The sequence below is a fragment of the Malania oleifera genome, chromosome 13 (assembly GCF_029873635.1).
Source record: "Malania oleifera isolate guangnan ecotype guangnan chromosome 13, ASM2987363v1, whole genome shotgun sequence".
NCBI lineage: Eukaryota > Viridiplantae > Streptophyta > Magnoliopsida > Santalales > Ximeniaceae > Malania > Malania oleifera.
Genome location: NC_080429.1, coordinates 83,819,140 through 83,891,228, shown reverse-complemented (window position 1 = coordinate 83,891,228; position 72,089 = coordinate 83,819,140). Strand labels below are relative to the sequence as shown.

The following is a 72,089-nucleotide window of genomic DNA, read 5'->3' as shown; positions in this document are numbered from 1 at the left end:
GCAACCAAAATGCCAATACCCTCTTCTTAAGATCTTGCAATGAAGGTGCAAGCTTAGAAGATCTAACAAGGTTTTCTTAGGAAATGCTTATTAGCAAAAGCCTCCTAAGAATCCTAAGGTTTGGTTCTCAAGAAAATCACATCAAACAAGTAGCATAAGGAGAGCAAACCTATTAAACAAAACACTCAATCAACTTACAAAATATGTAGGCAATGCTAGAAGGCAAGTATGAGTGGTTTGAGTAATAAAATGAGTAGTATAGGGTTTTTATATTTCAGAGAATTCTTCCCTAATCAAGGTGGCTAATCTGTATTAATTTTCTCAAATGAACTTGTATATATAGGTAAGGGAGAAAATATGACCGTTGGGGACCTATTGGGTATTATAAAAAAGGTTTAATGACGTTTAAGGCATTTTAACCCTGTTTAGAAAAATATTAACCACAGTAAAAATGGGAGCAACCCGAGAGGTCCGGTCGACCAAAAGTGGTTCGGTCGACTAGGACTCAAGTAGCTCGGTCAACCAGGGCAATTTTGAACTGAGTGGCTCGATCGACTGGAGAAGGCGATTTTTCAAAACTTCGAGGTTCGGTCGACCGGGCCTTTTTGAACTGAGTGGCTTGGTCGACCATACCATTGGGAATTCTCCCAAGACCCCTCGATCGACCAAGTAGTTGGAGTACAAATCTGGTTGGTCGACCGGGAGGTCAAAAAGTTGACTCCCAGGAGGTTCGATCGATCGAGGTCAAATGACCTATAAGGGCTCGGTCGACCGGGCCTGGGTCAAACAGTTGACCCGGACCGGTTTTGGTCGATCAGGCCAGATTGAACTAAGTTGGTCGGTCGACCGAAAGTGCACCAAGTGTGCATTTCGGTCCCGAATTGACCCAAATAAGTCTATTTAAAGTGCCTAAAAAGCATATGTGCATATGTGCGTGTCCTAAGGTCACTTGGGGTCCAATTTGGAAATACCGACAAAGTCTGGTGTCAGTCGACCGAAGGTGTACCCTAAGGTCTTTCTACGGTACTTTTTCATTCATGGTTTGGTTTGAGCTTACGTAGTAAATCATATGTGTGATGTGTGTGAGCTTATTACAAACCGAATACCTAATTACTATTACAGACCAATATACATGTATTACAGTGAATAGTTTGGTCCTCAAGATTTTCTTGCTTCGTGCACATCTTGATCTTATCACCCTTAGTTCCTGCACAAAACCTCAAACGCTCATTAGATACAATGAGTATTTGTCATAATCAAAACCGGGCGTGACCAATAAGGTCAACAATATACCCCCTCATTTGAAAGGATTAGCACCTAATTAGAAATCTTGATTAGAAAAATTCTCTGAAATTCAAAATTCTCATATACTCATTTTGAAGCCTCCTACAATCACTTTTGCAAGTTCTTATTGCAAAAATCCCTTCGTAAGTGTGTGCTTGAGTGTCCTTGTTATTAAGCCTTTGCTCTCCCATGCTTAGATGATTGAGATTATTTTCCTAGGAAACTTTATTGATGAGTCTTCCTTAAGGAAACTTCATTTGAGCTTGTGAGTTTTGCATTCTCATTGCAATATCTCAAGGAGTTCACATTGCTTTTTGATTGCGAAAAATATTTTTCAAATCATCTTTAAATATCTCGTGTGATTTACTTTGAGAAATATTTTGTTGAGATATTTGTGCATATGCAAAAAGATCTTTGTTGCAATATCCTTTGATTGATTTTATCTTATTGAACATAAAGATCAAATCGTTTTATAAATTAAGTATGAATATCTCTTAAGGTTTATATTTGTAGAAAACTATTTGTTGAGATATTTAAAGTGTGCTAAGGATCTTTGTTTGTGTATTGTGATTGAAATCATTATTTTGACACAAAGATCATATCATTTACACTCTCATGCACTGATTGCAATATTTGCATAAATATTTGAGAGTAGACATTTAGACCCTATTGAGCTTACTTCATTATATCATTCGGTGGTGTATTGATTAGATTGGGTACATATATGCTTTACTGAGAATCATAATCATTATATCGGTTTCATTATTGAGAAATACTATTGTATTCTAGGTGTGGCCTGAGGGGGCGATAATCTAGCCCGGTAAGGATTTTTTGTAGAGGTTGAGGTCAGCCCTGTGCTAATTGATTTGATTGTTTAGGTTCCGCTCCACCCGTTAAGTGAGCCTTATAGTGATAATTCTTGTGCTTATTAGCCAAGGCGGGGACGTAGGCAGTTTGTCAAACCTTGATAAAATTTCTGGGTGTCATCTCTTATTTATAGTTTTCTAGTGCATGCTTAGTTAATGTTATTGTGCAATTTAATTTCCCCTACATATTTAAATTGATTTAATTTATCTACATTAGATAGACCATAAGGTTGTGTAATAATGCTGTTAGGGGATTAACCTAGGGCATTAATTTTTGAAAATACTAATTCACCTCCCCCCCCCCTCTTTTTGGTTTCACGGTAAAGCTAACATACTTGTTGTTTTCACAAATTAAACATAACAATCAACAAGAATCAAAGCACAAATAAGCTACATATTTAAAGCTCTCTTGCTGAAATTTTTTTGAAGAAATTGTTTTGTTTTTGCTGATACTACTCACGGTATTCTGATCGTTTCTACTGAGATTTTCAAATCAAATTAGAAACTCGGTGATATTCTATTGAGCTTCTCTCTTTTATATTGATTACTGCTAAAGTATATTGATTTTACTTATACAAATATGCTCTAATTGAGAGTTTTACTTGTATGAATAGAAATTGTTTCTCGTTTCTATTGTTGACGATTTAGGGATATTAGATCGTTGCCTAGCAAGAAGGGGTATTCTTGTTAGAGAGAGATCTCCACATCATACGGAGGGAGGTTGTAACTTTTCTTGGTAAAAAGTTGGAAAGGAAAATCCTCACAGCGGTTACGTAGGACATGGACGTAGGCTCCTGACCGAACCTTGTAAAAAATCTGGTCTTCAGCTCTTCTTCCCTAATTTCTTTACTTTATTGCAAGTTTATTATCTGCGTGCATGTTTATTGAGAACTTGCTGCATATTGGAAGTTGTAGAATTACTAATTTTGTTTCATACTTGAAATCAAGGAACATATTGGTTATTATTCGTTGTTTTAAACAAGTTCAAAATTGAATATTGATCTTTATATTGCAGCTGAAGTCAATTTTGCTCAATTAATTAAAGGAAAGTTTCAAACTTTATAAAATTAATTTTCTAAAATTATTTTAACATTGTCACTAGTCATTGTTGAAGAAAATTCTAAATTTGAATATTGAAGTCCTGAGATTTTAATCAAATTGATCTTTAATATCATTTATTCATAAAGTATTGAACTTGTTTTGATCAAAGGATTGTTAGTTGTACTGGTGAGGTTGCTAATCAATATTATTGTATTTGTGTGATTGTTGAAAATAAATTTGCTGGGTTAATACTTAAACTAAGGAATTTGTAAAACAAAGTTATAAAGAAATTTTAAAAACCCAATTCACCCCCCCCCCTCTTGGGAATATGCCTAAATTTTCAGATTTCATGTTGTGCTTCAGACACTGATTTTGCTCCCCCTAATGTAGGGAATACTATTTTATCAAAATGATAATCTTGAAACTGTGCTTTAAAAAAATTACCTATTAAAGGTTCAAGATATGTAATAATAGAAGGGGAATCAAAACCAACATAGATACCAAGATGACATTGAGGACCCATTTTAGTTCTTTGAGGGGCAATAGGAACATATACTGCACAACCAAAAGTTCTTAAATAAAAAATATCAGGTTGTTGTCCATAAACTAATTGCATGGGTGAAAGTTTATTATAAGTAGTTGGTCTTATACGAACTAAACACGCAACATGAAAAATAATATGTCCCCAAATAGATAATGTAGAGACCCAAAATATGAGAATAAGAATAAAAAGGGAAAATTTGGTTTGGTGCAGGACCAAACAGTCAATGGTTTGAGAAGTTTCAAGAAAACCGTTGACGGTTTTGTGTGTGTGTGGTTTGGTGAGACCAAACCATCGATGGTTTTAACAATCTCAAGAAAACCGTCAACGGTTTCAAGTTACCCAGAGCCTTTAACGGTTTGGTTAAAAACCAAACCGTCGACGGTTTTAGAAAACCATCGATGGTTCCATCCAGGCTAGTAGCCTATAAATAGATGCTAGTTCATTTTTTAAGGAAAAATTTACTCTCTCTCTCTCTCTCTCTCTCTCTCTCTCTCTCTCTCTCTAGGGTTGCGACTCTCACTCTCTCTCTCTCTCTCTCTCTTCAATTTCTCCCCAAAACTCAGCCAAATTGAAGGACAAACACTATTTCAAGGTCCTAGCATCAATCCCTAGCAAATTAATTAGAGCAAACTTGTTGCTTAAGGATCCTAAGCACCACTCCAAGGATAAGGTAAGGGGAATAGATTGTGTTAGCTATTTTAGAAAATTTACCCGATTAAATTGAAGTATATGATTATTAAAATGATATCTACGATTTTTCTGAATATTCGAACATATGAAAATAGTAATTTGGAATTATTATATATATGTTTTTGAAAAACCAGGTATTTTGGGTTTAAGTAAACCCTAGAGATGGCTTTATGTTTATTTCTCAACTAAAATATATATTGTAGACACCCCATTTTTACCCCGGCCCAATATATTTATTATCATTATTATTATTATTAGTATATATTATTAGTATTTTTATTATTTTATTTATTCTTATTATTATTATTAATTTTCATTAGTTGTATTATTATTATTATTATTATTATTATTTTTCATTAGTATTATTATTATTACTTTTATTTTTATTTTTACTTCTATTTTATTTATTATTATTATTATTTATTATTTTCATTATTATTAATATTATTTTTTTTTTTTATTATTAGTATTTTTATCTTTATTACTACTATTATTATTATTATTTATTTCTGTTATTATTATTGTTATTATTATTATTATTATTATTATTATTATTATTATTATTATTATTATTATCTTTATTATTAACATTATTTCTATATTCACTTTATTATTATTATTATTTTTTTTTTGAATTATTATTATTATTATTATTATTTCCTTATTACCATAATAAGTAGTTATACTCATATATATTGTTTCCAAAAAGAAAAAATATCATAAAATACAAAAAACCAAAAAAGGAAAAGAGATGGGTTAGGGTTGCTAAAAGTTTTTATATAAGGGGGCAGCGCACACACAGCCAGAGGACACAGTCGGGGAGGCCATTCTAAAAAAAAACCTAGCCTCTCCATTCTTTCCCTCAGCCGCACGGAGGCTCTTGCAGCTCTGCCCTCATCGCTCTCTCCCTTTCTCTCTTGGGTCTCTCTCTTTCTTTCTCCATTCTCTCGCAACAGCCTTGCACCATCTCCCTCTCTCCCATTCTCCCACGCACACAACCCTCTCTGACCATCCTCTAGAATCCCATCCAACCGAGCCCCTCCATCTCACTGTCCCACGACCGACATCCTCCATCCACGAGCTTCTCTGTCACACTCGGCCTCCACCACAAGCCAGATAGCCGTTGCCAACCCCATTCAAACACACCAAACAGCAGCAGCTCTCGCTTGTTCGACGGCAACAACTGTCAACCACCACCGACGCCGGAAGAATTCTCTTCTTCATCGCCGCTCAGACGCCGTAGCCTCTCCGTTCGTCATCCATCTCACAGCCACCCGAGACCTCTCCAGCAGCACGCCTCTGTCCCGAGAATACAGCAGACTCTCTTCACGCCGCCAGCAGCGGCGGCCATCAGCACCAGCTCCAGCTCCATGCCGAGGCTGTCTCCGGCCTCTCCAGTAGCCATGGCCAGCCACCACCCAGCAGAGCCACTCTTGCAGCAGCTGTGAACTCCCCCTGCAACTCCGGCGAACCAGCAGCTCCTTAGCCAGCCCCTGTTTCTGCAACTAGCCGAAGGTCCGGCAGCCACGCCCCACCTGCTGCAACTCCGACGGGATCCCTCTGTAAGTCCCTGCAAGTCCCTGTACCCATGAACACTATTTCTCACACACACACAATACACATATATATTTATATATTTATTAGTGTTAATATATATATACACATATATTGGTTTTGTTTGGGATTTTAATACTTAAAGTTTAAATTTTTTATATATTTGCATCTATATGTATATACTATATTAACCATATTAGTATTATTATACGTATATTATTGATAGTAATATTGTTATTATTTATATATTATGTTATTATATTGTTTTGTATATCATTATTAATAATGTTATTATATTGTTTGTATATTACCATTAATAGTATTATTATATGATTTGTATAATATTTCTAATATTGTCATCACATTATAGGTGTATTGTTATTATTAGTATTATATGATTTATATATCATTATTAGTAATATTATTATATAGTTGGTTTATTAATATTAGCATTATTATTATATTAGTATTAGTATTACGTAGTTCGTATATTATTATTAATTATATGATTGCGTTATTCTTATGTTACTGGTTTGTATATTACTATTAGTAAAATTACGGTATGGTTTGGATGTTATTAATATATTAATTATCATATTGATTTTATTAGTATTAGTATTCTATTATTTGCATATGGTTGGTATTATTATTATGTAGATTGTTTTATTATTGTTATATGCTATTATTGGGTTTATTATGTAGATTGTTTCATTATTATGTTTAGGTTTATATAGTTGATTTGCATATATTATATATTGGTTACGGTTAGCATGTTGATATATCTAGTAATATTGTGTTTAGTATTTTAGTGTATTTGGCATGTTAGTTTTAAGGTATGTTCAATATTATAATGGATATTACATATTATATATTTATTACTATCATATTTGTAGTATTTTAATGTACACAATATCATTTATCTTGGTAACCTTAGTATTTTGGGAGTAGGTTATTATATTGTATATTAGGGTATATTTAAAATTGCTGCATTACTACTATATATTCTTAACATTGTCTATCATGTTTTGATTTATTGTATTCTCATATTTTGATTTATTGTATCTTGATGTACTTTTAGGGTTGAAATTGCTTCCATACAAATTATGTACTTAGGGTTTTGGTCATTATTGTACTCACTTTGTATTTAATATTTGTATAGTTAGGGTTGTGTATTAATTTTGGCAACCATTTTGTATTTATTATTTTCAGCAATACCTTGTTTCCATAATTTCATTATTTCTTTACTTGTGCATAGGTTTCCATGTTTTAATTTGAATTTTGGTTTATCTTTTTTTTATCAATTATTTCCATATGGGTGTAAAGGTACTTATAGGATGTTAGGGGTGTATACCATTAGGAAGATTATTATTATTACCTTCTATTTATAGTGTATTATTATTATTATCATGTGTGAAATTATTATGTTACCATTATGATATTTAGAATATGTATTTATTGTTAATATGTTCGTATTAATATTATTTATTATTGTCATTATGGGATTACTACTATTAATATTAATATCATTATTATTATTATCATTAGTACCATTATTATTATTTTTACTATTTTTATTTATTATTATTATTATTATTGTTATTATTATTATGTTCATTATTATAATGATTATTATTATTTTATTTTATTATATATATATTTTATTATTATTTATTAAATATTTTTGATTTTTATAATCCCTATGATTTTGTTGCGGGGGTATGAGCCTTTGGGCATCACATACCCTAAGCTCTGAGGGAATATATGTATATATTTATTTATTTATTTATTTTCTCTATGTATTTATAAACTCATAAAAGGAGTAATTTAAAGAATTATTAGATTAACTTAGGGATAATTTCAAATTAATTAGGTACCGTTCGTAAGAACGGGCGCGTAGGGGGTGCTCGTACCTTCCCCTCGTGTAACCGAACTCCCGAGCCTAATTCTGGTAATGTAGACCTATTTTACCCCTAACGGGGCAGTTATCACGTGTTCTAACTACACTAAAGGTTAGTGGCGACTCCAACATTCCTTGTTTTTCCATGAAAATATTAAAATGATTTTAATTTTGCCGCCCGGGGCACACGCGCTCCCAGGACGTCGCGACATATATATATATATATATATATATATATATATATATATATACACATATATCCTGACCAGGCATTTATTATATCAGAGATTATCACTCAAACTGTGTGGCATGAGTAATGAATATGTTACTGCATATATATAACCAGTTAGAATATTTTATGAAAATTTATAGTAAAGTACAGATTTATACAGAAGTATGATATGATAGTTCAGTTGGCTTATTATCGAGATCAATATGATATGATAGTTCAACTAGCTTATTGATGAGATCAGTGTGATATGATAGTTCAGTCGAATTATTGTCGAGATCAGTATGATATGACAGTTCGGCCGACTTTATGACGTATAGAGAGTCAAGCCATTAATTAATTAGAAATTATCCCAAGTTCAAATTTAATAAAACTTTTAATTACTCCTTATTTTGTGAATATTGTAATTTGTAAATAACTTTGATTAATTGTAAATATTTTACTTCCATAATTTGTAAATAACCTCAATTAATTAAAAATATTTTGTTTCCTAATTTGTTGAGCATTAATTGTAGATATTTTGTTTCCAAATATTTTGAATAAGCATATTAGTTGTAGATATTTTGAATAAGCATATTAATTATATATATTTTGTATACTAATCGTAAATATTTTGTTTCCTTATTTGTTGTTTCCAAATTTTTTTTTGAATCAACATGTCAATGGTAGATATTATGTTTCCATATCTTGTGAATAAATACATTAATGGTAGATATCTTGTTTCCATATTAGCATGTAAATAAATGTGGGGGTAGCGGGATTAGGTTAAAAATTAAATTCACACACTCTCACGCTCTATACCCGAGCTTTCCTTACTAGGAGTAGATAGGAGTGTAATAGCGTCAGTCCCTTCGTGGCAGAGCTTGATGGGACCCGCGAACCACTCCACTCAGTGCGGGTTTTATCCGGACCCCAATGGGGGAGGATGGAATTCCAAACTGGGAACCTTTTGTCAATAGGGTTAGAGCCTACCCGCACATACTTGTCTATAGTCTTCCCTAACTAGGATAGTGTCATGACGAACCCTGTATATACATACCTACCCTGGGTTGGGACATCCTTATCCCCATGCTATCTATTGTATATATGTTGTGAAATACTTTGTATTATATCATGCATTTGACATATATTTAGACATACATACTACTTAGTTAGTATTCTGAAAAAGCCCAATAATGAGACCATGACCCATCCTTTCAAAAAATAAAAATAAAGCACTTGGGCCAAGTATTTTAAAATATGGGTCGGCCCAACCTTTTTCAAATAACTCGGGCCCAACTCTTTAAAAGCAAACTTAGGCCCGACCTCTTCCTAAGTAAAAACTTAGCCCAAGCCTGATTTTCAAAAACCCAAATTTCAAAAAAGTGGGCTTCGGCCCTATTGTCTAAAAATATAGGCCAACATTTTTCTAAGCAAATCCAAGCCCAAGTCCTTTTAAAATTAGAGCCTGATCCCATCATGAAATATATTGAAGCCCATATTTTAATATACTTGAGGCCCAAGTGCACGCTAAAGTCCATAAACCCGTATTGAACAAATCTAGTGAGTTGACTAACCTGGGTCAACCCCAACCTCAGATCATAATTTGACCCTTCATAGAATCTGAGGTACATGGACCGTCATCAAAGAAAATAATGATTGAGGGAAGAATTGAATTGAAATTGTGGCACATCAATGATTGTCTTAAAATCCCTCATTAGTGGGATTTTTCCTAGAATGCTGACAAAGTAGTTAGTTAGGTTACATTGCATCCATGTATTCATGCATAATAATCATGCACGATAGGTCACATGCATGTTCATATCTCTATTTGTATGAGTAATTGCACTAGTTACATCCATGCACAAACATTCACGGCATCCATGCATTCATGCATAATTTCACACGCATAGCCATGCATGATAGGCTGCATACATGTTAATATCCTTATTGTTATGTATTTGTGCACTAGGTACACACATGCATAAACACCCCATGCATAAGATAGAGCCTTGGAGAATCTTTTATATAAGTCTACCTCGGGTGGGGGATATAAGTTTCATTATTTTCAGTTTGGTGTCATGACTACATGCATTGTTTTGAGTTGTATGATACCTTTACTAACATGCTGCATTCACATAGGCATCCCGTCTACTTCATCAAGGTTCTATAAGAGATCTGAATCATTCATGGAGAACACAATGACTTACCATGAGATTGAGTCCCCAGTACAACAATATTCAGAAAGTCAACAGAACAAGTGGGGTGACAGTCTTACTCTGAAATCTATCATCGAACTACCAGCTCGGACTTTCATCAACATAAGATCCAATCCGTTAGATGAGCTAAAAGTCATTTGGAAGGAATGGACCCCGGCACGCCGTTTAAAATTCTCTCAAACATATGGGCACATTGGTTTCTTGTTGCATGTATCGGTAAATATCCCTGCCATAAAAGCACTGGTCGAGTTCTGGAATCCACCATATCGTTGCTTTACAATGAATGGTATCGACTTGACACCAACCATCGAGGAGTATATTTCGCTTTTGCATCTGGTCAAGTTACAGACACCATACAAACCTTATGTGCATGATGCTAGTGTTTCGTTCGTGAAGGAGATGTACGATGCTGTCGGGGTCAAAATCCAGAAAACATTCTCAGAGGGAGGTGCAAAAGTAAGGAAAATCTCTTAGAAGCAGTTGAAAGAAATAATCGAAAAAGAAGAAAAAGAAGAGGTTCAGATACATATAATGGCATTAGCTATTTACGGTTTGATCATTTTTCCAAAAGAACTAAACATGATCGATCAAGCTACTGTTTCGTTTGTAGCACAAGTACGAAACGGGATTAACCTCGTTCAAGGCATCCTGGCAGAAACCTTCAGATCACTCAACAACTGCAGAATCAGGAGGCGAGAACGTTTAAAATGTTGTGTGCAACTGTTATATGTCTGGATGGTAGGTCACTTATCGTCCAACAAAGGGGGCTTCCATAGTATTTTCTCAGTGATCCAAATCCCTTTGGCTGAATTTGAGGATACCCAATTAAAGGAGCAGTTAGATAAATCTGAATGGAACACAAAAATGTGTGGTTTGATCGACTTAGGGGTAACTTGGCTGGCGCCATGGATGGTCCGCTCTAACATGATATATCGGTATGGAAATCTTCCATGGGTCCCATTACTAGGCCCATAGGGAGGGATAGCATATGCCCCTTTGATGGTCAAAAGGCAATTGGGGGCATCTCAGTTTGTGCCTATGACTCACGGATTGGCTGACTCAGATTTCGCATATGAAACAGGAGACACTCAAAACCAAATTAGAAAATTCAGGGTGGCGTGGAAACATGTGAACCTAATAGACCCGAGTGATGGAATTGCCACAGTCCAAGGAAGTTATGAAGCATGGCAAGAAAACCGGGTAAACCCCCAACTCAAAAGAATCCCAGAAATTGTTATTGAGCATATTAAATCACCAAGCGCATGCATGCAATTGAAGCCACAAGAGGATCCATGCCCAGTAGAAAAGGGAGATGCAAGAGCAGAAGTAAAGAATCACCAAAAGGAGGCACTAACCTCTATCTATCGCAAGGAAATCAAGCGACAGAGGATCCGGTATATACAATCAGAAGAAGAGGTCGTGGCTCTAAGAAAGGAAAGACGAAGGCTTCAAGCGGCACTTGAACGGAAATCTCAAATGTTAGAAGATGCCTATACCGAAAGTAAAAAGAAATTGCTCTACACACAAGAGTTGGAGAGGCAGGGGGATGAGCAGAGAAGCAAGTATAATCAAGTACTGGAAAAGATGGAGCCGTGCATAACGAAAGCGGGCTACTGGGAGGCCAAGTTTCGGGCTTTGCATAAAAAGACGACACAGCAAAATGCAGAGATTGTGCAATCATGAGCAGATTTTGATATTCGGTTGAATTTGTTATTGTATGAAAGGATTCTATTAATGAAAAGCAGATTTTATTTTCTACAATGATGATGATCTCTTCCATGAACCTTGATTGGAGTATATTAGGTTGCATACATATGTTTCATATTTGTGAAATTTACACGTGTCTTGAAAAGACCATTGCATTTCATGCATTCATACCTATGCATTCACAATTCTAAAAAGGGAAAGTTTTGGTTTGCAGTGCCTAGCCACAGAATTTGTCTGAGCAAGCAACATTGAGACTGTCACGCATCAATACAATACCAGGAGAAGGGCAAAAGAAATGAGTGAACAATTGGAAGGTTGAGTCCTGGGCATAGAGCAAGGACAAGAAGAATTGAATGAAAAAATGAGCAAGATCCTGGAATTGTTAACGAACACAGGAAAAGCAGTGCAGAATGATCCAGAGACAGATATGGACCCTACTCATCCTCCAGGGTTTACCCTAGTGCGTGGACAAACGTCAGCTCCACTACCTGGCATCATGGAGGGTTCAATGCCAAGTATACCCCCATTCATCCCCAATATACCAGCACAGGGGTTTCCAGTAGTGGGGACTCCCCCATTAGTAGCTTCTGATCTGGGGATGAATAGATCTGAAACTGAACGTCGATACGATGTACTATAGGAACGTCTGAAAGCTATTGAGGGATCCAATACATTCGACTCTGTAGATCCCAATGATCTGTGTCTGTGACGCCACCGGTCCCCCGCCCTCCGACACTTCCCCCAGTCCCAGATTTGCCAATTTACTGACCTCATTGTCTCAGAGTCACCCTGCGCCTCGGTCTCGTGCCCGCACAAAATACCATGGCCCTGACCCTTCCGCTTGCATGCGGCCCCTCATGCTGACCTGCTTTCCCGATCGCTTGATCCGTGCACGCCGCTCTCAGGTGGGTACTATTCCCCCCTATGAGCTGTGGCTCCGGCTCACAGACACATATGATAGTTCAGTCGAATTATTGTCGAGATCAGTATGATATGACAGTTCAGCCGACTTTATGCCAAGTTTAGACGACTTTATGTCGAATTATGAAATGAAAGATTTTATACAGAATTATGAAAATGAGATCAAGTTATAGTTTTATTATATATAAACAGTATTATATGTTATTAGAACCCTGATGGACTAATTATATTCAGAGCATGGTACCATAGTTAACCAGATCAGTCAATGCAACTGCACTACTCAAATAGAGTGTTGGTGTATGGATAGTCAATTGAGCCTAGAGAAGAGTAGAGTACCTCCCCTGGAAGTCTGGACTAGGCTGGGTAGGCCAATCGTACTTACAGACGCGTTATATTTGGCTTAGCGTGGTAGGCCAGCCATTGTTAAGTTCTGTCCATGGGCTACACAACCCAATCATGTGGGTTTATTACATAATACAATATGATTGTCCATCTAGGGAAAATCCTTTATGCATATAGATAACAGATAATTTACGTACGTAGTGAAACTTATTACGACAAAGTATGCTTATGTTAAAAACTATGTATTTTCCAAATATATATATGAGAGTACAAATTTACATGATTTATCTAATTAAAGTTAATTTGTTATAGGATATGTTTATGATATACTAAAACTTATGTTGCCACACACTGATGATAATCTATTCCTTTTTGTTGAGAGGTGTCTCACTCCTATAATTCCAACATTTTAGGAAATCGAAGGAACCAAACCTAGAGAGTTCCAGGGTAGGGCTTAGATACTATAATTCAGAGTAAGTACTTGTGGGACATGGTTATGTATATAGTATTTGATGTGTTTTGAGTATATTGGGATGTTGTTATTGTTTTGGGGAGATATGTATGTAATTTGAGGTAAAAGTAGAACTCTAATATTTTGTTTATGGTTATATATTTATGCTTTTTTGTGTTACGTAATATGAGATATGAGATAGGTTTATTTTTTATTTATACATTTTTGGGGTCATTACAATTGTGGTATCAGAGCCTAGGTTGCTAGGTTCCATAGACTTCTGCAGATAACAATACTAGAGTATAGGAATGAATCTTGATGAGGGTAGGAAATGGGTAGATTAGGATTTTAGTAAGTTGTCACTAGGGGTTAAGATTTGAATTTAGGGTTTTGTCTCACAACCTGGAAATAGGAATTCTGTGGCAATTTATGTGATTTTCCTAAAACCGTCGTTTTAGGAAAACCATGGCAAACTATCATCAGTTCTTATTTCTGAGTAGTAAGATTGAATCTTAAATTGGGATCATGTATGTTAAGTTGGTTGGTTGTATGAGGATTAGTATATTCTATATGGTTTCTTAGTTAAATGATTGTATCGATCATGTTATGATAATGGGGATTATAAGATTATTCTATCATATTTTTAGGATGGACTTGGGAATAATAATGCAAGTGCATGAGGTAATAACAATGTGGGGGCTTCTAGCATGGATGGCCGTGATTCTAATACAGTGTTGTGTAGTATAGCCCAACAGGTCAATGGCAGAGATTGCGAGAAACTCAGGGGGAACAGGCCTGCCCACCAGCTCACTGAGGCTGCACCATAGAGTAGTTTACCCAAACGAATCCCCCAATTTTCTCAGGAGGAGCCAACCCATTCATTGTAGAAAACTGGGTCCAGAAAATTGAGGAAATATTGGTAGTCCTTCCTTGTACCGATGAACAGAAAGTTTTGTTTGCCACTTTCAAGATGACTGGGGAGGCTAAATGCTAGTGGAAATCAGTGAAGCTATTAGAGGAAAAGAGGTCAGCACCCGCAGCTTTGACCTGGAGCCATTTCAAGGAAATCTTCTTCAATCGGTACTTTCCCGCTACTACCAAAAATGCTAAAGCAGAGGAATTTCTGAATTGATCCAGCGGCACCTAACAGTCCAACAGTATGCAGCTAAATTTTTTAAGATGTCTCTTTTTACCCCATATATGGTGTCAGATGAGGAGAAGAAGGCGAGGAGATTTAAGAGAAGCCTGAGGCAGGGGATCTACGAGCAGGTAGTGGCCTTTCAAATTCAGAATTTTTCAGAATTGGTGGATAAAGTCACGGTGATAAAGACAAGCCTACATAGGAGTATAGGGGTATAGAGTCAAAGGAAGAGGTCCATGCCTCCTGGTTTTCAAACAAGTACCATTTAGGGTCCATGGAGGAGGAATAATAACAATGGGGGCCTGAAATAGGAGATAGGGAGGCAAGTGTATCAGGGTAACCAATCCTATTCTACTTGTCCTAAATGTAATAAGAGGCACGAGGGGGAATGTCGAGCTAGAATGAATGTCTCCTATCAGTGCGGTAGATATGGTCATATGGCACGAGATTGTCGTGCGCTACCGAGTAATGCGCCTACTCTTAGACAATTTTAGGGACACAATCAGGAACTCCGAGGTGGCTACCGGAGGAACAGCGCCCAAGTGCGGGTGTATTCGCTTACGCCGAAAGATGCAAAGGACATTGGTGATGTGGTGACAAGTATGATTTTAATTTTTTCAAATAAATCCATTGTGTTGTTTGATTCAAGGGAGACACATTCATTCATAGCTCGGAGTTTATCAAATTATGTGGAATAGGAACTCAGCCACTGGATGTCAATCTATCAATGGCTACACCGACAGGAATCGTAGTGGTATGTAGGAGAATACTTAAAGATTATCCAATCAGTATTTAGGGAAGGACATTGCCTGCTATTCTGGTGGGCCTCAACATGCATGGATTTGAGGTGATTTTGGGAAGGGATTGCCTAGCCGCTAACTATGCCAATATTAATTGCTACAAGAAAGAGGTAGTATTCATACCTCCTAGGGAGCAGGAGTATAGGTTTATAGGGTCTTGCGTGCGCTCCTCACCACAAATATTGTCAGTCATACAACAAAAAGGCTACTACTAGAGGGATGCTAGGGATAATTAGCTTGTGTGAAGGAAGCATCTGAGGGAGAACTTAAATTGGAATCAATCCCAGTGGTAAAGGAGTTCTCAAACGTTTTCCTAGAGGACTACCTAGGTTGCCTCCCAATCATGAAATCAAGTTTGCTATTGACCTACTTCTAGAGATGGCATCGATCTTTAAGATTTCATACAAAATGGGGCCAACAAAGTTGAAAGAATTAAAGGAACAATTATAGGAGTTGTTAGACAAGGGATTTATCAAGCCTAGTGTGTCACCTTGGAGAGCACCTGTGCTTTTCGTGAAAAAGAAAGATAGGTCGATGAGGAAGTGTATCGATTATCAGGAGATAAACAAAGTGGTAGTTAAGAATAAGTATCCATTTCATCGTATAAATGATCTATTTGACCAGCGTTAAATAAAACAGGTTTATTCTAAGATTGATCTCCGATCTGGGTATCATCAGGTGAAAATTAAATCAAAGGATGTTCCAAAGACTGCTTTTTGAACTAGGTATGGCAATTATGAATTCTTGGTTATGCCATTCGGGCTGACTAATGATCCTGCATTCATGGACCTGATAAATAGGGTTTTCCATCAATATCTGGATTTTTGGTGGTGTTCATTAACGATATATTGCTTTATTCATAGAGTCCCAAAGAGCACAAGAATCATTTGAGATTGGTACTTCAGGTGCTACAGGAACAGAAACTTCATGTTAAATTCAAGAAATGTGAGTTTTGGTTGGAACAAGTTACATTCCTCAGGCACGTGATATCCAGTGGTGGTATTTATGTGAACTCAAGCAAGATAGAGGCGATAATGGATTGGTCGAGACCGAAGAATATTCAGGAATTCAGAAGTTTTCTGGGATTGGCAGGGTACTATCGCCGGTTCATGAAAGGATTTTCCAAACTATTAGGTCCTTTGACATGGTTGACAAGGAAGAACATGAAGTTTAAATGGACAGATGAATGTGAACGAAGCTTCCAGGAATTAAAGCAGTGACCCATCATTGCTCCGGTTTTGACCATTCCATTGGGAAATGATGATTTTTTTATTTATAGTTATGTGTCTCAGAAAGGTCTGGGGTGTGTTTTGATGCAAAAGGGGAAATTTGTGGCATATGCTTCTCGAAAACTCAAGGAGTATGAGAAGAACTACCCTACGCATGATTTGGAGTTGGTTGCAGTGGTTTTTGCGTTGAAAATTTGGAGGCATTATCTGTATGATGAAAAGTGTGATATTTTCATAGATCATAAGAGTCTTAAGTACTTCTTCACACAGAAGGAACTAAATATGAGATAAAGGAGATGGATGGAATAGATAAAATATTACGATTGTACCATCAGTTATCACCTAGGAAGAGGAAATGTGGTAGTCGATGCCTTAAGTTAGAAGTTAGGGAGTGCATCACTAGAAGCAATGGTAACTCAGCCACATATCAGAATGGCTCTAGAAAGGCTTGGTGTGGAATTAGTGGAAGGAGATCATCAAGCATTCATTGCTAATCTGGTACTTCAGCCAACTTTACTAGAAATGATTAAGACTGCTCAGATAAAAGATACAGAGTTGGTAAAGATTATGGATAAAGTGCGAAGTGGATTGGAAGCAGATTTTAATATCTTAGATTATGGAGTTTTGAAGTTTCGTACCAGGTTATATGTACCAAATGATGCTGGGGTTAAAAGAACTATTTTTGAAGAGGCACATCACTCCTTTTATATAGTGCATCCAGGAAGTACTAAGATGTAAAGGGATCTGCAAGAATCTTTCTGGTGGAATAATATGAAAAGAGAGATTGCCCGATACGTAAAGCAGTGCTTGATATGTCAACAAGTGAAGGCTGAGCATCAAAGACCGGTAGGATCATTGTAACCACTTCACATTCCTGAATGGAAGTGGGAGCACATCTCCAAGGACTTTGTCATGGGATTGCCACTAGCACTGCAGAATCAAAACGCCATTTGGGTAGCCGTTGATCGTCTGACGAAAACTACCCATTTTCTTCTAATCAAAGTTAACTACTCCATGAATAGGTTGGTAGAGTTATACATTCAGGATATAGTTAGACTACATGGCGTGCCAGTGTCCATAGTTTCAGACCGAGATTCATGGTTCACGTCCCAATTCTAGAAGAGTTTACAGAGGGCCTTGGGATCTCAGCTGACATTTAGTATAGCGTTTCACCCTGAAACTAATAGACAATCAAAAAGTACAATTCAGATACTGGAAGATATGTTGCGAGCTTGTGTGCTGGATTTTGGGGGAAGCTGGATTCAATATTTGCCACTGGTGGAATTTGCTAACAATAATAGCTACCAGGCCAGTATTGAGATGGCACCATATGAAGCGTTGTATGGTTGGAGGTACCAAGCTACACTATATTGGGACGAATTAGTGAAAGGCAAATTATGGGGCCAGAGATTGCGTAACAAACTTCTGAGAAAATCAGGCTTATCCAAGAAAGAATTAAAACAGTTTAGAGTCGATAGAAAAGTTATGCGGATACTTGCCGATGGAATCTGGAGTTTGGTGTAGGAGATAATGTATCCTTGAGAATTGCACCAATGAAAGGAATTATATAAGATTTGGGAAGAAAGGTAAGCTAAGCCTTAGGTATATTGCGCTATTTGAGATACTGGGAAGAATTGGTCCAGTTGCCTACAGGTTAGCATTACCCCCAGCACTGTATAGGATCCATGACTTGTTTCATGTATCTATGTTGAATAAGTATGTCCCGGATCCGTCACATGTAATAAGCTATGAGTCACTAAAGCTTGGGGATACTTTATCCTATGATGAAGTACTAGTTCAGATCCTAGACCAAAAAGAGAAGGAACTATGCACCAAAATGATCCCATTGGTAAAAGTACTCTAGCATAATCATGTAGTTAAGGAAGCCTCATGGGAGCTAGAGGAGGAAATGCATCAGAGATACCCATACTTATTTAGCGGAGCCCAGCGTTAGACAAAAAAATATGATAGTTCAGGTAAATAACTATTCTAGCTATAAACTTGTATAGTGTAAGGTAATTAGTTACAATTTAGTTGTTTTAGTTTTAAATTATGAATGGTTCATAGGAGAGTTTTGTTTTACTAATTTTAATCTCCAAGGAACTTTTTTTGTGTTGGAATTACTGTATTCCCAAGAGGGGGGGTGAATTGGGTATTTTAAAATTTTCTTCCTAGGTCAACTAACTAGCAACAGTATAACTCAACCTAGGGTCGTCTAAGCATTCCCCAATAACACAAATAAACTACTGAACAAATATTTAATCTCATAAACCAATCTCAGTATTATCAATCATTCAATGCATATATGTAAATTATCATAGTAATAAATAATAACATGCAGGTGTAGAAAATAAACTGCGAAAAAGTAAAAGCTGCACTAGATATGTTATCAGGGTTCAATCAATACTGCCTACGTCCCTGCCTCAAGCACACAATCAAGAGGATTCACTAAATTTGTTCACTTGCAAGTGGAGTAACACCATTTACAACCTCCTTCTCCTTACTCGGTGAGGGAATACCCCAAGTCAAATTAATAGGGCTAACCCCAACCTTTACAACACCTTAACAGAATGGTGCACCTAGTTCTCCTAACGGAGTCTGAACTAATCTGATGCTCTCCTAACCGAGTCTGAGCAATTTGGGACTATTCACAGGGCTAGTCTCCCTCTTGCGACAACCCATCGGGAACACAACAGATAATCAATAATTTTTGTGTACAAGGAAATGCTTCTACTACAAGCAGATGTGTACAACAATAAGCACAAATACACTCACATATGATATTCAAATAAGCTCAATGTGAGAATGTGATTTTCACTAAAATAGCCTTTGAATAAAAATGTGTATGATGAGTGCTCAAAGATTTTATGCCCAAATAAGAGATTTCTCCAAAAATATTTTTCTAAATAAGGTGCTAGAGAATCTAGGGTTTATCGCTCAAAAATGTTTTTGAAGATAAACACAAAGGAGCCCTTGAATCTTGCAATGGAAGTGCAAGATTCACAAGTAATAAAAATATTTCTCCACAAAAATGTTTATCAAAGAATAATGTGGGAGAAACTTGAATAATACTCTCAAAATATGATATGGAAAATGAATAACATATGAGAGTGAAAGATATTTGATGTATAAAACAAATGCCCAAAGAATGTTTAAAACAATGCTCTTTTGTAAGATGTATCAAAGGAATAATAAAAGAGAGTGAAAAACTAAGGATAAAATTTGAGAGAGTTTTTGGGCTACTCAACTTGCTCATTATAAGCAATGAGGGGGTATATATAAAGTTGGGCAAAAATATAACCGTTGGGGACACACTTGGTTTTTTTGAAAATGTTTAATTATGTTTAATGAAAAATAACTCTGTTTAACCGCGATAAAAATTTCACCAACCCGAGAGGTTCGGTTGACCATAGACAAGGTTTGGTCGACCATATTAACAAGTTTGGTCGACCATGGCAATTTTGAACTATGGATTTGGTCGACCTTCTGAAGGCGATTCCGAACCCTTCATAGGTTCGGTCGACCATGGCTTAGTTTCAGTTGACTGCTTATTTGGTTCGGTCAACCAAGGCCAATTTTAACTACAAGGTTTGGTTGACCAAGTAGTTGGGGAGTAATACACTTTATGATTTGGTCGACCGAGGAAGATACGTTGAAAACATAACAGTTGATCGAGGCTTGGTCAAAGACTTGACTCCGTGGGCAAACAGTGGTTCGATCAACCGTTGGGTTATAACACAACAATGGTCAGTCGATCGAGAGTATTGGAAAGACAAAACTTCATGCGACAGTCGACCAAGGAAACTCAGTTCAAACTCAATCGGTCGACCAAGCCGGTCAAAAGTTTGACTTTGGGCACAGTGCTTCATTCAACTGAGCTAATTAAAGCACGAAATTGTCGGTCGACTAAGGGCATTAGAAAATTAATATTTTGCCCAAAAAAACCAACATCGGTCGACCGAAGGTCAATCGAAGTTTTTTTTTGCCCCAAATTTGACCCTAATGTATTTCTAAACCTTTTGATATTATTTTAGTCTTTTAGGAAAAGGTTTTCTATGAAGTGTGTTCGTCCTTAGGGTCTATCTATGGCCATTGATCAATTCCCTATGATCAATCTATGGTTGTTTGAGCTTATCATCTACATTATGCATGTCATGCATTATTACATACTAAAACTTAAATACTACATGCATTTACAATAAAAATAAACATTTTCTTCTTTTTTTGCTCTTCCCTTCTCCATGGAATGCGTCAGTTGGTGTGAGCTTTAAGTTCCTGCTAGCTTCTATTTTCCTTTTACCTCATGTGCATGTTAAGATATAAATATGTTCACACACTAAATGCACACATGAGATACAGACCCTTTGTTAGCATCAAAACAGGGATCAGACTCAAAAAGTCAACATGTTGTAACCACGGTATTCCTACGCCATAAGTGAGGGTAATTAATAAATTTGAGATGGGACCACTATGTGGGTGGCCGCCGGCTCTTTCTAGAGTCGGGTAAGCAATTCAATAATTTCCAGATATTGGCAAATTTTGAGGAAAAAATTTTTATAAGGAGGGGAGGATGTAGAGACCCGAAAAATAAGAATAATAATAAAAAAGGAAATTTTGGTTACCAAACCGTCGACAGTTTGAGGAGTCTCAGGAAAATCGTCGACGTTTTTGTGTGTGTGTGTGTGTGTGGTTTGGTGAGACAAAACCATCAACGGTTTTAGAAATCTCAGGAAAATCGTTGACAATTTCAAGTTACCAAGAGCCCTTAAAGTTAAAACGCGATAAAAATGGTTTGGGTAAAGACCAAACAGTCGACAATTTCAAAAAATTGTTGACGGTTTCATCCAGGCCAGCAGCCTATAAATAGATCCTAATTCATTTTTTAAGGAAAATTTTACTCTCTCTCTCTCTCTCTCTCTCTCTCTCTCTCTCTCTCTCTCTCTCTCTCTCTCTTTTCTATCTATCTATCTCTCTTTACCTAGGGCTGTAACTCTCATTCTCTCTCTCTCTCTCTTCAATTTCTCCCCAAAACACAGCCAAATTGAAGGATATACACTATTTCAAAGTCCTAGCGTCAATCCTTAGTACATTAATCAGAGCAAATTTGTTGTTTGAGGATCCTAGGCACCACTCCAGGGATAAGGTAAAGGGAATAGATTATGTCAGCTATTTTAGAAAGTTTACCCGATTAAATTGAAGTATATATGACATATATGATTTTTGAATATTCAAGCATATCAAAATAGTAATTATGTGTTGGCCTAACATGGCTTACCAATATTGTTTTGATAATAACAAATAAAAGGTTATTTAACATGTTTTTGTTTTAAGTAATAATCTTTAGGTAATAGGTATTTAAACCTCATTGCAATATTTCAAAGTGAAAGAAATATAAAAGCTCAAAGAAGAAGAATTGATAAAAACTTAGAGATTGAAAGCTCAAAGACAAAAATGACTCAACAATGAACAAGCTTGAAGACTCCAAAGCTTAGAATGTCTTTATGTCTTAAGAGCGTCAATGTAAGTACATCATTCAAAATGATAAATTGTTTGGATTTGAAGCTCATTAGGAATCACAGAGACTTAGAGACCATGTTTTGAGAAACCCTAGAAAATATTTTTCAAAAGGCTTAACTTCTTTTGGGGAAAGCAAAGAGCAAAAAGAATTTCAAAGAAAAAACTCAAAAAACGGTTTTCTGGTCTTTCCAGGCGTCTGGGAAGGTTTTACCAGGCGATTGAATCATTTTTTGAAATATTTTTGAACTAACTCGAGAGGACCTAGGCAACTGAATCCTGACTTTACAATCGACTGACTCGGTTCTGCCTTTGAAAATCTCTATTTTAAATGGATCCACGTGACTAACTTTAAATTTTCAATTGACTGACTCTTCAAGTTTTTGAAAATTAAACATAACGGGCACTTTCCAAATTTGACTTTTTAAATTCCAACCATTATGAAAACTTGGGAAACACTCCAAGTCACTTGAGGAACATGAAATAGACTTCATTTTAAATCTATAAATAACCCCCCAAGGCTAAGGATTAAATACCCCAAGCAATTACAGCAATCTAACTCTTTTGCTCTCAAAGTTTTCAATACTCTTTAAAGCTCTCTTGTGCAAACAAGTTTTGAAATCTTCTATCGAGGTTTTGCTATGAATTTCTTGAACAATTTTGAGCCTACTCCTAATTCTTTCAACCTAGAAAGAAGGCTTACGGTGGTATACTTCTTAAAGCTTCAAATTCTTTCAATTATTACTTTGAATTAAAGTATTGTTAGTTCTGAATCATTGTACTAATTAGCTCTGTTCAAGAGTGTCTTTGTACACAAAACCTTGTTCTTTGTTTTTGTAAACGGTTTAGGTTCTTGAATTTTTGTTGGACCAAGCATGGGTTATCGTTTGCAGAGGCACACTCAAGCCTAATTGAATGAGGGATTCTATTGGTTTGCTCAACCCGGAAAGGAGTACTATAGTGGAATCCTTAGGTGATATTGGCCTAAGGCGAGGACATAGGCTGGGGATAAGCTGAACCTCGTAAAAAATGTGGTGTCACTCTCTTTCCTTACTCCCTTTAAATTCCAGCATATATTAACTACATGGTTGAATTTAATTTTTTGATCATATACACTGCATGGATTGGATATTAAATAAACTAAAGATTAATTTGATTTTGGGATTTGCGGAAATCAAAAGAAAGTACGTTGGTTGATTAATACAAATTGCGGAAACCGTAAAGGAGTACGTTGATTGGTTAACACCCAAGACTCATTGCACATCATATTGATAAATCAAATCCATTAATAAAGGGCTTTTTATCAGTAAGCATACATTCTTAATCTTTGCTTTGAGTTATTAAAGTGCTGAATCTTGAAAGTATTGCTGGAATCAATCTATCTTCTGTATCTTGTTTTGAATATCTTGGTTGAATTAAATTGCTGGAAAAATATCTGAAAGTTCACAAAGTATTCAAGTTAGTATACTTACACTCATTTATAAAGATTTATAACTTAATTAATTTTCCATTGAACTTGTGATTATAAACCAACTTTGTTTGTGAGTAAAGAAAGGATTGATTAAAGAAGTTTCTAAAGAATAAAAGAAATTTTATAAACCCAATTCAACCCCCCTCTTGGTACTATACCTTAACTTTCAATTGGTATCAGAGTCATGTTATAGCAAATCTTAAATAGAAGCTATATAAAAGAAATATGGGACAAACTTAAGGTAACTTATGAAGGTACCATTGATGTAAGAAACAAAAGAATTGACATGCTCACAAGCAAGTATGAGGCTTTTAGGATGAATCCGGATTAATTTATTACAAATATGTACACTAGGTTCACTCATATCATAAACTCCCTTAATGCCTTATGGAAAACCTACTCTACTTATGAGATGATCCGAAAAATCCTTAGAGGTCTTCCACCCAATTGGGAACCCAAAGCCACAGCTAAAACGGAAGGAAGAAACCTTAAGAATACCTCACTAGATGAACTAATTGGATCTCTTCTTACCTATGACATGGCAATAAACGAAAGAAGTGGAAAATCTAAAGCCCAAGAATCCATTGCATTTAAAGCCTCAAACGAAAGCTCTAGTGAGGAAGATGAAGAAGAGATGGATGTAAATGAAATAGCGTTCATAACAAAGAAACTTGCAAAAATCCTTAGAAAGAAGAATAAATTTACAAGAAAATTTCAGAACTTAAAATCAAATGAAGATGGAGAAAAGGAAATCGGTAAGAAGAAAACAAAGGTTGAACTTCCAACATGTTATAATTGTAAGAAAGTTGGACACAGAAAATTGAATTGTCCACAACTTAAGAAAGATTCCAAAAAGAAAAAAAAAGGGGGGGGGGGGGGCAATGAAAGCCACTATATGAGATCATATTAGTACAAGTAGTTCAGATAGTGAATCAAGTGACAAAGAGGTTGCTTGTTTTATGGCATGAGATGATGATGAAGAACAAAACTCCTCATCCAAATCATTTAATGATAATAGTGATGATTCATCTAAAGAATCCAATGATCAAAGTATGTCATCTTATGAAAAACTACAAAGTGGATTATTCAAAGCTCATAAGATTTTAGTTAAAGTAACTAAACAATATACTTCATTGAAAAATAAAAATGAAGCTGTGATATAAGAATTAGAATCTAAAAATCCAGCTGAAAGAGAAAAGGATCTAAAAATCAAGAGATTAGAAAGCAAAGATGAAAATATGATAAAAGAACTAGAAGATTTAAGATCTCAAGCTTCAATTGAAAAAGAAAAAGACCTTAGTCATTGATAAACTTGAAAGCAAAATAAATCAGAGGACTAAAGAACTAGTAAGCTAACTACAAAGGAATTAAAAATTCAGAAATACTTTGCCTTGAAAAGAAAATTGAGGATCAAAATAAAATAATTTACAACTTCACTAGAGGAAAAGAAAATCTTGATAAAATGATTGGTGCACAAATAATGGCCTTGAATAAAGAAGGCATAGGATTTAATGGAGTTGAGAATACAAGAAATAAGAACATCTATATGGGATACTTTACAAAAGCCTCTAAAGATTATGCTAGCACCTTCTCAAATACTTACACTCACACCACATGCTTCCTATGTAAGAAGAAATGACACATGAAGTTTGAATGTCCATTAAAGAAAAAGGGTGTGAAAATTAAACAAGTTTCGAAAGTAAAAGAAACATCATCCAGACCCAAGAAAGTGTGGGTACCTAGATGAAAGACTAGTTTATAAACTAATGACTCCATAGATTTTAGGTATAGGTATTCTCTTATTAGGAGTTAAGAATGCTAAAATAAAATGGATTAGTAATGACTCAATAGCCTATAGAATTTAAGTTAGCCAATCCTAAAAGAAATAAAGTGATAATTATAAATGTGCTCTAATAATTGACATGCTTAACTCATAATTTGAAAGTCTATATTAACTATGCATATCATGGTAAATATTTCAACTATAGCTAAAGGGATGAAAAAACATAACCTGAGTTGAACTATTATAATTACTTAAGGTTAAAAAATTTTTAAGAGCACAGCATATGATATTATTTGCACATACTTGAGATTTAGAAGGTCAATCACTAACGAAGCTCACAAGTGAAAAATATGAAATACAGCTGATAAAAGTATTGTGGGTGCAATGAACTTGTTTTATGCTCACAGCATATGGCTGACTCAAGAAGAAAATTCTCCTTATTCAAATCTATGGAAAATCATTTCATAATACTAAACAAGTTGAAATATAGGATAAGGATGAGTTTCTAAACTTATTGATGCTTATCATATTGAAACAAATGAAAATAATATTGTTGGCCACAATCAATGGATGAATTGTCCAAGGCTTATTTATCTTGTGTTGCTCCTTGCATTAGAATGCATATGCTTATGGATAACCTTCTTTATTTTATTAATGTCAAAAAAGGAGGAGAGAGAGTTGATTTGAAAAATTGGTATCTATGAAATATATTGGTATCCATGATCATGTTAATTGATATTTGAGCATGACAATATATTTGTATCCATAACCATGTTATGATATTGATGATATCGATATGATATTGGTATTATTCTTAATATTGGTATCCATAAGCGCTTACATGAAATTAATTGATATTTGAGGAAGGCATGATAAATTTAAGAGCATGATTGGTAATCTTGACATTTTCATGAATACACAGTTTATAATTCATGAATGAAAGTCTGAATTTATTGAATATGAAATATACTTCATTCAAGAGGAGTTAAACTTGTTAAATAGTGATATCATGATTTATGCTAAAAATCTTTGAAAATTCTGATATACAATCTTTTGTATTTTCTCATGCTACTTTGAGAACTTATTGTCTATCTTTTTATGCATGTTGAATGCAAAGTTTCTGTTTTGAGCATTCACTAGATCTATACTTTTGCTTATGGTAGCTCATTGCCTTAGTATTTATATGTTTTTATTGATATCTTACTCTTTTTTATTGATGTCAAAAGGGGGAGAAAGTTTGAACAAAATTAAGCATAAAGTTGCAATATGACATTAAGATGATTGAAAGTGAACATATATATGATGAAATATGGCGAATATATGAAATATGATGAATATAAGCTCTTACAATATGAACTTTATGCTTAGTGTAAGGGGGAGCCTTTTCAAGGTTCAATCATATTTTGCTCCTTATTTGTCATCATCAAAAAAGGGGATATTGTTGACCTAACATGGCTTACCAATCTTGTTTTGATGATAACATATAAAAGGTTATTTAACATGTTTTTGTTTTGAGTAATAATCTTCAGGTAACAAGTATTTAAAGCTCATTGCAAGATTTCAAAGTGAAAGGACTATGAAAGCTCAAAGAAGAAGAATTGATGAAAGTTTAGAGATTTGAAGCTCAAAGACAAATATGACTCAACAATGAACAAGCTTGAAGACTCCAAAGCTTAGAATGTCTTTATGTCTTAAGAGAGTCTATGTAAGTACTTCATTCAAAATGATAAATTGCTTGGATTTGAAGCTCATTAGGAATCACAGAGACCTAGAGACCATGTTTTGAGAAACCCCAAAAAATATTTTTCAAAGGCATAACTTATTTTGAGGAAAGCAAAAGGCAAAAAGAATCTAGAAGCAAAAACTCAAAAAATAGTTTTCTGGTCTTTTCAGACAACTAGGAAGGTTTTCCCAAGCGACTGAATCATTTTTTGAACTATTTTTGAACTAACCCGAGAGGACCCAAGCAACGAACTCCTGACTTTCCAGTCGACTAACTCAATTCTGCCTTCGAAAATCTCTGTTTTAAATGGATACAGGCAACTAACTTTAAATTTCCAGTCGACTGACTCTTCGAGTTTTTGAAAATTAAATATAACTGGCACTTTCCAAATTTTATTTTTTAAATTCCAACCGTTATGAAAACTTGGGAAACACTCCAAGTCACTTGGGGAACATGAAATAGACTTGATTTTCAATCTATAAATAACCCCCCAAGGCTAAGGATTAAATACACCAAGCAATTACAACAATCTATCTCTCTTGCTCTCAAAGTTCAATACTCTCTAAAGCTCTCTTATGCAAACAAGTTCTAAAATCTTCTACTGAGGTTTTTCTACGAATTTCTTGAACAATTTTAAGCCTACTCCTAATTCTTTCAACCTAGAAAGAAGGCTTACGGTGATATACTTCTTAAAGTTTCAAATTCTTTCAATTATTACTTTGAATAAATTATATTGTTAGCTCTGAATTGTTGTACTAATTTGCTCTATTCGAGAGTGTCTTTGTACACAAAATCTTGTTCTTTGTTTTTGTATATGGTTCAGGTTCTTGAATTGTTGTTGGACCAAGTGTGGAGGCACACTCTAGCCTAATTGAAGCAGGGATTGTACTGGTTTGCTCCGTCCAGAGAGGAGTACTCTAGTGGAATCCTTAGGTGGTATTGGCCTACGGCGAGGACGTAAGCTGGGGATAAGCTTAACCTTGTAAAAAATGTGGTGTCACTCTCTTTCCTTACTCTTTTTAAATTCCAGCATATATTAATTGTGTGGTTGAATTTAATTTTTTGATCATATACACTACATGGATTGGATATTAAATAAACTAAAGATTAATTTGATTTTGGAATTTGTGGAAATTGAAAGGAAGTATGTTGGTTGATCAATACAAATTACAAAAACCGTAAGGGAGTACGTTGATTGGTTAACACCCAAGACTCATTAACTGAAAGTTTATTGAAAGTCTAGTTTTTGGAATGAATGTTGGATTTCACATTGCACATCATATTGAGAAATCAAATCCATTAATACAAGGCTTTTTATCAGTAAGCATACATTCTCAATCTTTACCTTGAGTTATTAAAGTGTTTAATCTTAAAAGCATTGCTAGAATCAATCTATCTTCTGTAACTTGTTTTGATTATCTTGGTTGAATTGAATTGCAGGAAAAATATATAAAAGTTCATAAAGTATTCAAATTAGTATACTTACACTCATTTATAAAGATTTATAACTTAATTAATTTTCCACTAAATTTGAGATTATAAACCAACTTTGTTTGTGAGTAAAGAATGGATTGATTAAAGAAGTTTCTAAAGAATAAAAGAAATTATATAAACCGAATTCACCCCCCCCCCCTTCTTGGGACTACACCTTATCTTTCATTATGAATTATTATATGTATGTTTTGGAAAACCAGGTATTTTGGGTTTAAATAAACCCTAGAAAAGACTTTACGTTTATATCTCAGCTAAAATATACATACATATATATATATATATATATATATATATATATATAATATCTTTCCTAGACAGTTATTATATCATAGATTATCACTCAAACTATGTGGCATAAGTAATGAATATGTTACTGCATATATATTTATATATATATATATATATAACATATTAGATTATTTTATGAAAATATATAGCAACGTACAGATTTATACAAAAGTATGATATGTCAGTTCAACCGGCTTATTGCCGAGATCGGTATGATATGACAGTTCAGCCAATTTATTTCCTAGATCAGTATGATATGACAATTTAGCCGAATTTATGCCAAGTTCAGACGACTTTATGCTAAATTATGAAATGACATATTTTATACAGAATTGTGAAAATGAGATCAGGTTATAGTTTTATTATATATGAACAGTATTATATGGTATAAGAACCCTAATGGACTAATTATATTCAGAGACACGGTACCGTAGCTAACCAGATCAGTCAGTGCCACCACACTACTCAGATAGAGTGTTGGTATATGGATAGTCGATTGAGCCTAGAGAAAAGTAGAGTATTCCCTCTAGCAGTTCGGACTAGGGTGGGTAGGCCAATCATACTTATAGACGTGTTATGTTTGGCTTAACATGGTAGGCCAGCCATTGTTAAGTCCCGCCCACGGGCCGCACAACCCAATCATGTGGGGTTATTATATGATACTATATGATTGTCCATTCGGGTAAAATCCTTTACATATACAGATATCAGATGACTTACGTACACAGAGAAACTTATTACAACAAAGTATGCTTATGTTAAAAAGTATGTATTTTCCAAATATATATATATACATATATATATATATATAAGAGTACAGATTTACATGATTTATTAGTTAAATTTAATTGTTTACAGGATATGTTTATGATACACTAAAACTCATGTTGCCACACACTGATGATAATTGATTCCTTCTTACTGAAAGGTGTCTTACTCCTATAATTCCAACATTTTAAAAAATCCAAGTAACCAAACCTAAAGAGTTCCAGGACAGGGCTTAGATACTATAATTCAGAGTAAGTACTTGTGGGACACGATTATGTATATAGACTTGGATATGTTTGGAGTATATTGGGATGTTATTATAGTTTTGGGGAGATATGTATGTAATTTAAAGTAACAATAGAACTCTGGTATTTTGTTTGTGGTTATATATCTATGCTTTTGTTGTGTTACTTAATATAAGATATGAGATAGGTCTATTTTTATTTATACATTTTTTGGGTCATTACAGATAAAATCAATTTGGTTCTCATAATCATAGGTCTAGCAATGAGTTAAATTCTCTTTATAAAAGATTCAACTAAATCATTTTGTGTATGAGTATGAGCAACGGGATGTTCAACATATATTCCAAGTGATATGCAATAGTTATCAAAAGCTTAGGATGTAAATTCATATATATATATATATATATATATATATATATATATATGAGAGTACAGATTTACATGATTTATTAGTTAAAGTTAATTGGTTACAGGATATGTTTATGATACACTAAAACTCATGTTGCCACACACTGATGATAATCTATTCCTTCTTACTGAGAGGTGTCTCACTCCTATAATTCCAATATTTTAGAAAATCCAAGGAAGGAAGCCTAAAGAGTTCCAAGGCAGGGCTTAGATACTATTATTCAGAGTAAGTACTTGTGGGACATGGTTATGTATATAGACTTGGATATGTTTTGAGTATATTGGGATGTTATTATAGTTCTGGGGAGATATGTATGTAATTTGAGGTAATAGTAGAACTCCGGTAGTTTGTTTGTGGTTATATATTTATGATTTTGTTGTGTTACTTAATATGATATATGAGATAGGTCTATTTTTATTTATACATTTTTTGTGTCGTTACAGATAAAGGCAATTTGGTTCTCATATCCATTGGTCTAGCAACGAGTTAGATTCTCTTTATAAAAGATTCAGCTAAATCATTTTGTGTATGAGTATGAGCAACGGGATGTTCAATATCTATTCCAAGTGACATGCAATAGTTATCAAAAGCTTGGGATATAAATTCACCAGCATTATATATATATATATATATATATATATGAGAGTACAGATTTACATGATTTATCAGTTAAAGTTAATTGTTTACAGGATATGTTTATGATACACTAAAACTCATATTACCACACACTAATGATAATCTATTCCTTCCTACTGAGATGTGTCTCACTCTTATAATTCCAACATTTTAGAAAATCCAAGGAACCAAGCCTAAAGAGTTCCAAGGTAGGGCATAGATACTATAATTCAAAGTAAGTACTTGTGGGACACGGTTATGTATATAGACTTGGATATGTTTTGAGTATATTGGGATGTTATTATGGTTCTGAGGAGATATGTATGTAATTTGAGGTAATAGTAGACCTCTGGTATTTTGTTTGTGGTTATATATTTATGCTTTTGTTGTGTTACTTAATTTAAGACATGAGATAGGTCTATTTTTACTTATACATTTTTTAGGTCATTACAGATAAAGGCAATTTGGTTCTTATAATCGTAGGTCTAGCAATGAGTTAAATTCTCTTTATAAAAGATTCAGCTAAATCATTTTGTGTATGAGTATGAGCAACGAAATGTTCAACATCTATTCCAAGTGACATGCAATAGATATCAAAAGCTTGGGAAGTAAATTCACCAGCATTATCCAAACGAATTGATTTAATTGGATAATCATGAAAATGAGTTTGTAATCTAATCAATTGAGAAATAAGTCTTGTAAATGCAATATTACGAGTAGAAAGTAGAGAAACATGTGACCATCTAGTAGATGCATCAATTAAGACCATGAAATATCTAAATGGTCCAGATGGTGAATGTATTGGTTTGCATATATCACCATGAATTCTTTGTAAGAAGCTAGGAGATTCAAGGCTTATATTTCAAATAGATGGTTTGATAATTAATTTCCCTTGAGAGCAAGCAATACACATGAAATCACTTGATAAAAGAATCTTTTGATTCTTTAGTGGATAACCATGTGAATTCTCAATGATTTTTCGCATCATTACATCTCTAAGATGTCAAAGACGATCATGCCAAAGTGTGCAAGATATTATATGATTCAACTGCTTTAATCTTTGTATAATACAATCCAGAACGTAAAGTTGACAGTTTTTCTAAAATTTGTTTCTTCCTAGAAACAATAGAAGTAATATGAAAGGAATTTTTTACTGCCTTCCTTAGTAGTTTCAATGTGATATCCATTGAGTCTTAAATCTTTAAAGCTTAACAAATTTCTTCTGGATCTGCTGGAATATAAAACTTCATCAATTTATAATAAAGTACCATTGGGCAATTTTATATTAGTTCTTCCAAACCTTCAATCAAATTTGTAGTTACACATATTGTATTAAAATTTGTTGAAGATATATTCAAGTAATGAAAATATTTCCTATCTTAAAGAATTGTGTGCGTTGTAGCACTGTCAGCTAAATAAACTTCTTCCAAAAATATTTTAGAATCAATCAAAGTTTTAGGACAATCCACGCTACAATACATATTTAAAAAAAAATAAAACTCATTATTATAATTGATCATACCAACAATGAATTTTAAACCAAATATAATATTGCTTACTTTAAAATATTACATCATTATTTTCATCTTGATTTAAAAGGAAATCGACAACATCAAGATAAACAGAGCTAGATGGTCCAACATCAAGGTCTATTGGAATAATATTATCAGCAAAATTTGTTTCTATTTCTTTACTATTTGCCTTTTATCTTATAGAGGTTTGGTATAGATGTAACACCCTGACCCTAAAAGTGGGCCCGGAGTGCTACTAATCTATTCATTTACCTGATAATCCACATTCTAATATCATTTATGCAGCGAAAAACATAACTATAATCTTCCAAAAAATATAATACCAAAGTTTTCTAAAATCTATCTACACACCGTAATAAACCATGCTTCCACCTGCATTTAACATATATACATATCCCCAAAAACATCCAGTATTCACAATCATTCCTTTCTTATCAACCTTAAAACATAAGACATAAAATATAAAATATTAACATTCCCAAAAACATCATTAAAATGTTTATACCTTTTTTTCTCATATCTCCCAAAAATGCCATAAAACCACGAGCACTCTAAACTCGATCTCGAAGTGGTCCTGAAAAGGATACATTTATATTCGGGTGAGTCACGCCTCAATAAGAGAAAAAAAATATATATTAAAACAGTGTGTGGCTGACATGAGGTTTATAAATATCATTTTAATAGCATTTGCAAAACATTATCATAAACACTAAAATTATTCTCTGAACCTAATCAATCACATGTAAAAGATTTAACCTACGAGATTACCTAAGGATAGAGGTAATTACTCGCTCATATAAGTAGCACCCCTCTGCTCTGATACCTAGGCAACCCGAAGGTCACTACTGAAGCATACTAGGGCACTCACCTTACTCAATAAGCCCTCAAGTATTAAATTGATCTTGTACTCACACAGTTCAAATAAAGGTTTACCAGCGAAGGCCCCAAGGATAGGGAAATCTACCTGCCCATACAAGTAGGTTCCCTCTACCCTAATACGTTATGCAGCTACCGCCACATCATAAGTTACTAGCGTACTCGCCTTTCTCAACAAGCCCTCAGGCGAAGAGTATGCCCCGCCCCAATCATAACATGTTCTACTAGCATAAATACTGTTAATATCATAATACATTATTTTGTTTGTCATTATTCTGCATCTCTCGACTATTCATGTTTTCATCTTTTACTTTTCATTTCATTTCACTTTACGTGACTCTTTCCCATTTTATATTGTTCACATTTCACATTTCATTTCCATTTCATTCATTTCCATTTTCATTTCATTTCATTTCATACCCAGCATCTTTCAGCTGTTTTACCCAATATCTTTCAGCTGTTTTACCCAATATTTTTTAACTGTTATACATTTACCCAGCATCTTTCAGCTATTTTACCTAACATCTTTTAACTATTTTACCCAACATCTTTCAATTGTTTTACCCAACATTTTTCAACTATTTTACCCAACATTTTTCAGCTATTTACATGGTTGCATTAACACACACAAGTAGCATAGTTCATATCATATTTCATTCTCAATGCATTACTTACTTAACCTACATCTTATACATTTAATATATATATTTGCACAGAACTTATATTTACTCATGCCGCACAATTTAGCAACAAAATTCATAAACTGCCTGTAAAATAAATCAACCAACATTTAATATTTATATACTAAAAATACCTTTCATTTCTTATATAATTATCCTGAAAATATTTTCCACTTTCATCAGTTCATTTTCGCATATCCGTATCTAATAAACAGCCCTAAATTCGTAAAAAACATAATTTAAATGGTTGGAATTTTAAACTCATACCGAGACATATACACATATACAAACACAATTCATTTTCCATTAAATTCATAAAATTCTGGTTTAATATATATTTTTTTCCTTACCTGGTTTCTTGAACTACGCCAACAGGAACCTCAAAAAGATACTTGCGGCGCTCACCCGGATCCTGAAATAAAAATCCTAATTCCATTAAATCAATCCTAAATAAAATATTATTTTAATATTTTCTAGACCCTTAAATACCAAATAAATAGTTATACCCTCAAATATAATCAAATTGCCAAATTTCTTAAATCACATTTTTGCTTTGGAGTGGGGCCTAGAAAACCCCAATTGGAACTTTACTTATGTCAAAATGATGACGATCATGACTACGACCCCATGGTGGTGTCTGATCGTCGATTTAACAGCAGATTTAACAAGAAATTGAGAAATTAGGAAAAAGTTACCTTACCCCAAGAATGGTGCTTACACCACTTCCACGACAAATCTGCTCTAATAAAAATGTTGGTGGTGGAGTTAGGAACCCAACGGTACCTTTCGTTTCCCGATCGGTCGAATATCAGTCAAAAATTTGAGGAGAGAGAGACGGAGACGAAGGAGTGACAAAGAGAAGCTAAGAGAAAATCTGAGAGATGCAGACGTGGAGAAGATGGATTGGATTTCAACTATTACATTTAATATATATCATTATATTATTAAATCTTATATATATATATATATATATATATATATATATATATATATATACTTTACCTTATATAAATATATTATAATAAACATATATATATATATATATATCTTTAATCCAATTTTTTTTTACTATTTCTTTTTATTTATTTATTTATTTATTTTAATAATGTTTAATTAATTAATTAATAATTACTCTTAACTTTTTTTTTCATACTATTTCTTTTTACCTATTTATTTAATACATTAATTTAATAATGTTTAACTAATTAATTGATTAATAATTTTCATTAAATTTTTTTAATTTTTTTCCCAGGTTATTACATTCTTCCTTCCTTTAAAGAATTTCGTCCCTGAAATTTGATAAATACTATTTCGAATAAAATCTCTCATGACCTCAAATGAATCTAAGTTAACCTCGAATAACAACAATTAGGAACTTCACAAACGTAAGCTATACTCGCAAACAATCCTCAATTTAAACCTCAAACACCTAACTGAACCACCAACCATTACCAACATCCTCCTTCAAGGATTTCCCCCTCACACTCAATTATTTCAACCTTAGAATTCTAATTTCAAGTTTCAGTCTCTCTACATGGAAACATCACCGTCGATAGATTTACCATGGTTTTTTGAAGCTAACTACTTCTTTAGAAAAACACAGAAGACCATCAAGGGATTTCTGCCCCCAAGCTTACGAAACACGATTCAGAATTCCTAACGGTATCTTAATCTACCCATCCTTATCCTTATCACAACTCAATCCTATATTCTAGTATAAATCATTCCTAACCTAATACTCTAACATTTTCATATCCAGGTGATGTGAAATTAATCACACTTCCGGCTGAACATTGCTCTAATACCATCTGTAACGACCCCCTCCCCCCCCCCTTTTGAGCGTTATCACTTTTCTTATAGGCCTTGCGCCCATGGCAACAATGGGTACCTATCAAAGCACTCACTGAGATTGAGGCGTTACGTATCGCCATCCCTCAATTCAACAAGCCCCCAGGCGGAGAGTCTTACTTCACCACAATCATTCATAAGCGAGAGTTCCCAAGGATTGGGGGTAGCTACCCCTTTGCACTAATACCATCTGTAACGCCCCAACCCTAAAAGTGGGCCCGAAGTGCTACTAATCCATTCATTTACCTGATAATTCACATTCTAATATCATTTATGTAGCAGAAAACATAACTACAATCTTCCAACAAATATAATACCAGAGTTTTCTAAAATCTATCTACACACCGTTATAAACCATGCTTTCACCTGTATTCAACATATATACATATCCCCAAAAACATCCAATATTCACAATCATTCCTTTCTTATCAACCTTAAAACCTAAGACATAAAATGTAAAATATTAACATTCCCAAAAACATCATTAAAATGTTTATACCATTTTTCTTATATCTCCCAAAAATGTTATAAAACCTCGAGCTCTTTAAGCTCGATCTCGAGGAGGTCTTGAAAAATATACATTTATATTCGAGTGAGACACATCTCAGTAAGGAAAGAAACAATATATTAAAACAGTGTGTGGCTAATATGAGGTTTATAAATATCTTTTTAATAGCATTTGCAAAATGTTATCATAAACACTGAAATTATTCTCTAAACCTAATCAATCACATGCAAAAGATTTAACTCACGAGATTACCTAAGGATATAAGTGATCACCCACTCATACAAGTAGCACCCCTCTGCTTTGATACTTAGACAACCCGAAGGTCACTACTGAAGCATACCAAGACACTCACCTTACTCAGTAAGCTCTCAAGTATTAAATTGATCTCGTACTCATACAGTTCAAACAAAGGTTTACCAGCGAAGGCCCCAAGGATAGGGAAATCTACCCGCCCATACAAGTAGGTTCCCTCTGCTCTAGTACGTTATGCAACTACTGTCACATCTGAAGTTACTAGCGTACTCGCCTTTCTCAACAAGCTCTCGGGCGAAGAGTACGCCCCACCCCAATCGTAACATGTTCTACTAGCATAAATACTGTTAATATCATAATACATTATTTTGTTTGTCATTATTCTATATTTCTCAACTGTTCATGTTTTCATCTTTTACTTTTCATTTCATTTCACTTTACGTGACTCTTTCCTATTTTACATTGTTCACATTTCACATTTCATTTCCATTTCATTCATTTTCATTTTCATTTCATACCCAACATCTTTCAGTTGTTTTACTTTACATCTTTCAGCTGTTTTACCCAACATTTTTCAGCTGTCACACATTTACCCAGCATCTTTCAGTTGTTATACCCAGCATCTTTCAACTGTTTTACCCAACATCTTTTAGCTATTTTACCCAATATTTTTTAACTGTTTTACCCAACATCTTTCAGTTGTTTACATGATTACATTAACACATACAAGCAGTATAGTTCATATCATATTTCATTCTCAATGCATTACTTATTTAACCTGCATCTCATACATTTAACATATATTTGTACAGAACTTACATTTACTCATGCCACACAATTTAGTAATAAAACTCATACATTGCCTATAAAATAAGCCAACCAACATTTAATGTCTATATACTGAAAATACCTTTCATTTCTTATATAATTATCCTGAAAATATTTTCCACTTTCATCAGTTCATTTTCACATATCCGTATCTAATAAACAGCCCTAAATTCGTAAAAAAATATAATTTAAATGGTTGGCATTTTAAACTCATACCGAGACATATACATGTATATATAACACAATTCATTTTTCATTAAATTCATAAAATTTGGGTTTAATATATATTTTTCCCCTTACCTGATTTCTTGAACTACGCCAATAGGGACACCAAAAAGATACCTGCGGCGCTCATCCTAACCCTAAAATAAAAATCCTAATTCCATTAAAACAATCCTAAATAAAATATTATTTTAATATTTCCTAGACCTTTAAATACCAAATAAACAATTATACCCTCAAATATAACCAATTTGCCAAATTTTCCAAATCTCACTCTTACTTTGGAGTGGAGCCTAGAAAACCCCAATTGGAACTTTAGTTATGTCAAAATGACGACGATCACGACTAGGATCCCATGGTGGTGCCTGATCGTCGATTTAACAATAGATTTAACAAGAAATTGAGAAATTAGAGAAAAGTTGTCTTACCCCAGGAATGGTGCCTACGCCACTCCCACGACAAATCCGCTCTAGTAGAAATGTCGGTGATGAAGCTAGGAACCCAACAGTACCTTCCGTTTCCCAATCGGTTGAATATTCGTCGAGAAATTAAGGAGAGAGAGACGGAGACAGAGGAGTGACGAAGAGAAACTAAGAGAAAATCTGAGAGATGTAGACGTGAAAAAGATGGATTGAATTTCAAATTGAAATCCAATCCATCCTATTATATTTATTATAAATTATTATATTATTAAATCTTTTATATATATATATATATATATCTTTATTCCAATTTTTTTACTATTCCTTTTTATTTATTTATTTATTTATTTTAATAATATTTAATTAATTAATTAATTAATAATTATTCTTAACTTTTTTTCATACTATTTCTTTTTACCTGTTTATTTAATACATTAATTTAATAATGTTTAACTAATTAATTGATTAATAATTTTAATTAATTAATTTTCTTTTAATTTTTTTCCATGGGTTATTACAATAGATCTACCAAGTGCCTAGGCGTACGACAGGTATGCGACCAATGGCCTTTTCCTCCGCATTTGTAACATTTATTTTCATGATGCCTGGATCGTTGATCCTTATCATTATATTGCTTCTAGGGATCATCCCTCTTCTGGGGGATGGTAACCTTACATCGATGCAATGATTATTTCGACCACGGCCATGACTATGCCCACAACCATGTCTTCGGCCTCGTCCTCGACCACAATATGTATTCATATTCATTTTAGAGAATGGGATCGAATCAATTGGACAACTTTGGTGATTTTTCATCAAAAACTCGTTATTTTGCTTAGCAACAAGAAGACATGATATAAGTTCAAAAAATTTACTAAATTTCCTCTCCTTATATTACTGCTGCAGGAGCACATTAGTGGGATGGAAAATAATAAAAGTTTTTTTTTTCAAACATGTCTTCATCAATAATATTTTCACCACATAATTTTAGTTTCGAGCTAATCTTATGCAGAACTGAGTTATATTCACTAACTATTTTTAAATCTTGCAACCTCAAGTGCAACCATTTATATCGAGCATGTGGTAAAATTACAGTATTTTGGTGGTCAAATCTTTCCTTTAAATTTTTTCATCAGATAAGTGGGTCGTTAATAGTGAGGTATTCAGTTTTTAATTCTTCATTTAAATGATGGCGGAGGAAGATCATAACATTTGCGCAATCTTGCAAGGATGCGGTATTTTCATCTAAAATAGTATTTCTCAAGTTTATTACATTTACATGGATATTAACATCAAGAATCCATGATAAATAATTATTGCCTTTGATATCAAAGGAAACAAATTCAACTTTACTTAGGTTTGACATCAATATAATTAACAATAATAAGGCAATTTAGAAAAATAAAATGTAAAAATTCTAACAAAACTAAGATAATAATAAATATAATATTACTTCTACCCTTCCTATGGTACTTAAATATGTTTCTTCAGAAACATTATTTTTTTCCTCAATTTGTACTCTTTAGGAGTATGATTTCAATTACAATATGAAAATGAGTAATAATTTACTACCTCTTCCGGAAGTTAAATGTATTACCCCATTTGGAAGATAAATGTCTCACCTCTTCAGTAGGTCAATTTTTAATATCTCTTTGAGAGGTTAAAAATATGCCCTCTTCGGGAGGTAAATATTTACCATATCTTTTTTGGAGACTAGATACATAACATCTTTAAGAGGTCTATCTCTTTGGGAGATTAAATATATAAACCGTATATTTAAATATATAGTCTTTTTAGGAGGTCTATCTTATCATCTCTTTTGGAGATTAGTACTATTTAAACTTTAAAAGACATATTCTCTTCTAGAGAATAATATACTCTTATGGAGTAAAACTTACAAGAAATAAATTAAATAAGATTTAAAATAAATATCTCACATAGGTAGCGTCTCGTGCTGATAACGTGTTATAAAAGATGCAGGAAAATAAATAGAGATGAGACCGAAATTTTACATGGTTCAGCTATGTCTACTCCATGGGCGGATGTGATAAAAACCTTCACTATCTCGAGAGGAATTACAAGATAATTTGAAACCGACTTTGTACAAAATATTTCTCTTCTCTTTATCTCTACTCTTCTCTCATCATTTCTATATGTTTACCCTCTTCAATTATTTTTTTCTATATCTCACAAAATGAGAGAGAGATGGCACTTTTATAGGACAATACATGGTAGTGGAAGATGAAGGGGTGGAAGATGAAGGTGTGACAACCATTATATTTTTCATGACACTTCTCTATTTATAAAACAAATACTCAATATAACCAAATCGTAAGACATAGCAAAATCTAAGAATATATCACTGGCCTCATTTTTATCTCCATATCCATGACCTCCACATATCCTCTCATAGTCTATATTATCATTTCCAATGTGTCCATTCAAATCAGTTTCTATGAATGTTTTTTTTTTTTTTTTTTTTTTCAGACATTGGTATCCTTGGTAAAATACTATTTGTATCTTCCCAAAATTGTCTTTTAAGATTTTTTGTTAAACTTATTTGGGGAGCATATGCATTAATGATGTTCATTATCTCTAGGCCTAAAGCTATCCTAATTTTAATGATCCCATCCCCATTCTTTTAACACCTACTAAATTATCTTTTAGGTCATTGTCGATAATAATTCTCACTCTGTTTTTATGTTTCTCTTTACCAGTGTACCAAAGTTTAAAATTTTGATTTTTCTTAATTTCTCTAACTTTCTCTCCTACTCATTTTGTCTCTTGAAAGCAAATTAAGTTAATTTTCCTTTTAAACATTAATTTCACCATTTCCATACTTTTACCCATAAGAGTCCCTATATTCCAATTAGTTGGTAATCTAATCTTCGTTTCTTGTACTAATTTTTTTAGCCCTCTTCCTTCTATAGTGACCCGGTCTATTCCTTGACCTTAGTGAATTCGGTAAGAATTTATAATAATAAAATCTAACAAAGTTTTACATTGGTTTCAACTACCTAACACAACATTATTCCTTTATCTGGACTTAGGACCTGCTTTGTGTACAAAGATAATTTGTGTTACACCGGCGAAGTACACGTTTGAGTTTTTTTTTTTCTTTTTTTTTTTCTTTTTTTTTGCAAACTAATTTCACATAGACAAATTTCTAAATCACACCTTACAACTAATAGAAATTACACAAACAATACAATGCATTTAAAAGAATCTAAAACATACAATTTTGGGTATGAATCAAAGCTATACTTAAATGAAAAAAAAAAAAACCGTGCAACAGTGCTTTTTGAAAAATTTTATATGCTCCAAGACCTGCAAATGGAAAACACAAAAAAGAAACCTAGTGTAAGAAGAAAAATCATATTAGCCAAGAAAAAGAGCTGCAAGCTTTAATAGAGAGAGACAAACCAACTTCTTCTACCATCTGTGCAACTTCAGATATGGTACTAAAAAGGTTATTAAGCAATTACTCTTCTCATTAGCTTACTCTTTTCTATTTTGGGGCACGAAGGTTTTGAGAGTATCTAGTTGAACTTCCTGAGGAGGAGCCCTTGTAAATTCAACAACTTTCTTGGCCCCTGCAAGTGGGAAAGCACAATTTCACTAGGGTGAGGTAGGAAACTCTCCTTGTGTTTATATAGACTTCCAAGCAATCCTGTCCACCATAGGTCATCTACTCACAAGGCCTACATTAACTTAATCACATTGGTCCATGAAAGCCCAATGGAAAATACAGCGGTAGCCCACCATCATAGCCCTTATTTAAACACTCTAAAATATCATCAATTTGATTAGGAGTTGAGATTCAATGAGGTATAAAACTTGATCAAGTAGCAAAGTAGACCCTAATGCACAAAAGCTTGCAAGAGAATTGTGTAAGATAGATTCGCTTCAAACTATGAAATCAGGGTGCGGCTTAGAGGATGAGGAAGATGGTCTGAAATGGGCTTTGAGGGAGGAAGTAATGCATTGGTCTAAAAGTTGGATGAATTTCTATGGTGAGCTTCCTACTATAATGTTGGATTGATCTTTAATGATTAGTTGATAGGATAGTGATGAAGCCACAAACCAAGGAACTAATAAAAAAGGGAAAACATGGAGAAGGGAAAAATTAAACGCATGGTTAAATTGAGAAGCAAAATTGCTACATAGCTAACAACTAATTGTTATGTTGATTCTGCTTAACTTGCATACTGGCTACCTCACTCATCACAATCTCACCAACCAAGTCTTTGAAGAGTGATTGCTCCACATCCAACCCTAGTCGGAATCTCAACAAAAAAATTTATCCAACTCTCAAACCATTGTTGTGTCCTCTCTAAAAATATTCTTTAAACTATTTTCCTTTAAGTTGCATTCTGACTTCTTAGTGCGAAGTTAATTGCTCCGTCTCCAAGCACAATTCTCGTAGAAGCTTTTATACACTTGGGATCTTCCTTGCCACTTTGTCAGGTTTTAGCCATGAGTTTAGAGAAGACTAGATGAAACCAACTTCCTAAAATTATTAGGTCTTTCATTAGACACTTAGTGTCTATGCCAGAGCTACAAAAAATTATTATATACATATAAATATCTCACTTGGGCCCTATAAAGGTGGATGTAGGCAATGGGATGTGTACAACACTAGTGTCAATTTAGGGCACTGGTGTCATTGACACTAGTGCCACATGTGATTATAAAGAATAAATAAATACTTATTATTCTTTAGTGGAATGTTGTACACAACACAGTACCTAGGTGTGGCCTGAGTGGGATAAAGTACACCGTGTGCTATAGGTTATAATATACACAGATACACCTTCATTTTCCTGATTTTCAAATATAAAATTAACATTCCATGCATCTCTCAAAAATGTGGTGTCTGTTGTGTGGTTTTAAAAGGCCTGATGAAAGGACACTAATATGGATTAGCTTTGCTCCAATCCAAGCTCCCTTCCTCACCACAAACTAAAGAACTAACATAAATTAGTGAGTTACAGAGTAAAACATAGAGAGGGGGAAATAAAAGGGAGGAGGTGGAGGGAAAGATGTCTCCCATATGCAATATTCTTTCTCAAGTGTGTTTTAATATTTTGAAGGGTTATTAACTTTACAATTCAGCAAAAGAAATGAAAATCTTCTACACAATTATTATGCTTTAAAGCAATTAAAAAATATATATGAATTGCAAAAAGGACAAACCGAATACATGGGTAAGTGAGAAGAAAACTGCTACTTCGTCGACAGTCGGCTGTAATGCCGACTGAGCTTAACTTGCCTGCTAGCTACCTCACTCGTCACAATCTCATTAACCAAATCTTTGAAGATTGATCGCTCCACATCCAGCACTACAGTGGGAATCTCAACACAGAAATTTGTCCAACTCTCAGACCGATGGGTTATGTCCTCCCTCAAGGTGTTCTTCAAACCATCTGCCTCATCCTCTAAGTTGCACTCTGACTTCATACTGTGAAGCTGCTCTATCTCCAAGCACAATTCTCGGAGAAGCTTTTGTGCACTTGGGGTCTTCCTTGCCACTGTTTCAGGTTTTAGCCATGGGTCTAGAGAGGAGCTCACTGAACCTAACTTCCCAACAAGAATCTCATTGACAGCATCAAATATTAGTTTCCGGTGAAGTTTTTCATGGTTAGGCTTTGATTCGGCAACCTTTCCAGGACTGTCTTGTTCTTTTGAAAGCAGTGTGTTTGCTTTGGTTTGCTCCAAAACAAAGAATAACTCGGGATTAATTGGGTGGCCAGAAGGGTGGAGCTGAAAGCCTGTCAAGCTAGAGCCCAGATCTCTCAAGAGGAGTCCTGAAGCTAACAATATCTCAGAGATGTATCTATGGTCTGGGTTTGCGTTCTCACATAGCAATGCAATGTAATCTGTGCTGGTCTCATCATGACTGGAGTTCAATCTTCTAAGCTTCTGAACCAAGTTTTCAATGTTCTGTAATTTCTTACGACTGATTTGAGAGTTATGATCAGATCTCATGTTGTTCAATAAAAAATTATCCAACAGGTTCGTATGCTCTTCATTGTAACTGTTGGAAATCTTTTGAGTCCCATCATCTGCCAAATTAATATTCGAGTGTGAACAATAAAACCATAATTTCTTCTTCAAGGGACAACAATGACACTGAGATAAAATCGTGGTTGCCATTTATCTGACTACCAGCTGACATAGCATCTGTATGCTTTGTGCAACTAGAGCTAGTAAATCTATTCAAATTTAATTAGAGGCACAAAAACCTCTTTAAAATAAACCAAGATGATTTCGACAATATTTATTCACTGTTCTCTAATTATTTTTCTACTTATTCTCTCCTTTTTTCTCCTCTTGAACTCGTGAAATAATGTCTGATATAATTGTTGGCTGTAATACCAATTATCAAAAGTGCAACTGCAGAACATGTCGGCATTCATTGTCCAAAACATGCAGCATTTTTTTTTTTTTATTATCCTTACAAAGTTTCCATTTACCAAGCCACAGAATACACTCTCGACCTGAATTTTCATTCCCCATATGGCCCCTAGATTAGAAAACTTTACCCTTCCATTATGTCGAAGACCTATAACAAGATTTCAAATATTATCCAAATTAAATACTCTATTAGATTTTAGTAAGGAGTTTTCTTTTACATAGAAAAAAGTGCATTCAAGCTGACTATAGTGACTATACATAAAGGATGTCATTAGTTGAACTAATCCTCCAACGCTCAACTTCTAATCTATTCAGATTTTTCAATACTATGTACTACTAAGCAAAAAGTTTATACTAAGAAGAAAAACATACCTCTGAATGCATATCCTGTCTTTCTCACAGGAGATGGTGTACCATCTTGATACACTGAGACATCAAGAACAGAGACAGGACTGGGATGTTCAGGGGCAATTGCAGCAAGTTCATCCTGTGATCCATATTCATTCAACCTTGGACTCGATGTCTGAAACAGAGAAAACAATACCATTTAATTATCTAATGAACAAGTTCAAAGGAGAAGATAAAGATCAAAACACCAACCTTCTGCTTTATGTCCGAAAGTGAGTACTTGGCAACCTCCCTAGATGGACTCGGGCTTCCAGTGACCTCGACAGATTGTTCAGTATTGATGACATCTACATCTTCCTTCTGGTCCAACATTATAATGCTTTCTGAATGGACAGAAATGTCATCACCTTGGTTGCTCAAATTTCTTGATTCACTACTGACCTCACTGGACTGGTCTTCTCTGAGCAGCAAGTTGGGAGATTTTGGCCTGTGTTTTCGACCAGGGGAACCAGATTCTATTGGTTGCCTTTTGAATTGCCTTCTGCCTTTGCTCCAATCAGAAGAAGGGATGGGCGGCCGAGATCTCTTTTCCAGCTCTAAACTTTTCTGCTGCAGTCTTGGGCTCACAGATCCTGAGCTCTTTATCAAGCCTGGGGTGTTTTCTTTGTGAAGCTGCTGCGGTTTTGCCGAAGTTTGTGTTGATCTTAAATTCCTCATGTTGGTTTTCTTGTCAGTTGAACTAACAGCTGACTCTCTGTAACTATTTTTAGGACTCTGATCTTTTCCTGTTCGGTTATTAGCTAAACTCTTGCTGCTATAAGTAAATGCACCATCTCGAAGTTTATGGACACCAGGCAAGTCATCAACAGAAATTCCAGGAGGAGGAATATCAGATTTCTTGACTAGCTTTGCTGGTTTCATGATCACAATTGGAGATTCAGAAGTCTTAGAAGAATTTGCTCCCTTCACTGTCGAAGCAATTACACGGTCATTCTGGGAGCTTCGTTGGCCCACCAGTCTTGGATTCTGATTAGGAATTATACAATCTCTTTGTGTTACAAAGTTTGAGACTTGCTCTTCTCTACTGGTTTCTAAAAGCATCTTGGCCTGCATAGCTTCCAATATCTGCTTGAGAGCTATGAGATCCTTTCCGGAGTGTTTAAATTCAAGATCTCTGAGTCTTTTTTCAATTTCATTATAAACTGAAGGGAAGGAATTTGGCACCCTAGATGGACCTTTTGGATGCCTTGACTGTGGCTTTTGAGAAACTCGATCCCCATTTATTTGCCTCCTCCATGGCGCTGGTTCAATAGGAAACTTTGAATTTGAAATGGGCCTCATGACCGAATTAGAATTTTTCCACCTAGGGTCCTTCCATGAGTTCTTTGGGGAGTTCAAAATTTGGATAGGATCATTTGCTTTTGATGACCTTGAGAAGGTATCACAATCCTGATCAATTGGACAAGCATTGGTCATTCCCATCTCACAATCATCAGTGACCGAACGGGAATCTGGCAATGCTTCCAAGCCCATTAATCTGGCTACAACGCCAGGAGGCCGTCTTTGAGTTCCAGACATTTGTTGTAGATCCCTCTGTAAATTCCTTGAAAAGAAATTTGATTTTGAAACAGAGTTAATGGAACCCCGCATAGAGACTTCTCTGCTGTCCAGTGAAAGTCTTGGTAGCTCTTTAAGCTTTGGGGTGGATTTGAAGGTGTCTCTCCCATCATAAGAATATCGAGGAGCATCCTTGGGAACAGAAAGAAAACAGCCATCTCTATCTTCATGCAATGATCTTGGAAGTTCTTTAGCTTCATTAAAATAGCAAGGTGCTTCACGAAATCTAGCAAGAACAGTAAGAGATTCCATGAGATCCACAGGCAAATTCTGCTTCCCATACAACATATCCATGGATTTGGGTGACTGAAGAGGCCTTGGGGAATATTTATGCTTCACAACACGGCTTGTTTCCCTGTACATAGAATCCTTGACTGCATCTCGAAGGTCCAAGGAAGAGCGATCTGGTTGAGACAAGGAAGATGAGCAAGAGGGTGATTGTGTAGAGACTCTTTGTTTCTCCGTAATGTCTTTTGAATTTTTTCCCTGCAAACAAGGACACATTACAAAAGTTCATTAAAGTTTTTTTGATAATGATTCAAGAACATGAAACACTCTTATCTGAATAAGAATTAACTGAAAAACATCATTATGTAAAACATAGGGAGACATACATGGAGTCCTTACCATGGCACCTGGACAAAGATATGTGTTATTTGACTCCATATCCAGGCTACCATTGTTGAAGTGGGAATTACCTGCGCATGAGAGAAAATTTAAAATTATAAAAATAAAAAACAGAAAATGAAGGGGAAAAAATCAAGATTTTGAGAAAAATTCTTCAACACTACATTTGGAAACATGAATTTCAGACCTTAGATTTAGATTTGTATAAATTTGGACAAAACTCAATACAATTTTATATTACATTTCTTTTGATCTCCACAAATCCAAATATAAGGCCTCTCCCAAACACGGCAAAGATTCAAGGAACCAAAGGGAAATGAACATTTGTCCATTTCCCCCTTTTTCCTCTTCAGGTCATCCAAACAACAGCCAGTGTCTGTTGATATAAGCAATAATGGTGGATAAAATTTAATCAGCCTCATACTCAAATAATCAGAATTCTGAAAAAGTGTAAGCAATGAAAATACTTTTGATATAAGCACAATTAAGCATTAAGATGCTGACAACAAATTATAATTTAAAAAATTCAAAGATGAAATAGCATTGTCATATTTTTCAGGCATCATTTTTTATTATATACAGTGACATATTTCTTACAAGTAGATTAACCCCATGTTCGAAATCTTGAATTCAATCCTTTCGATGGGAGACAAAACACAACACAAATATTCACTGTATTTTGTAGAAATCCACGCAAATCCGAACCCTCAAAACACAGGGTAAGAAGCATTCAAATGCATTTGATTAATCGCGATTAATTCAGTTAAGCTATTATACCCAGTTGGAGATTACCCGAAGGAAGCCTCTTGTGGTTGATGTGCCGACCGGTGAGGGCGTGGTGTCGCTCGAAGAGTTGAAAGATGCCAGTCATGCATCCTATCTGCTTCTGCAAATCAGGGTTTTCATCCGTCAAGGACTGTAGAAGCTTTGCTGCTGCCATCTTCGTGTCAATTCCTCTATCCAACTAATTAATTCTGCACTTCAATTAAATCCCCACATCCAAAATCTCCATCATCGACCTTCCCTAGGGTGGCGAATTCATTTCAAGCTCCTCCATCGCAATTGAATTCGATCAAAACCCTTCTCTTCAACATGTTGAGACCAGTGATTCAAGCACCCATTTATCTACCATAAAAGAGGGAATATCTCTATAAGCTAATATGCCAAGAGTGACGAGAGTTTCAGAGTTGGCACACACGTTTTACTCTCTGATTAAGAGAGAGAGAGAGAGGTATGGCTGTGGAGGTGGGTCAGATGTCTTCCATGTGGGGTGAGAATATGGGAGGCTCTGAAGGTGTCTGCATTGGCATGTGATCTGTCGTACAGGAGAGAGAGAGAGAGAGCGCGCGCGACGGAGGGAGAAGAAGAGTGGATGAGTGAAGTGATGTGTTCCTTCTTTCTTCATACACTAGTGAGGCTTCGTTTATCTTCGTGCCCTCTTGCACATTCTCTTTTTTGGCCCTGACCGTTGTGGGCTCCACTCAGAGTAACAAAACGGGTGGATACCCCGATTCGTGACTCGTTTCACTCGTTTAGTTATACGACCTTTTAACAAACGCATTGATATCTCATAAATGATTTGTGAATTATCCAAAAATCAAATTTTGATTTTAAAAATAACCCATGATGTCATAAGTTCACATGACAAAAATTAATCGGATGAAATAGCATGTAAGCTCTCCTTATGTGGGTCTTTTATTAGCAGTCTTAGCTTTAGTTAGTATTGCAAGTCTTCTATGTTACACAGCAGCAGCAACAGCATACTAGCACGCAGCAGCAACATACCAGTTACAACAGTAACAGTGTTTTCAATTCTTTGTTTTTTAGTTAGCTTTGTACATAACAGCAGCATATTTCAGTTGTAAATTATATGCATCTAAAGATTTGTGTAAGTAATTTTGAGGTATGAATAAAAGATATATTTTCATTCGTTTTCCAACATGGTATCGGAGCATTTCTAAACTTCTTCCGTATTCTTTGTAATTTTTTTTTCCTCTTAAAACTCTGTTGCAGCTTTCATGGCATCTTTGTCTACCTCTACAAATTCATCCATATTAGATGATTTTACTACTCCCTATTTTTTGCATCATGGGGATAATCCTGGCATTGCTCTTGTTACTACACCTCTCACTGAAACAAATTATCATACTTGGAATCGTTCCATGATCACTTCCCTTCATGCTAAAAATAAACTTTCATTCATTGATGACTCTCTTCAACAACCAAATGTTAATGATCATCTTCGATCTGTTTGGGGATGATGCAACTCAATGGTTGTCGCATGGATTACAAATTCATTAGCAAAAGACATTGTCTCCAGTGTCTTGTTCTTTGACAATGCAAGAAGCATATGGCTGGATTTGCAACAAAGGTTTTCAAGAAGCAGTGCTTCGCATGTCTATCAATTAAAGAAATCGATATCAAATTTTTCTCAAGGCCAACTATCAATCACTCAATGTTACAATCATCTGAAAACACTTTGGGATAAGCTTCAAACTTATCGTCCATCTCCTCATTGTTCTTGTTCACCATCATGTTCCTATGGAGCACTTCAGCAAATATTTGATCATGAACAATTTGACTACACAATTCAATTTCTTATGGGATTAAATAATTCATTTTCAACTATAAGAGGACAATTATTAATGATGGATCATCTTCCTACCATTAACAAAGCATTTGCTCTTCTTCTTCAAGATGAAGGTCAAAATCAGCTTATAGCAGCTTCTACTCCAATTTTTGATTCTACTGTCATGGCTACAACTGCTTCACCATCATCCATTAATTTAAAATCTTTCAAGAAAGACAGACCTATATGTTCTCATTGTGGAATTTCAAGTCATACTGTTCACAAATGCTACAGAATTCATGCTTTCCCGCCAGGTTTTAAATTTATTAAATCAAAAAGAGGCAATCCTTCTGCAAATAAAGCCATTTTCATAGGTTCCTGCATTGCCTTTTACTCAAGAACAATGCAATCAATTGATAGCTCTTCTTCAACCTTTACCTGCTTCATCCTCAGCTTTGGTTGCATCATATGTTCCTTCTGGTAGTTCTTCCTTAACTTCAATGTGTATGACAGGTATATCTTTGAATTGCTCTTCTTCTTTATCTTCCCCTACTTCCAGAATCATAGACGCAGGTGCAACTAACCATATGGTTAGTGATATTTGTTTCTTAACTACCACCACTTCTTCGATTCAATCTTTTGTTAATCTACCAAATGGTACTCATGTGTCTATAACTCATATAGGAACTGTTACTTTATCATCATCTTTAATTTTACATGATGTTCTTTGCATCCCTTCTTTCAATTTCAATCTTATTTCTACTAGCAAATTATCATCAACCTCATCTTGTTGTTTAATTTTCTCTTCTTCTTTCTACTATATTCAGGATATGTGGCTGTGGAGGACAATTGGACTGGGCCGACTACTTAATAGTCTCTATTATCTGCTTCCTTTCTCAACTGGAAGTTATTCTGCTACATCTGTTGTTAATTCTTCTTTTTCAAATAATGTACACTAGTCGTTTGATCTTTTACATCAATAACTAGTACATCTCTCTCATAATTGTTTACATATGTTGAGCAATTATATTTCACTTTCTCCTTCAAATAATCATCAATCTTATAATGTTTGTCCCCTTGCAAAGCAACACAGATTACCATTTCAACATAGTCAATCTGTATTAACTTTTAATTTTCAGTGATTCATGTATATATTTGGGGTCCTTTTGCAATTCCTTTTTTACAAGGCTTTCATTATTTTTTGTCTATTGTTGATGATCATTTTAGGTGTACATGGATTTATCTCATGAAGTGCAAATCTAAAACTCGCATGCTACTTCATTCTTTCTTTGCTTTAATCAAAAATCAGTTTCAGGCCACTGTTAAAATTATACGAGCTGATAATGGTCCTGAATTTTATCGTTTAAATGGCATCATTCATTAAAAATCTTGTGTTGCTACTCCTCAAAAAAACTCAGTTGTGGAAAGAAAACATCAACATCTACTCAATGTTGCAAGAGCAATTCGTTTTCAAGCACACCTACCATTAGTCTTCTAGTCTGATTGTGTTTTAGCTGCTACATATATCATAAATCGCACCCCTACTCCCCTTTTATCAAATAAAACTCCTTATGAAATTCTATTTGACAAACTTCTTTCATATTCTCACATGAGAGTTATTGGTGCACTTTGTTTTGCTTCTACTCTTCCTTTCAGTCGTCATAAATTTGAAGCTCGTTCTCATCGTTGTATTTTTCTTGGTTATCCTTTTGAAATCAAAGGTTACAAATATTTGATTTACAAACTCATCAAATTTTTGTTTCTCAGGATGTCAATTTTCATGAACATATTTTTCCTTTTGCTTCTTTACCATTTGATTTTCTTACAAAACCATTGACTTCTAATACTATTCTGCCCACTCAACCAACAAATGTTGCTCTTGATGTTGCTATTTTTTCATCAAATACTCCATCTTCATCTAATACTTTACTCACATCTTCCACTATATCTAGCCCCATTTCAGTTCCTCTACGACGTTCAACACGACCACAATACCCACCTTCTTATCTTCGTGACTATCATTGTTCTCTGGCCAGAAATTTTAACTCAATCCTTTCTCCTTCTCACAGCTCTCTTCAGTAGTCCTTAGGTAATCCACATCCTTTATCTTCCGTTTTATCATATATTCATCTTTCTCCAGCTTATCATTCTTTTGTTTTAAATGTCTCTGTTCAATTTGAGCCTAAATATTATCATCAACCTATCAAAATTCCTGAATGGCATGATGTTATGAATGCTGAAATACATGCACTTAAGGAAAACAAAACTTGGTCAATTACTTCTTTGCCTCCTGGTCACAAACCTATTGGTTGCAAATGGGTGTATCGTATAAAATTTAATTAAGATGGTTCTATTGAATGATTTAAGGCTCGGTTAGTAGCCCTAGGCTACAATCAAACAAAGTGCATAGATTATTTTAAAACTTTTTTCTCCAGTTGCTAAAATGGTTTCCATACATTGTGTAACGACCCGAAGAATAATGATGTTTAAATAATAAAGAGGGATTAAAATGGAAATAGTAACAGAAGGAGGCAGCCGACTTCATTGATGAACACTTCGCATTCGACGATGACATTGCATTTTGGAGGTGATAATTCCAAAAAATTTCTCAGGCCTCGTCGACGAACACAGGGGTTTCATCGGCGAGTGTTCTTCAGGATCTCGTCAACGAAGTTCCGTCTCGTTGACGAGAAGATACTGAGAGAGGATTTTTGGGAAGTTTGAAATTCATCGATGAGGGTGTAGGTTCGTCGATGAACTTTCTACAAGACTCGTCGACGAGGTGACGTGGCTCATTGATGAATCTAATAAATAGCCTAAATCCGGGTTAAATGCATAATTTTTCAGCCAAAATCACACACACACACACACACACACACTCTTTCTCTCTCTCTCTCTCTCTCTCTCTCTCTCTCTCTCTCTCTCTCTCTCTCTCCTACGGCCCCACCTCCATCTCTCTTCAATTTTGGCCTTGTCGTTCACTGGATTGACGATCTGAGGCCAGCACGACGTTCCTGGGAAAGTTCTCCCTAAGTCTGCCGAAGCAAATCATCAGTAGGATGAACTTGGATTTCATCCCAGATTTAGGGTAAGGTCTTTTATTCGAAATTAGGCTTTTCGGCAGTTGTAGGAAATGACATAGACGTAGAAATAGTAATATTTTGTTCTGGGATTTATGATTTCTAGGGTGTTGAGTGGAGAACCATGTGGGTGTAGGACCCGCTACAATAGGGGACTTTTAGTAGAAAACAGGTAAGGGAAATATGTTATGCTAGGCAGTTTTAAAATGATTTCCAGTACGAAATGTATATTTTTACCAGATTAATATTCACAGCAGAACTTTATACAGTTTATCAATTATGAATAATATGTTTTAAATTACTGTATGGCTTGAGAATATGGATATAATACAAAAATATGCTTTACAGTATTTTCAGAGATATGTTTTACAGAATATATAGACAGTGGATATGTTTTATAGCAATTACAGAATACCATGATTATACAGTTTACAGTACCATGACATACAGTTTTACAGTTCTTTTCAGAAATACAATTGATACAGATACAGTTTGTCACACCGTCATGGTTAATATAGTTATTACAGAATCATGGTAAAACAGATAATTATATACAGAAATGTATTATACAGTATCAGACCCTGTTGGACCATTACAGTTTACAGAGCTCGGTACCGTAGCTACATACAATATAGAGTGCAACTACCTATTCAGATAATACGTGGTATATAAGTCGATCGTATAGAGCCCACAAGTGGATAGACTCCCCATTAGAAATGGGTTGAGGAGGGTTGATTAGATTGATGGAGCATAGTGTTTTATCCTGGTCGACCAACCAGGATAGATCCCGCCTACGGGTCGCACAACCCTATCATGAGGGGTTAAATCATGACATACAGTTATCCACATGGAAGTTTTCAGTTATTGTTATGTATATACAGATTTACAGAGACAGAATATATATATATATATATATATATATATATATATATATACATATATTAGAAGTGTTTTGAGTAGAAACCTAAAGTATAGATATGTTAAGCAATAGGGAAAACGTGATGGTTTATATTACTGGTATTGTATTTACAGATTCAGTGATACATGATTATATAGTAATAGATTTTCATAGTATTGTAACTCATTTGCCACACACTTGCAATAGCATATTTCGTCTTACTGAGCGTTGGCTCATCTCATTACTTTAACATTTTTCAAGTGATCCAGTTACGCGAGCAGATAAGGCTCGCAGATAGAGGGGCTTCAGTACTGCCCTGCTAGTAGAGTGAGTATTTTTTAGAGTATTTATGTATAGCCCAAGCCCCATTGAAGGTATTTTTGGGAAGCAGTCATATATGTATATTTTGAGGAACCTTTTAGCATTTTGGTATTATATATTTTCTTGGTTGTGTTTATATGAATTTCGCTTCTTGCTGCTTAGGTTGATGGATTGGTTTGATCTACTAGGTATCAGAGCATCATAAATTTTGCAATATCTATAAAAATAAAAATAAAAAATCTCTAAGTTAAGTAATAGGACGTTACAATTTGGTATTAGAGCCTAGGTTTCTAGGTTTTGTAGACTTTAGAGTGCAGCAAAAGCAATACCAGAGTATAGGAAATGATTTGAGGTTTGTTATGTGGTTTTGGTACAGGACTTTCCATGGTGGTTTCTATGCTTTTCCTGGGGTGATGATTTCAGGAAAATCATAGTAAACTATTGTTGGGTCATGTGTCTAGGTGACAAAACTGGATATTGAGTTAAGGTCAGGAAAGGTAGTCAATTTTGAATTGGTATAGGGTAGGTCTATGTAGAAGATAAGGTTCTTAAGTGTGTTTCTTGTTTTCAGGATGGACTCGGGAAGTAATGGTACGAATGCTGGGGGAGACAGGCCAGGACCTTCTAGCATGCGGAGATACCGACGCAGTACTGCACAGCATCACCCAGTAGGTGATGGCTGAGATGGCCAGGAGCTCTGAGGAGCGTGGTTGTTCGATCGAGCAGTTTACGCAGATGAAGCCCCCATCCTTTCCTGGAGGAGATGACCGGATTGTAGCTGAGAATTGGGCCCAGTACATCGAAGAGACGTTGGCAGTGCTTCCTTGTTCGGATAAGCATAAGGTAGTATTTGCAGCATATAAGCTAACAGAGGAGGCAAAGCGCTAGTGGAGATCAACACGACTAATAGAGGAGTAAAGGCCGGTTTCAGTACCAGTGACGTGGGACTGATTCAAGGAGCTATTCTTAAAGCGGTATTTCCCTATTATCATTTAGAGCGTGAAGGCAGCAGAGTTTATGCATCTGGTACAGGGGTAGATGTCAGTATCCTAGTACACTGCTCGGTTTATCGAGTTGTCATGTTTTACTCCACATCTAGCACTTGATGAAGAGAAAAGGGCAAAGAAGTTTGAAGAATGACTGAGGCAGAACTTATTTGAGCAGGTGATTAGCTTCAGAGATTAGAAATTTACGGAGGTTGTAGACAGAGCTGCAATCATTGAGAGTGGTATACAGAGGGGTATAGAGGCCTAGAGTAAGAGGAAGAGGCCTGCGCCTCAAGGCTTTCAAGCTAGCTCCAATAGGGGTCCATGGAGAGGAGGTCGCAATAGGGGAGATCAGAGGCAGATGGCAGGATCTTGGGGGAATCAGGGTGCGCCAATCGTCCCGCTATGTTAGACATGCGGGAGACATCATTTGGGGGAGTGCCAGGTAGGGAGAGATGTATGCTATCAATGTGGGAGACCCGGCCACATGGAACGTGCATGCCCAAGACTGCCAAACCAAGTCCCAACTCCCAGGCCCTATTGGGGAGGATATCAGGCACCTCATGGAGGACAGCAGAGGAATGTGGCCCTGGCAAGGGTTTACGCGTTGACGCCGGGTGATGCTGAGGCTGCCGCGGATGTGATGACATGTACTTTTACTGTTTTATCACATTCTGTTATTATTTTATTTGATTCAGGTGCTACTCATTCCTTTGTCTCTACATCATATGTTAAATTATCTGGAAGTGAGACTCAGTTATTAGATAGAGAACTATTAGTAGCTACACCATCTAGGTCAGTAATACGGTGTCAAAGGGTGCTCAAAAGTTATCTTATAGAAATTCAGGGGAGAGTGCTACCAGCAGACCTAATTGTGTTTGAGATGTGTGGGTTTGATGTAATACTGGGTATGGATTGGTTGGCTATTAATCACGCCAGCATTGATTGTGCTCAGAAGGAAGTAGTTTTCAAACCCCCTAGTGAGCAAGAATTCGGGTTTGTTGGTTCACGTGTACATACTTCGTTGCAAATAGTATCAGTTGTATAGGTAAGCAGATTACTTCGGGATGGTTTGTGGCTTTTGTAAAGGACCCGTCAGAGAATGAATCAAAACTTGATAGTACCCCAACCGTACAAGAATTTCCAGATGTTTTTCCAGAGGAGCTACCAGGGTTGCCTCTCGAACGCGAGGTGGACTTTCCTATAGTTTTTCCTCCAAGGACAGCACTGATTTCTAAGGTTCCCTATCATATAAGTCCAGCTAAATTAGGAGAATTGAAGAATCAATTGCAAGACTTGCTAAATAGGGGATTTATACGACCTAGTGTATCGCCATGGGGAGCTCCAGTATTATTTGTAAAAAAAAAAAAAAACGGGTCTATGAGGATGTGTATTGATTACAGAGAAATCAATAAGGTTACTATTACGAATAAATATCCTCTACCCCGTATAGATGATCTATTTGATCAGTTCCAGGGTACACAGGTGTATTCCAAGATTGACCTCAGATCAAGTTATTATCAGGTGAGAGCAAAGGCAGAGGACATTGCAAAGACAACCTTCAGGACCAGGTACGAGCACTATGAATTTCTCGTTATGCCTTTTGGTATGACGAATGCTCTAGCTATGTTCATGGATTTGATGAATAGAGTTTTTCACTAGTATCTAGATTAGTTTGTAGTAGTTTTTATTGATGATATACTGGTGTATTCAAGGAGTTTTGAGGATCATGAGGCGCATTTGAGGCAGGTACTGCAGACACTCAAGGAAGAGAAACTCTAGGCCAAGTTTAGCAAGTGCGAGATCTGACTTGAGAAAGTTGCATTTTTAGGCCACGTGATCTCAGGAGACGGTATTTCAATGGATCCCAACAAGATCGATACAGTAGTGAATTGGGTCAAGCCAAAGAACATGCAAGAAGTTAGAAGTTTCTTGGGACTGGCTAGTTATTACTGTCGGTTTGTTGAGGGGTTTTCGGCTTTGTCAGGACCTCTCACGTGTTTGACAAAGAAGAATTCTAGATTTGTATGGGTTGAAGAATGCAAGCAGAGTTTTCATGAATTAAAGCAGTGGCTCATCACTGCATCAATACTAACGATTCCATCAGGAGGTGATGGTTATGTGATTTACAGTGATGCGTCTTTGAGAGGACTCGGGTGTGTACTGATGCAGCATGGTAGGGTGGTGGCGTATGCGTCTAGGCGGTTGAAATAATATGAAAAGAACTACCCTACTCACGATCTGGAATTAGCTGCGGTTGTACATGCACTGAAGATCTGGAGACATTACTTATATGGTAAGAAATGTGAAATATTTTTTGATCACAAGAGCCTAAAGTACATCTTCACACAGAAAGAGTTGAATATGCACCAGAGGAGATGGTTAAAACTCATTAAGGATTATGACTACACCATCAGTTACCACCCAGGTAAAGCAAATGTGGTAGCTGATGCACTAAGTCGTAAATTAGAGGATACAACACAATTCGCAGCAATAATTCAGCACCCGATTCAAATGGACTTGGAAAGGCTCGGCGTGGAGTTAGTAGCAAATGATCCTCAGGAATTTATTGCCAATATGTTTGTACACCCTACACTATATGAAAGAACTAAATCCGTTCAGGGGAATGATCCAGAATTGACAGAAGTGATAGCCAGAATATAGGACGGTCAGGGAGAAGAATTTAGCATTTTTTACGATGGGGCTTTGAAATTTCACACCAGATTGTGTGTGCCAGTAGATGACAACATCAAGAGGATGATTTTAGAGGAGGCACACAGATCTCTATACACTGTTCATCCTAGCAGTACAAAAATGTATAGGGATCTGCAGGAGTATTTCTGGTGGAGTGGCATGAAGAGGGAAATAGTAAAATTTGTGCAGCAGTGTTTGACATGCCAACAGGTTAAAGCTGAGCACTAGAGGCTGGCTGGTCAGTTGCAACCACTTTTCATTCCCGAATGGTAGTGGGACAACGTATCCATGGATTTTGTCACTGGGTTACCGTCAGCGCCGCATAGTCAGAATGTCATCTGGGTAATTGTTGATAGGTTGACAAAGATAGTGCACTTTCTAGCCATTAAGGTTAGCTACCCTATGAACAAGTTAGCAGAGATTTACATACAGGGGATTGTTCAACCCCATGGAGTGTCGGTATCCATAGTCTCGAACCGTGATCCACGTTTTACATTGCGGTTTTGGAGGAGTTTGCAGGAGGCATTGGGGACTCGACTAGCATTCAGCACCGCTTTCCATCCTTAGACAGATGGTCAGACAGAGAGAACTATTTAGATACTTGAGGATATGTTACGAGCGCGTGTATTGGATTTTGGGGGTAGCTGGACTCAGTATATGTCATTGGAGAAATTTGCCTACAACAACAGCTACCAGGCTAGCATTGGCATGGCTCCTTATGAGGCACTTTATGGTAGGAAGTGTCGTTCCCTTTATACTGGAGTGAGCTGAGTGAGAGGCGAGTTGTGGGGCCAAAAATAGTACAGTAGGCGTACGATAAAGTTCGACTCATTTGAGATAGGATCATTGCAGCAGAGAGTCCGTAGTAAAGTTACGAGGATACTCACCGCCGGGAACTAGAATTTGAAGTGGGTGATCATGTATTTCTGAAAATTGCACCATTGAAGGGGATCGTGAGATTTGGGAAAAATGGTAAGTTGAGTCCTAAGTTCATGGGCCCATTTGAGATACTCGAGAAGATTGGGTCAGTTGCCTATCGGCTGGCTTTACCGCCACCTCTATTCAAGATTCATGTCGTGTTTCATGTCTCTTTGTTAAGAAAATACGTCCTAGATCCTTCCCATATCATTAGCTATGCAAAATTAGAACTCAGTTGCGATTTAGCATATGAGGAATGTAACAACCCGAGAAAAAATTAAATTAAGAAATAAAATAAAAATAAAAGTAATTAATTAATTAGTTAAACACTATAAAATTAATGTATTAAATAAACAAATAAAAAAATAATATAGTATAAAAAAAAGTAATTATTAATTAATTAATGAATTAATTAAATATTATTCAATTAATTAAATAAATAAAGGAATAGTAAAAAAAATGGAATAAAGATATATATATATATATATATATATATATATAAAACTTAAGTTAAAGTAAGTAAGTATAAAAAAATAAAAAATAAAAAGATAAAAGAAGAAGAAGAAGTCTGCAGAAAACAAAATTCTGCGCCAGCCTCTCTCTGCATCTCTCTGTACTCTCTCCTCCGCCTCTCCACTCCTCCGTCTCCGCCTCTCTCTCTCCCCTCATTTCTTGATAACTATTCGACCGATCGGGAAACGGAAGGTGCCGTTCTCCGCCACCGACATTTCTACTGGAGCAGATTTGTCGTGGGAACGACTTAGGCACTGCTCCTGAGGAAAGGTAATTTTTCTCTAATTTCTCAATTTCTAGTTAAATCTGCTGTTGAATCGATGATCAGGCACCACCACGAGGTCCTAATTGTCGTTATCGTCATTTTGATGTAGGTAATTTTTCAATTGGGGTTTTTTAGGCCCTACTCCAAAGCGAGAGTGGGATTTAGGAAATTTGGCAATTTTACTAAATTTAAGGGTATATTTATTTATTTAGGAATTATAACCCTAAGAAATATTTAAATAATATTTTATTCAGGAATAATTTATTGGAGTTAGGAATTTTTGATTCAGGGTTCGGGTGAACGCCGCAAGTATTTTTCGGAGTCCCTATTAGCGTAGTTCAAGAAATCGAGTAAGGGGAAAAATATATATTAAATCAGAATTTTTATGAATTTAATGAAAAAATAAATTGTGTTATATGTACGTGTATATGTTTCGGTATGGGTAAAATGCCAACTGTTTAAATTATATTTCTTTCGAATTTAGGGTTGTTTATTAGATATGTATATGCGAAAATGAACTGATGAAAGTGGAAAAATATTTTCAGGATAATTAAGTAAGAAAATGAAAGGTATTTTCAGTATATAAACACTAAATGTTGGTTGGTTTATTTTACAGGCAGTGTATGAATTTTATTGTTAAATTGTGTGGCATGAGAATCTATGCAAATTATATGTTAAATGTATGAGATGCAGGCTAAGTAAGTAAAACAATGAAAATAAAATATGATATGGACAATGTTGCCTGTGTATGTTAAATGCAACCATGTAAATGTAAGACAACTGAAAGAGAGCCATGTTAGCAGATCTAGCACCCTTCTATGTAGACTAACTGATGACAGCTAAAAGGAGCTGTGTTAGCAGATTTAGCACGTTTCTACGTAGACTAACTGATGATGGCTAAAGACCAGCTGTAGTACGAAGTAATGAAATGAAATGTTATGCAATGAAATGACGATGAAATGGCAATGAAATGAAATGACAAATGTAAATAATGTAAATGGGAAAGAGTTACTTAAAGTGAAACGAAATGCAAAGTTAAGTTATGAACAGGAATGAATGTGCATGAATGTATAATGACAGGAAAGAATGATGTATTATGATAATAGAAGTATGTATGTACGTAGAACATGTTACGATTGAGCGAGGCATACCTTTCACCTGAGGGCTTGCTGAGTAAGGCGAGTGCACTAGTAGCTTCAAATGTGACAGTAGCTACATAACGCACTAGGGCAGAGGGAATCTACTTGTATGGGTGGGTAGAATTCCCTATCCTTGGGGCCTTTGCCAGTAAACTATTGTTGAATGCGTGAGTACGGGATTAATTTAACACTTGAGGGCTTACTGAGTAAGGTGAGTGCCCTGGTATACTTTAGTTGCGCCCTTTGGGTTGCCTAGGCATCAGAGCAGAGGGGTGCTACTTGTATGGGCGGGTAATCACCCCTATCCTCGGGTAATCTCGTGGATTAAACATTTGCATGTGTTTGTTTAGGATCAGAAAATGACTTTTAGTATTATGTTAATGATTTGCAAATATTATAAAATGATATGTATAATCTCATGATGGCCACACACTGAGTTTAATATATTGTTTCTTCCCTTACTGAGATGTGTCTCACCCGAATATGAATTCATTTTTTTTCAGGATTTCTCAGGATCGAGCTTGAGAGCTCGAGATTTTATAACATTTTTGGAAGATATAAGAAAAATGGTATATCTTTATGTTAATTTTGATATGTATATTTTATGTTTTATAATTTATGTTTTAAGTTAGTTATGAAAGGATAGTTGTGAAACATGCTGGTATTAGTGAATAATGGTTTTGAGACATGCATATATTTGAATACTGGTGGATGATTAATTTATTATGGTTGGTAGTTAGAATTAGTAACTCTGGTATTATGTTATATGGAGATTATGGTTATGTTTTCCGCTGCATATATTATGGATTATGGATTATCAGAGATTTTATCACGTATAACACGCCGGACCCGAGTAAAAGGGTTCGGGGCGCTACAAGGAAGCTCCAATATAGATCTTAGATAGAAAAGAACAAGAATTGCGCAGTAAGAGAATACCACTAGTAAAAGTCCTGTGGAGGAATCACGCGGTAGAAGAAGTCTCGTGGGAGCTTGAAGATGAAATTAGACATAAATACCCCCACTTGTTTAGTGGGTAATAGCAGTGATGTGTAATTAAAGTAGTGATAATTTTACTTTATTTAAACAATGTAATTATAATGTAGAGTATAGGATAGGTAGTCTTTTGGTTTTGGAAGAATTTTCTTTTATACTAGTAATCTCCCAAAACTACCCATATAACCACAGTATTCCTTCGCCATAAGTGAGGGCAGGTAATAAAATAAGTAGACCGTTATGCCTTTAAAGGATGATGAGCTATATGAATAGTAAATTTCGATGATGAAATTTTATAAGAATGTAACGACCCAAAGAACAATGATATTAAAATAATAAAGAGGGAGGAAAATGGAAACAGTAACAGAAGGAGGCAGCCAACTTCATCGAGGATGATGAGCTATATGAATAGTAAATTTCGAGGATGAAATTTTATAAGGAGGGGAGAATGTAATGACTCGAAGAACAAAGACATTAAAATAATAAAGAGGGAGGAAAATGGAAACAGTAACAGAAGGAGGCAGCCGACTTCGTCGACAAACGCTTCGTGTTCGATGACGACATTGCATTTTGGAGGTGATAATTCCAAGAAATTTCCCAAGCCTTGTCGACAAAGACAGGGTTTTCATTAATGAGTGTTCTTCAGGATCTCATCAACAAAGTTCTATCTCGTCGACAAGAAGATACCGAGAGAGGATTTATGGGAAGTCTGAAATTCATCAACGAGGGTGCAGGTTCGTCGACGAACTTTCTACAGGACTCGTCGACGAGGTGACGTGATTCGTGGACGAATCCCACAATATAAATAGCCTAAATCCGGGTTAAATGCATCATTTTTTAGCCAAAATCATTCTCCCTCTCTCTCTCTCTCTCTCTCTCTCTCTCTCTCTCTCTCTCTCTCTCTCTCCTACGGCTCCACCTCCATCTCTCTTTGATTTCGGCCCCGTCGTTCGCCGAATCGACAATCTGAGGCCACCACGATGCTCCTGGGGAAGTTCTCCCTAAGTCTACCGGAGCATATCGTCGGTGGGACGAAGTTGGATTTTATCTCAAACTTAGGGTAAGGTCTTTTATTCGAAATTAGGCTTTTCGGTAGTTGTAGGAAATGACACAGACGTAAAAATAGTAATATTTTGTTCTGAGATTTATGGTTTTCAGGGTGTTGAGTGGAGAACCCTACAGGTGTAGGACCCTCTATAGTAGGGGATTTTTAGCAGAAAACAGGTAAGGGAAATATGCTATGTTAGGCAGTTTTAAAATGATTTCCAGTATGAAATGTATATTTTTACCAAATTAATATTCACAGTAGAACTTTATACAGTTTATTAATTATGCATAATATGTTTTAAATTACTATGTGGCTTGAGAATATGGATATAATACAGAAATATGTTTTACAGTATTTTTCAGAGATATATTTTACAAAATATACAGACAGTGGATATGTTTTATAGACTATACAGAATACCATGATTATAGAGTTTATAGTACCATGACATGCAGTTTTATAGTTCTTTTCAGAAATACAATTGATACAGATACAATTTGTCACAAAGTCATGGTAAAATAGATAGTTATATACAGAAATGTATTATATAGTATCAGACCCTATTGGACCATTATAGTTTACAGAGTATGGTACCGTAGCTACATACAGTATAAAGTGCAACCACCTTTTCATATAATGCGTGGTATATAAGTCAATCGTATAGAGCCCACGAGTGGACAGGCTCCCCATTAGATATGGGTTGAGGACGGCTGATCAGACTAATGGAGTATAGTGGTTTATCTTGGTTGGTCAACCAGGATAGATCCCGCCTACGGGCTGCACAATCCTATCATATGGGTTTAAATCTGACCTACATTATCCCCAGGAAGTTTTCAATTATTATTATGTATAGAAGATTTATACCGAGACAAAAATATATATATATTAGAAGTATTTTGGTAAAACCTAAAGTCAGATATGATTAAGCAACAGGGAAAGGTGATGATTTAATACTTGGTATTATCTTTACATTATTCTGATACTGATTATATATAATATATTTCGTAGCATTTAACTCATTTGTCACACCCTGCAATCTATATTTTCGCTTACTGAGGCGTTAGCTCATCCCATTACTTTAAACATTTTTCAGTTATCCAGATGGCGAGCAGTCAGGCTCGCCAATTCGAGGGCGTTAGTACATGCCCGGCTAGTGAGTGATTTTTTAGAGTAGTTATGTATAGCCCTAGCCCTTGAGGGTATTTTGGGAAGTAGTCATATGTATATTTTGAGGAACCTTTTGCACTTCTGGTATTGGGATATTTTTCTTGATTGTGTTTATATGAATTTCGCTTCTTGTTGTTTAGGTTGATGCATTGGTTTGATCTACTAGGTATTAGAGCATTATAAATTTTGTAGTATCTATAAAAAATAAAAAATAAAAACTTTAGTTAAATAGCAGGTCGTTACACGTTGCTTGCTTACTATTGCTGCATCTAGAAATTGGTTTGTTCATCAGTTTGATGTGAACAATTCCTTCCTCCATGGTGATTTATCATAGGAAGTTTACATGAAATTACCACCTGGTTATGGAATTCAAGGAATAAGATTTGGTTTGCAAACTTCATAAAAGTCTTTTATGGTTTAAAGCAGGCATCCAAGCAATGGTTTTCCAAGCTTGCTACGACTTTAATTGCTTATGGATTTTATCAGTCAAAATCTGATTCATGTCTTTTATTCAGAAATCTGCTACATTTTTCACAACTCTTTTGGTATACGTTGATGATATTATTCTTGCAAGTTCCAGTATGTCATCCATCAATGATATTAAACAATTTCTCGATTCACCTTTCAAAATTAAAGACCTTGGATGCTTGAGATATTTCTTAGGCCTTGAAGTAGCATGTTCCTCTAAATGATTTTTTCTTTGTCAGAGAAAATGTATTTTGGACATTTTACAAGACATTTGTTTTCTTGGCTCTAAATCTGTATCATTTCCAATGACTCAATATCTCAAGCTCTTTCGTTCTGAAGGTGTTTTACTTCCAGATCCTTTACCATATCGACGTCTTGTTGGAAGGTTATTATATCTCACCATCATTAGACCTGATATTGCTTTCTCTGTTCAAGTGCTTACTCAGTTCATGGATACACCACAGCTACCTCATCTTCATGTAACTCACCATGTTCTTCGATATCTAAAATCATCTCCTAGCTAAGGCCTTTTCTTTAGTGTTCATTCATCTATAAAACTTACAGGTTTTATTGATTCTGATTGGGCAAACTGTCCTGACTCTCGTCGCTCAGTTACTAGCTTTTGCATATTTCTTGGTAACTCTCTTGTTTCATGGTGATCTAAGAAACAAACTACCATTTCCAGATCTTCTGCTGAAGTTGAGTATTGAGCTATGGCAACTACTTCTTGAGAACTTACTTGGCTTGTTAATCTCCTCAACGATGTGGGTGTTTCAATATCTCTACCCATTTCATCATTTTGTGATAATCTGGTTGCTATGCATATTCCCTCTAATCCTGTTTTTCATGAAAGAACAAAACACATTGACATTGATTGCCACTTGGTTCGGGAGAAGGTTCAAGCTAGTTTTTTAAATCTTCTTCATGTTTCCATTCATCACCAATTAGCAGATATTTTCACAAAGGCTTTAGGTTCTGATGTTTTTCATCATCTTTTGCACAAGATGGGTGTGTTGAATCTTTATTCCCCATCACCATCTTGAGGGGGCGTATTAGCAGTCTTAGCTTCAGTTAGTACTGCAAGTCTTCTATGTTACACAGCAGCAACAACATACCAGCATGCAGCAGCATATCAGTTACGTACATTTCAGTTGTAAATTATATTCTTCAATTGTAAAATTCTGTTGTTGTAATGTGTATATAAAGATTTGTGTAAGTAATTTTGAGATATGAATAAAAGATATATTTTCATTCGTTTTTCAACATTTGTGATGATCATGAGCCCGCATTGCTTTGCATTACTCCTTATATGCGAGTTAAATTAATTTTTAATTTAATAACTTAACTAGTTAAATGGAGCGTACTCATTATGATATAATCATTTAAATTTTTAATTAATATTGAAGTTTGAGATTTAGGAATTCTTTTAATATTATTACAGTGATTAAAAGATAAATTGTAATTGATGTTTATTGCAATATTAGCAGTTTCACTATGGATGTTTTGTCTACTTATTTATATAATAATTATGATGATGATGATGATGATACTAGGTGCTGGTTTATTTAAATTTTAAACCAACATTTTTTTGAAAATAAAGATCATGAGTGATATTTTGTTAAATTTTAATTGTTATTTGTTAAAATATTAAAAGAGAAAATAAGAAATAGTTTTTTTTTTATCAAAATTTTAACTTATATTTATTATTCAAATAAAAAGAAAATTATATGGGTAACTATTTATATATTTGTGAATGGGTCCTATATTAGCCCATAATTAATTTGGAAAACTCTAATTTTTCTATTTTCCTCTCTTATTTATAAACAAGTTAATATGAACTTAACTTATTTAAATTTAACTCATCAACAACCTTGTCAGAATCTAATTCTTGACTTGTTCTACTACCCTCAACCTAATGTTTCCTAAACTAGGAATTTGGCTAAACGATGAATTAATGGAAATATTATAAATATCATGAAAGAATATATGGTAATTCAAATATATATATATATATATATATATATATATATACACGTATATATACAACATTTAGAGCCCATACACCTAGCCTTTTGATTTGAAAATATATGAAGTTTTTAAAAAATTTTAAACTGGGGATTATTGATAATTATATTTGTTTCATTTTAGGGATATTACCCTTGGCCATTAAAATTTTGTGTTACAAAAATCATATCTCTTTCAAATCGCTTAAATGCACTCATAGGATTTTTCTATAAGGATCAAGTATAAAATTTTTTTGATACTTTAATACAATTAAAACTTTCCCTTTTCAATAGATCTATGAGGATTATAAGAGGAATGGTAAAAATTAAGCAGTTGGATTTAAGATTTGCAATTAGGGTTTATGGATTACAATCTCCATTTCTAAGGAAACCATTTATGCTCAAAAATTATTTTTATAAATTCATGTACTTTAGATTTTGAAAACAGTATCAAGAGACAATAATTGGCATGCTCTTACACTAATATTCCCTCTTGACACAAGTATAATTAAATTGAGTGGAAATATGGTTGTTTTTCCAATGTGGTTTTTTATTGTGTGTAATGCATTTGGGAATATGAGCTTGTTTGATTACCAGTTAGTTTTTTTACGATAAAGTTGTACCCATCGTGACATGATAATGTACATTTAGTGTCCTTTAATAAAGAGAGAAGACAATAAATACAACAAAGCTTGCCCTATTGGGTGGACTAAGAGATTGAAAAATGTAACTGCACCTAAATAGGATGTTATGTCGCTCAAGAAAATTTTATTTGACATAGTTCTGGTGGAAATTTATTTTCAAATTGATGTGTCCAAAAAAAACGTTGGATGGTCTAACCTGTGTGAAAGAAAGAATACTAGACCATCCTAAGCGTTTCTTTTTAAAGGCCTAAATGGTCTAGCGTCTTTTTGGTCTGGGTGAGGGTCCACTGCACTAACGCAGACGTTTATAATGCTATCTCAGTAGCGTTTTTTGCTCGCTTATCGCATGTCTACCTCCTTCCTCTCTTGTCTCAATTCGCAGAAAAAAACAAAGGGGGGGGGGTGGGGGGGGGGGGGGGGGGGAGGGCAAGGAGCTAGAGGGGGCACCGACGATGTGACGTAGATTTGCACGTGAACATTGCGTTCACATTGTCAATATGAACGTTCTACCGCAAGGTACGTAACTTGGAAAGGTGGTATATAGGGAATAGAAACGGGGTATATTTCCTACATCAGGTTGTTTACACCTAGTTCTTTTTTATTTGCATTTGAACTGGAATTATAAATTTGAGTTGGAATTTTATTAGTTTGTATGTAGAAATTGGTATTTTGTATCTTCAATTGGGTTATTCTTAATTCAATTTGGTGATTTAAGCATCTTGCAACCGACTCAGTTATTAATAGAAGAACATCAGTAGCTACACCATCTAGGTCAGAATACGGTTGTCAAAGGGGCTCAAAAGTTTATCTTATAGAAATTCAGGGGAGAGTGCTACCAGCAAGACCTATTGTGTTTTGAGATGTGGGGTTGATTGTTAATACTGGGATGGAATGGTTGGCTATTAAATCACGAAAGCATTGATTGTAGATCAGAACGAAGTAGTTTCAAACCCACTTGTGACAAAGAATTCGGGTTCAGTTGGTCAAGTGTAATACTTCGTTTGCCAAATAGTTATCAGTTGTACAGGTAAGCATATTACTTCGGGATGGTTGTGGATTTTGTAAAGGACCCTTAAGAGAAGAACAAAACTTGAAGTTACCACAACGACAAGGAATTTCCAGATGTTTTTTCCAGAGGAAGCTACCAGGGTTGCCTCTCGAACGCGAGGTGGACTTTCCTATAGGTTTCTCCAAGGACAGACCATGATTTCTACGGTTCCTATCATATAAGTTCCAGCTAAATTAGGAAGAATTGAAGAATCAATTGCAAGACTTGCTAACTAGGGGATATACGCCTAGGTATCGCCATGGGGCAGCTCCAGTATTATTGTAAAAAAAAAAAAAAAAACGGGTCTATAAGGAGGTGTATTGATTACAGAAAATCAATAAGGTTAATATTACGAAATTAAAAAGTTCCTCTACAATATAGAGATCTATTGATCGTTCCCAGGTACACAGGTGTACCCAAGATGACCTCAGTCAAGTTATCTCAGGTGAGAGCAAAGGCAGAGGAACATTGCCAAAGAAAACTTCAGACCAGGTACGAGCACTATGAATTTCTCGTTATTCCCTTTTGGTATGACGATGCTTAGCTATGTCATGGATTTGTGAATAGAGTTTTCACTAGTATCCTAGATTAGTTGGCGTAGTTTTTATTGATGAGCTACTGGTGTATCAAGGCGTTTTGAGGTCATGAGGCGCATTTGAGGAAGGTACTGCAGACACTCAAGAAAGAGAAACTATAGGCAAGTTTGCACGTTGCGAGATCTGACTTGCGAGAAGAAAGGTTGCATTTTTTTAGGCCACGTGATCTAAGAGAGGTTATTTTCAATGGATCAACAAGATCGATACAGTATGAATTGGGTCAAGCCCACAAGAACATGCAAGAGTAGAAGTTTTCTTGGGACTGGCTAGTTATACTGTCGGTTTGTTGAGGGGTTTTTTCAGCTTGTCAGGACCTCGCCACAGTTTGAAAAAGAAGATTCAGATTTGTATGGGTTGTGAAGAAGCGAGCAGGTTTTCATGAATTAAGCAGTGGCATCATCACTGCACCAATACTGACGATTCCCTCAAGAGGTGTGGTTATGTGATTTACAATGATGCGTCTTTGAGAGGACTGGGTGTGTTGTACTTGATCCCGCATGTAGGGTGGTGGGAGTACTGGTCCAAGTGGTTTTAAATAATATGAAAGAACTACCCGACTCACGATATTTTTTCTATGGAATTATGCTGCTGTTTGTACATGCCACTGAAGACTCTTTTCTAGAGACATTACTTATATTGGGAGAATTGACAATATTTTTGATCACAAACAGCCTAAAGACATCTTCCAAGAAAGAGTTGAATATGTGCAGAGGAGATGGTTAAAACTCATCAAGGATTATGACTACACATCCGTTACCACCCAGGTAAAGCAATTGTGGGTATGATGCAACTTAAGTCGTAAATCAGAGGAGTCACAACACAATTACAGCGCAATAATCAGCACCCGATTCCAATGGACTTGGAAAGGCTCGGCGTTGGAGTTGTAGCAAATGATCCTCAGGATTATTGCCAATATGTTTGTCACACCCTACACTATAATGAAAGAAACTAAATCGTCGGGGAAATGATCCAGAAATGACAGAAGTTGATAGCCAGCATTAAGGACGGTCTCGGGAGAGAATGTAGCATTTTACGATGGGGCTTTGAAATCACAACCAGGATTGCTGTGTGCAAGTAGAGACAACATTCAAGAGGGATGATTTTTAGAGGAGGCAACAGATCTCATATACACTGTTCATCCTGCAGTCAAAATGTATAGGGATCTCAGGAGTATTTCTGGGTGGAGTGGCATGAAGAGGGAAATATAAAATTGTGCCAGCAAGTGTTTGACATGCCAAACAGTGTTTAGTTAAAGCTGAGACTAGAGGCTGGCTGGGCAGTGCAACCACTTTCTTCCCGAATGGAGTGGGACAAACGAGTATCCATGGATTTTGTCACTGGGTGACCGTCAGCCGCCGCATATCAGCAATGTGCATCGGGTAATTGTTGATAGGTTGAAAAGATAGTGCACTTCTAGCATTAAGGTTAGTACTATGAACACGTTAGCAGCGATTACTACAGGGATTGTTCAACCCCATGGAGTGTCGGTTATTCCATAGTCTAGAACCGTGATCCAAGTTTACATTGCTGTTGGAGGAGTTTGCAGGAGGCAGTTGGGGAATCGATAGCATTCAGCACGATTTCCATCCTTAGACAGGATGGGTCAGATAGAGAAGAATGATTTAGATACTTGAGGATAGTTACGAGCGTGTGTATTGGATTTTGGGGTAGCTGGACTCAGTATATGTCATTGGAGACGAAATTTGCCTACAAAACAATCAGCTACCAGGCTAGCATTGGCATGGATCCTTATGGAGGCACTTTATGTAGGAAAGTGTCGCACCCTTTATACTGGAGTGAGCTGCGGCGAGAGGCGAGTTGTGGGGGCCAAAAATAGTAAAGTCGCGTACGAATAAAGTTCGAATCATTTGAGATAGGATCATTGCAGCAGAGAGTCCGTATAAAGTACGAGGATACTTCACCGCCGAGGAGGGAACCCTAGAATTTGAAGTGGGTGATCATTGTATTTCTGAAAATTGCACATTGAAGGGGATCGTGAGATTTGGGAAAAAACTGGTAAGTTGCGTCTAGGTCATTGGCCATCCCATTTGAGATCGCGAGAAGATTGGGTCAGTTGCTATCGGCTGGCTTTACCACCACCCTCTCTTCAAGATCATTGTCGTGTTTCATGTCGACTTTGTTAAGAAAAATACGTCCTAGATCCTTCCCATATCATAGACTATGCAAAATTAGAACTCAGTTGGATTTTTAGCATATGAGGAATGTAACAACCCGAGAAAAAATTAATTAAGAAATAAAATAAAAATACAGTAAATAATTTATTAGTTAAAACTATAAAATTAATGTATTAAATAACAAATAAAAAAATAATATAGTATTAAAAAAAAAGTAATTATTAATTAATTATGAATTAATTAAATATATTCAATTAATTAAATTAATAAAGGAATAGTAAAAAAATGGAATAAAGATATAGATATATATTTATTATAATATATATAAAACTTTAGTTAAAGTAAGTAGTAAGTATAAAAAAAAAAAAAAAAAAGATAAAAGAAGAGAAGAAGTTTGAGAAACAAAAATTCTACGAGACTCTCTCTGCATCTCTATGTACTCTCTCCTCCGCCTCTCCACTACTCAGTCTCCGCCTCATTTCTCTCCCCTCATTTCTGATAAAATTCGAAGATCGGGAAATGGAAGTGCCGTTGAGTTCAGAACTCCGCCACGACCTTTCTACGAGCAGATTGTAGTGGGAATCGACTTAGGCCACGCTCCTGAGGAAGAATTTTTCTCTAATTCTCAATTCTAGGTTAAATCTGCTGTTGAATCGATGATAGGCACAACCATGAGGTCCTAATTGTCGTTATCGTCATTTCGATTTGTAGGTTAATTTTCAATTGGGGTTTTTGTTAGGCCCTTACTCCAAAGCGAGAGGAGAGCTGAAGTGGGATTTAGGAAATTTGGCAATTTACTAAATTAAGGGTATATTTATTATTTAGGAATTTATAACCCTAAGAATATATAAATAATATTATATTCAGTAATAATCATTGGAGTTAGGAATTTTGATTAAAGGTCCGGGGAGCGCCGCAGGGTTATTTTCGGAGTCCCTATTAGCGTAGTTCAAGAAATCAGTAGGTATAAGGGAAAAAAAAATAATATAAATCAGGAATTTTTATGAATTTAATGTGAAAAAATTAAATTGTGTTCTAGTACGTGTATATTTTCGGTATGGGTAAAAATGTAACAATGCCAAATGTTTTTTTTAAATTATATTTCTTGAATTATTTAGGGTTGTTTATTAGATATGTATATGCGAAAGCATGAACTGATGAAAGTGGAAAAATATTTCAGGGATAATAAGTAGAAAAGAAAGGTATTTCAGTATATACAAACA

General features: G+C 35.3%; 1 protein-coding gene across 2 annotated transcripts; it reads right to left on the bottom strand.

The window, feature by feature from the left end:
- Positions 1-43,436: 43,436 nt before the first annotated feature.
- On the bottom strand, positions 43,437-48,784 carry LOC131146522 (protein LONGIFOLIA 1). Of its 2 annotated transcripts, none has more exons than XM_058096156.1 (5): positions 48,174-48,784; positions 47,382-47,452; positions 45,390-47,240; positions 45,162-45,312; positions 43,437-44,437 (listed from the first exon to the last, which is right to left on the bottom strand). In XM_058096156.1, exons 1-5 carry the CDS (start codon positions 48,319-48,321, stop codon positions 43,599-43,601), a joined length of 3,060 nt encoding a protein of 1,019 aa, XP_057952139.1. In that variant the 5' UTR covers positions 48,322-48,784; the 3' UTR covers positions 43,437-43,598. The 2 variants fall into 2 exon arrangements, with proteins under 2 accessions (XP_057952139.1, XP_057952138.1); XM_058096155.1 differs by having other exon boundaries at positions 48,159-48,782.
- Between the last annotated feature and the right edge of the window lie 23,305 nt (positions 48,785-72,089).

Bases quoted from the DNA above. Each gene is read 5' to 3' on its own strand.
- LOC131146522 (XM_058096155.1), bottom strand. From the start codon at position 48,321: ATGGCAGCAGCAAAGCTTCTACAGTCCTTGACGGATGAAAACCCTGAT. The intron at 47,241-47,381 runs GTAAGGACTCCA...CCTTGTTTGCAG, and splicing joins ATCTTTGTCCAGGTGCCATG to GGAAAAAATTCAAAAGACAT. The intron at 45,313-45,389 runs GTTGGTGTTTTG...TCTCTGTTTCAG, and splicing joins TTTCGGACATAAAGCAGAAG to ACATCGAGTCCAAGGTTGAA.